We start from the raw sequence: 72089 nt of genomic DNA on the forward strand, positions 1-72089 counted from the left end.
ATGCTGTAGTTTGCTGCCCGGAAAACCTTATCTCATAAATGTGACTAGGAAGGTCATGTGCTGTGAACATGTATTGTTCCCCAGCGAGTCTGCAGACAGGGAGGCAAGGTTATGGCCCGATTTGAAAATTGCTTCTATTCGTATAGATACTTTAAGCAGAATGAAGACTGTGCTCCTACAGACGCCGACAAGGCTCACGTCATCAAAAGAAACGTATGATCTCCAAGTTGCAAGGACAACAGAAGAGATTCATTCATTATTATCAACTAATTCCCCCATACATTTCGCAGAAATACTGAACGAAATCTTAAATATTTCTGATACCACTGGTATCTCCAGTGTATTTAAAGCAGTGTTTTCGGGTGCTTTAACTCCATTCAAAGCCATCCTGGGTATTTTTCCAGACTTTGTCCATTCCATTTTTGGCGGACTTCCTCTCCTTTTAGGACTAGTAGCGGGTATTCTATTTTTGATCCTGTTATTTCGCTATGGCAAACCATGTCACAGACAAAACACCTGCGACAAGGGAAGAAATGATCCTAGCCATTGGCTACCGGGACCGGGTAACTAAAATCCTTGGACTATCCCGGCTCAGAGACCTGAACATGACTTGGTTTCTTTCATTTAGACCAATGTGGCAAAGTTGTGTTATGCCTGTATTAAGGTGCTTGCTATGCGGCGAAGAATGCGTGTTGGACACCTGTCTGGCACTACAATCGGATGTGCCAATGGACGCAGATACCTTGTTGGGTCCGGTAACGGCTCATGCATTGTTCTGTCCCCAGCGGCTACCAATCCTGATGACGGCATTCGTGGAGTCTTCACCACTACGATTGAGGGGTAGTGAAGTACAAGATGAAAGCAGCATCAATCAGGTACGACCTTCAGTCAGCTATGCTGATCCAAACATCAATGGAGGCAAACATGCTCAGGCTCATGAATGCATGGTAACAACCTTTTCCGAATTAGTGGAACTTACGCAAGAAGCTGTTGACAGTTTTTTCAACAGTCTAAATGATATGATGTTTTCACCAGAGCAGCAGGAATAACTTTGAGCAAACTAGCACTTGGAGTTCCCTACGTGCTGAATTTGGCCTTCAACTTTTTAAAGAAAAGCGATATGAAAAAAAAAATTCTCATAATTGTTTTTCAGACTGCAAGAACTTTTTCCCCAATTCCAAAATATTTACGATTTTTGGGACACTTATCTTCTGCTTAAAGTAGACGTTATTCTTAGAGAACTAAATTTCTATTTTTAGGTAGTCACAAGACATTCGCTATGCTAGCACTGTTATACATAAATTTATGATTGTGATGAAATGGTCTCGCACTTTTTTTCTGTATTAAGAGCCATTTCATGTGTGGTTTTCGCATTTAGATTATGCTGAATTTTTAACATATGAGTAGCATTATTAGACTGCTTGTGCTTATAGTATACGTGACAGTACATGTGATTGTGTTTCGTATATTTTATAAAATCCAATTTTCGGAATGCATATAAATGTATTTTGGGGTGGTACGGTATACACAAACGCTACTGATATTCACTATGCCTAGATTTGTAAATATGGACATAGTCTACGTGGAGTGGGTGTGATGTATTCCTATAGGTACTGTATCGATTCCCCTATTCCTGACCCTGGTTTGGTTAATAATTAACTAGCAGCCATCCAACGGTGCAAAAACCGTTATCTGATTAAGCCACACCACGGCACAGAAGCGCGTTATCTGATTAGGTCATAACGCATGCCATCTAATTAGACAAGCGATATTCCTCCAGCCCCTGATAAGGCATACGGAGTTCTCAAAACAAATCAAACCTACAGCGACCTGGGAAATTCCCATAGCCATTGTTTTGATTTCACCGAGAACTTCAGCAAAAGAATGTGCGAACGAGCCCGTTCATATGACATCCTTATTGACGTATATATGTCCATCCTTACGTCAATCTCGGCACCTTTCAGGTATAAATATTACCGACATTGCCTTAAGCAAATACATGCGGTGGTGACGAGATCGGAGCAGCGAGACGTGCTGAGGAGCCCAGCAGAGAGCGAAGCCCACAGACGCTGCCCCGCCTTCCTGACGCACTGAGAACGAGACGCTGCCTTTCTTCTGCCGAGAAATCCAGCTCCGGCGCTTCCAAGCAGCCCTCGCAGGCAGCTGGAATATCAAGACCTGGGATAAGAGATACCAGCCCTCCATCATTCTAGATCTCAGGTACAGAACTGAATAACCCCTTGCAGAGAATTCTCGAATCAGTCCCTTGGCAAAACTAACTTAACTTAAACTGCTACTTATCTACTCCCGCCCACGTATTAGGCTTAGGTCAGGTACATTGGGGTAGGCGTGGTTAGAAGCACCAGTTGAGTACGATTAGTAAATGTATATATGTATGTATCTATTTTATTCATTTTAAAGTATCATATGGCTCAGAAACCATATCAATGCTTTTACAGTATTATTTTATAATTCTGTCTCTACTGTATGCACTTTACTTAACTACAAGTATTGCAATAATAGCGATTCATTTCTCTTGTATGAGAAAAGAGACTGATCAATAAATAACATCTTTTATTGAACCACGCCCATCTCTTATTTCTCTACAAACTGGTGAAACTAAGAATGCACGTACTGACTGAGTAAAATAAGCTGTCTATTGTTTTCACACGACTCTAGAGATACACTCTTGATTAGGGGAGAGCAAAGTTGTCATGTTCTATGGTTGTCAGAAACTAAATCCCTTCTTGTCTATCCAGGGAGGTTAAAATCCTCCTTGCCTATTCGAGAAAGTTTCTAGTGAACTCTGAGCTAGCTGGCAAACACAAAACTTTAAGTCTAATATCGTCGGTAGAAGACCTAGTTAACCTCTGCCCTAGGTCTATACTATTGAAGATATTATTCCAATGCGCAGAGCCTATTGGGATAATAGGAACTACACTACAAAACCAGTCGCAGCTGGTTTTGGGAGTACTTTGTTTTCCCCAGCCACCCTTTCCATTCAACAGGCAGGCTAGGGTCATCAGTCGCACCACAGGGGGCGGAGCCAGCATTGTGTGGGAAAAGCCCAGCCCTATTCAGGACCCAGGTGCAGCCCCTCCCTCACATCAGCATGCTAATCTCTCCATTCACCACCCGGGCAGACCCACACAGACTCTTGGAGCCAGGCTCCCCAGCCAGCTTCAGCCAATCACGCGCCAGCATACTTACTGCACACGCACACCCATGTCTAGAAGTGGCACTTCCACACTAGACACATACATGCCGCATACATCATCTCGCAGCATTCAATCACACGAGTCCGCACATACCAGACTCAAGCCTGCAAACCCCACGCATCAGGAACTACCAGGGACACATACATTCCCTATGCATTCCTATGGGAGGGCAGGCCTATCTCACCACATGCACTCAGAGTGCGCACGCACTTTCCACTGAAACACAGTGAAAGTGAGCAGCAACCAAGAATCACCATAATTATTTAATAATACCAGGCAAAAAGTTCAGGGGTGAACCTGCCAGAAGGGCCAAGTCCAACAGTATCTCAGAGTATCTTGGCTCCAGCATTTATAGCAATAGCTCGCACAGGAATTTGTCTTTTCCTTGACTTCTTTTCCAGGTTATGGCCGATCTGTCCTCACCAGTGCCCAGAAGAGCTGAGAGGCGCTGGGCTGGACATGGTCTCTAAGCCTCATACGTTTACCATATTTGGGAATCATTTGGGAAAGAAGAGTGCCTGGGAGGAACAGCTACCACTTTTAGGACTACTACAATTTTGAATTGCTTGCGAGAGCTCTAAGAGTAATTTTAAATGAGATTGTGTTAACAGAGCATAGACACTCATTGGGATCAAGATCAGGGGACTCTACCAACTTACAAGTCAAGGAGATGAGGGTTGTTTAGGATTAGCCCCTCCTGAAGGTACAACAAAATGTTTGGGTAGCATCCATGAGTCTGGACAAAGATCTGCCATATGTACCCAAGCTGAGGTGCTCTCTCCTAATTCATCCACACCTGTCCCAAAAAGGAAAACGAAGGGTGTGTAGCTGTCAGCCCTTACTTCCCCTTTTACCACACCGGGGGTGACAACTATTGACATTTCTTCAAATGTGGAAGGGCAGGCTAGATCCTGATGGCTGGAAGACCTCCTTAGTAAGTTTAAAGATATCCTCAAGGCAGAAGCAAAACTGGAAATGGAGTGATTAGCATTAATTGAGACTCAGTTGAGCACTTGCATGAGATCTTGACTTCATGATCTTCCCCTGGCAAAACCTGACTATCTATGGCCACTTTTGTTGATACAATTCATCACCACCCTGTGTCAAGAATCAATAAATAGAATTGCTAGGATAGTAAATAATATTGCAACTCAAGAGGAAGTGTTCGATATTATTGAATGTCTTGGCATCCAGCCTCATGGTGGCTCAAAACCCTCACCCGCCAAGGTGGTGGAGCACAGCCCCAAAGGACATGTTATTAATGCTGTTCATAGCTCAAGCCAGCATAATCAAAAGATGGTTGGGCCCTAGAGTAGAAAGCATTGACCTCCCACAGGCTGCTTACCCATTCATTTTAGTGCTTGCAGGCATACCGCCAATGCAGAGGAATATGGTAGAGTCTTATGATGACCTCCATAATAAAGTATTGCACTGGTGTAAAACCATCATTCCACACAGTTATGGGTATGAATTCAACAGGGGTTTATTTCGGCATTCTGAAATGCAAGTGTCATCCATCAGGAAGCTCCCTGTAACTTTACCTCTCAAGTCTGTACATGTTAACACCAGGGAAACATAGACAGTGTTCCAGAACCTACCATGGTGCACATTACTGAAGAGAGGTGCCTAGTGCTGCTCATAATAATATTGAGTAAGATACCGGGAACCAGCTGACCACCACCCTCGCCCAGAACCCTCCCACCGACCCCACCGACCCAGATGACGCAGCACGCAACCTCAGGAAATGGATCACCAACTGCGCCAACACCCTCACCCCGCTCAAGAAACCCCCATACAGCCGCACCAGCAAGAAAGCCTCCTGGTTCACCGAAGAGCTACTGACCTCCAAACGAGCATGCCGGAAGCCGGAGAAGACATGGCTCCAGGAACCAACACCGGACAGCCACGCAGCCCACAAAAACGCCACCCGCAGGCATCACCACCTCATCAGATAAGCCAAGAGATCCTCCTTCAAAACTCACCTGGACAACAACACACACAACAGCAAAGAGCTCTTCAGTATCGTGAAGGAAGTCTCCAACCCCAGCGCCAACACCAACGACATACCGCCCTCACAGGAACTGTGCGACTCGCTGGCTACCTTCTTTCACCGCAAGATCACTGACATCCATGGCAGCTTCAACATCGACCACACCGACAACGCCAATCCCCACCCGCCCGACGTACCCCACCTGCATCAATGGCCTGACCTCCTGGACCAACGCAATGTCATGAACTCCATCCACTCAGGATCACCATCAGGCCCCAGCCCACACTGCATATTCAACAGAGCAGACACAGCCATCACACCCCAACTACGGAAGGTCATCAACATCTCCCTCGAGACATTCCCGGAAAGCTGGAAGCACCCCGAGATCAATGCCCTTCTTAAAAAGCCCAAGGCGGACCCCAAGGTCCTCAAGAACTTCCGGCCCATCTCCCTGCTCCCATTCACAGCGAAGGTCATCGAGAAAATCGTCAATACACAACAGACCCACTACCTCGAGGACAACAACATCCTAGACCCGTCCCAGTCCGGATTCAGAAGAAACCACAGCACCGAGACAGCCCTCATTGCCGTCACAGACGACATCAGGCGCCAATTAGACAACGGCGAAACATCAGTCCTGATCCTCCTGGACCTGTCAGCCGCCTTCGACAGGGTCTGCCATCGCACCCTAAAGACACGCCTCCAAGACGCCGGAATCCAAGAGAAGGCCCTCGCCTGGACCGCATCATTCATCTCCGGCAGAACACAGAGCGTCCGCCTCCCACCCTTCCGATCCAAAACCACCGACATCATCTGCTGCATACCCCAAGGCTCATCCCTCAGCCCGACACTGTTCAACGTCTGCATGGCCCCCGACGCACAAGTTGCCTGCCATCATGACCTCAACATCACCTCCTATGCCGACGCCACCCAGCTCATCCTCTCCCTCACGAAGAACCCACTCACAGCCAAAACCAACCTCCATGAGGGAATGAAGGCCGTCTCCGAATGGATGAGGAGCAGCTGACTGAAGCTGAACTCAGACAAGACGGAGATCCTCATCCTCGGTCCGACCCCCACAGCCTGGGACAACTCCTGGTGGCCGACCGCGCTGGGAACAGCACCGACACCCACTGACCACGCACACACCCTGGGGATCATCCTCGACTCCTCCCTCTCCATGTCAAGGCAGGTCAACGCCGTCTCCTCCTCCTGCTACAACACCCTCCGCATGCTCCGCAGGATCTACAAGTGGATCCCCACCGAAACAAGAAGAACGGTGACAAAGGCCCTCGTCAGCAGCAGGCTAGACTATGGCAAGGCACTCTATGCAGGAATCCCGGCCAAACACCTGCGACGACTGCAATGCATCCAAAACGCCTCCGCCCGACTGATCGTCAACGTCCCTCGCTGCAGCCACATCACCCCTCACCTGAAAGACCTACACTGGCTCCCTGTCGACAAGAGGATCATCTTCAAGCTCCTCACCCACGCACACAAGGCACTCCACAATACTGCACCAGCCTACCTCAACAGCAGACCCAGCTTCTACACCCGCCAGCTCATCTCCGCCAGCCTCACCCTCGCCGATGTCCCCTGCAACCAGCGAACGACCTCCGGCGGCAGATCCTTCTCCTTCCTCGCCACCAAAACCTGGAACACCCTCCCTACCCACCTACGGCAGACCCAAGATCTGCTCACCTTCAGAAGACTCCTCAAGACCTGGCTCTTCGGGCAGTAGCAGCACCCCCCTCCCCACAGCGCCTTGAGACCCTCACGGGTATGTAGTGCGCTTTACAAATTCATTGATTGATTGATTGATACCACATACCTACCTCCATTGCAATCAAATAACCAGACATTATTATAAATACATATATATAAATAAACTCCCCAATATTACAGCATGTTGAGAACAACACAGTAATATTTACATGAACACTATTACAATATATTGTTCAACAACAACAAGATTGGTACCTGACCAGGCTTCCTAAGGTTGCTATATACATAGTCTTTCAGATAAGAAGGTCTTTTCATCTTTTGCTCTACCTTTCTTCTTCTTGAAGAACCTTGCCTACTCCTTCAACAGGCCGCTCACTTCTATCTACCTCTTCAACACTCACCCACACAGCAATAAGCATCAAGTTCCATAGGCAATGATCGCTGTTTTCACTGCATTCTTGAAGACCTTCAGCACCTCAATGGGTTGATTGAACTTATCATCAGAACCACTTTTCCTAGGGTTCTTTACCATATCCAATCTCCCACACAAACACACACACACACACACACACTTTTGTTTCTTTCACAGCTCTTCTTCTGTTAAAACTCTCTTTCCTTTTCTCCACAATTAATGTTTCTCTCCCTTTGCAGCCTCTCAAAGCTTCACTCACTTCATCCTTACCCATTTTTTTCATTTTATTTACCCTCATAGGACTAACCTTATAATTGGGAACCATCTTCTCGAACAGTAGAAATGGATACACTCCTGTGGAAGAATGAGTTGTCACCCTGTACACCTTCAATTTGGTCCTAAGCTCTGCCATCCAATTTAGTTAATTAGCTAGAGAATTTTGAATGCTCTCCATAAAGACTTTGTTGAAGCATTCAATTGCACCATTGGATTTGGGATGGTACAGGGACTTTTGCTTGTGTTTTATTTCTCTATCTGTCAAAAATATTTCCATGAGCTTAGATGTGAATTGCACACCATTATCAGTAAGCAGTCAGAAAACCCTTCTCTACCTAATAACTCCTCCAGAAACTCCATGATTACACTTGTTTCTACAGAACTCACAATCGTAATCTCAGGTCAGCAGGAATACAGATCTATGAAGGAGATTATGAATATGTCATTGGTGGAAATCGTGAATGGTCCCACAGTATCTATGGCCACTTATTTTCAATAGTTTTTCCATGATCACCATGGGCTGCATTATTCATTTGAAGATTTTATCACTATGTCTGCACTCCATGCATTCTCTAACCACTCTATCTATGAGGAGATCCCTTCCTGGCAACCTGTAATTTTCCCATAACCTCTCCCTTGTTTTGCAAATAGCTGGATGACCCTTGCAGGCACTCTCAATTAACATTGACCTGACCTTCTTAGGCAGTATAAGCGTATTCCTTCTCATGATAAACCCGTCCTCTATCGACAGTTCGTCTTTCACATCCCAATAACCCTTGAAGTCATCATCACAGATTGTCCATGGCTAACCAACCTTCCAACACCTTGGTCTTCAGAGCGTGTGTTTGTTTGTTTATTTCCTGATCACTTCTCCACTCCTCTTGTGGAATGCCTCCAGTCACCTGACAATCCTTCATATCATCTACTCCAAATACTTCCTCACCTTCATGCCATACATCACATTCATCATCCTCCACATACAGTCTTGAAAAACAGTCTGTTCATGTCTTCATTACACCTGGCAGACAGACCACTTCAAAATCAAATTCCTACAAAACTACTAAACACCTTCTTCGATTCGAGATGGCATCAACACCCTTTTTCACGAATACTTCCACCAGTGGTTTATGATCTGTCTTTACTGTGAAACAACTACTCCAGATCAGTGTGTGTAACTTCCAGACAGCCTAGAAAATTGCCAGTGCTATTTTCTCAGTCACTGAGAAATTGATTTCAGCTCCTTGCAACCCTCTTGATAAGTACAACTTGTTCTAGTAAAGCTCCATGTCCCAAACAACTGGCATCTGTTCTCAGTATGGTCCTTGAGCCCCAGTTCAAAACTGTTTAGCTTGATTGTTTCCCTTAAATGATCTTTTACCGCCTGAAACTCGTCCTCACATGCTTCTGACTATACAAACTCTACTTCTTTCTGGAATAACATTCTCCTCGTAATACTGCCTTTACGTTCATTAGCCTTAACTGTCGGTCTTTAGCAAAACACAAACGGGAGATCTTTGATCTTCTCGTGGAGGAATGCCCTGATGCTTTGTTCCTCACCGAAACATGGTTGCATGACAGCTCTGGACCTGACATTGCAGAAGCACTGCCAGCCAACTATAGTGTAGTGTAGTTCCTATATTTCCAATAGGCTCTGCGCATTGGAATAATATATTCAGCAGTGTAGACGTAGGACTGAGGTTATCTAGGTCTTTACTGACTATATTAGACTTAAGGTTTGCCAGCTAGCTCAGAGGTCACTAGAAACTTTCTCGAATAAACGAGGAGGAGTTTAACCTCCCTGGATAGACAAGAAGGGATAAGCTTCTGACAACCATAAAACATGACAACTTTGCTCTCCCTGAATAAGAGTGTATCTATAGAGTCGTGTGAAAACAATAGACAGCTATTTCACTCAGTCAAATGTGCGTACTTAGTTTCACCAGAATGCAGAGAAAAGAGAGACGGGCGTTTTCAATAAAAGGTGTTATTTATTGAGCAGTCTTCTTCCTCATACAAGAGAAATGAATTGCCACGATTGTATTACTCATGGTAAAGTAAAGTGCATACAGTAAAAGGAGGATTATAAAATAATACTGTAAAAGCATAGATATGGTTTCTTAGCCATATAATACTTTAAAATGGATAAAATATATACATACATATATACATTGACTAATCGTACTCAACTGGTGCTTCTAAATACGCCTACCCCGGTGTTCCTGACCTAAGCCTATTACGTGGGAGGGAGTAAGTAATTAGCAGTTTGAGTTAAGTTTGTTTTGCCAAGAATCTGACTCAAGAATTATCCGTAAGGGTTTAGTCAGTTCCGTACCTTGGTAATAGAAAGGAGGAGGTCTTGTATCTCTTTCTCAGGACTCGATATCCCAGTAACCCGCGAAGGTATCTGGAAACACAGGAGCTGGATTTCTCTGCAGGAGAAAAGACAGCGTCTCTCTCAGTGCGTCAAGGAGGAGGGGCAGCGTCCGTGGGCTCTCGCATCAGCTGTGCTCTCGGGCAAGTAGATAGCTGCTCTGCTCCAGAATCACCACCGTGTGTTTGCTTAAGGCAACGTTGGTATATTTATACCTGAAAGGTGCCTTGGTTTGACGTAAGGTTGAACATAAGACGTCAATAAAGATGTCACTAAGAACTGGCCATTCTTACAGTGCTTTACAGGAGTTCTAGGACGAAATCAAAACAAAAGCAAGGGGGATTTCCCAGGTTGCTGGAGTCTTGGTTTTGTTTAGAGAACTCGGTGTGCTTACTAGGGGGCCAGAGAAGTAGCCTTGCTTAATGTGACAGCATGTGCTATGACTGAATTATGGATATGATTATTATGCCGTTGTATGGATATTATTGATTATAGCCGGACAAGGGCATAAAATAGGAATATCGATTCAGGTTTCCTAGATAAAACACTACACCCACTCCACGAATTAATGTCCATCATTACTAAAAACTAAGCAATAGTAAACATAAAAGGTGCATGTGTATACCAACCCACCCCAAAATACATTTTTGCATTTGAAATGGTGTATGAAATACATGAAAATGATTATAGGTACTGTACGCTTTTTAAGCAGTGTAATCATGCACTAAAAAGGATGCATATATATATCGGCATGAATGATTTGCGAAATTTACACATGAAATGGCTCTTAATACAGAAAAAAAAGGTCGAGACCATTCCATCACATATAAATACAGTTGCTGTAAATGGGCTAGAGGCTGACGTGATATATTGCCTTTAGAGTTCCTAAAATAGAAGCTCTGTTCTCTAAGAATAGTTCTACTTCAAGCAGAGTACATGTGCCAAAAAAAGTAAATATTTTGGAATCGGGAAAAAAAAATATTTTCGCTTTCAGGGGAGAGAGAAAATATATAGTTCCAAATATGTTCAGTAGCTTTTGTTTATCAAAGCCGTAGGCCGAATTCAGAGTTCAGGGAACGCTGTGTACTAGTTTGCTTAAAAGTTATTCTTTTTGTTCGGGGGAAAACATCATTTCAGACAGACTTTCAAAAAAGTGGTTTACCGCTTCAGGTGAAAGTTCAACCAAGTTGGAAAATGCCGCAACTGTGCAGTCGTGAGCATGATTGCTATCATCGATGACAGGATCAGCAGTGCTCACAGAAGGTCGTACCTGGGTGATGTTGCTCTCATCTCGTACTACACTACCCTTTAATCGCAGTGGTGAAGTCTCAACGAATGCCGTCATAAGGATTGGTAACCGCTGGGGACAATACGATGCATGAGCCGTTACAGGACTTAGCAAAGTATCTGTATCCAATGGTACTGCTGATTGTAGTGTAAGACAGACGTCCAACACGCATTTTTTTCTCCATAGCATACATCGAAGCACAGGTAAGATACAATTCTGCCAGATGGGTCTGAATGAAAGAAACCAGGTCATATTCAGATCTCTTAGCCGGGCTAATCCAAGGACTTTAGTTATGCGGTCCCGATAGCGTATAGCTAGGATCGTTTCTTCCATCATTGCTGGACTCTTGTCTGCGTTTTGGCTTGCCATAACGAAGCAGATGTATCAAAAATAAAATGCCTGCTACGAGTCCCAACAGGAGCGGTAGGCCGCCAAAGACAGAATGGACAAAATTAGGAAAAATGCCCAGAACTGTTGTGAAGGGTGTTAACAGACCCGAAAAAATTGTCTTAAATACATGTGGGATACCGCCAGTATCAGACATATTTAGGATTTGGCTTAACATTTCTGCGAAATGTAGGGGGCAATTTGTTGATAAAAGGCTATGTATCTCTGCCGTTGTCCTTGCGACTTGCAGATCATACGTTTCTTTTGATGACGTCCAGGGCACAGTTGTCTGCAAAAGGACAGACTTCATTCTGCTTAAAGTATCAGTTCGAATAGAAGAGATATTCAAAAATGGCAAAATGTTTTCCTCCCTGTCTGGAGTGCTGTTTGGAAACAATACTTGCATACAGCAAGTGACCATGGAACTAACGCTAACTAGATAAGCTTTTCCTGGCACCATGCCACAACATCTGTGGTCCACTATTAGAATATAGCTCCTGTTAGAAAGCCGTCTAAAGAATGGCTCTATTCGAGTTGCAGGTGTGCCATGCTGGTGACATGAAAAGTTATTTGAAGTCCCCTCACAGGCCCCATGCAAGTTAATACCTTGACACAGAAGTATACCATTTAGTGATTTTTTACAATTATTACCACTAAGAAATACATTCTGCTCCTTTTCACTATAACATGTGTGTGTGTAAGGTAATTTCCATGATGACTTAATGTACCCTTTACCCAACCTTTCATACTGGCCTGCTGGTATATATTCTTGACAGAATTTAAATTTGAAAGTTGTTGTCGTTATAGTTATTATTCCGTGTATTATCCATTCAATGACAGGTCGTTCTGACATTGTCAATGGTAATCTCTCAAGTTTTTCAATGCTCAGAATTGTATATTCTGCTCCTTTCTGTGGCAAGCTGATTTGTGTATCAGTAAGGTTAAAGATAGAGAATAATGACGTTGTGTTGATTAAACGCCAAGGCACGTAGCCTGAACGCAGATTTTGTAACGTCCAGCCTAGCTGTACAATAGAACGTAATTGTGACTGACCATGTTGTAACATTAGCAAGTCCTGCTCTATTATATCTATAGCAGATGATACAATACTGTCCAGTGAATATATTCTGGAAGACAGAGTCATTAACCCATTGTCCACAACAGAAAGTGATTTTTCCAAATTAATACGATCAATTTCCCGTATTCAATTTGCGTTTCTTTCCAAGCTTCGTTGTAAGCTGCATATATACCGGCCGCTATGAAACGTTTTTGACGCTGTTTGCGTGGTCCCATTATGAAATCACGCAAGTCAGCACCGTCTTTAAGTAAAGTCAAGTGTTGCTTAATTTCTGCCAGTGTCGATTTCTGTAGCCATTCGAGGCAGAGTTTTCCTACACTGTATGTTGTAACTATCCCTGGATGTTGTCTCTGGGAGTATCTAGGATCTGGCCTGGTCAATTTGAACCCCTGTATTTTGTTCAGGAATCTATCTTGATAGTTATTTGTGTCTGTGGGCCAGATCAACCATTTCTTCCAAGCAGGATGTGTTCTGTTTTGGTTAAAAATCTGGGATAAGTCTAGCTCATCATCTGTAGTGCTATTACTGTCAGGTGTTGGCTTTGGAATAGATGGTTTGTTTAAGTCTTTCATTTTGGCTAGGCCAAGACAGGTTGTCTGTTGAATGGTATCATTCAAGAATATAATTTGTTCTGGGATCATACAGGTTTTTGTTTCAATATTGTTTTTCCAAAAATCAAAACCAAATGTAGTCATTTTTTCATAAAATGCTTCCGAATAGATTAATTTAGTGTTTGTCAGCATTGTTTTCATTCCTGTCTTATTTAACATTTTGAAATAAAACACTTCTGCTTCACTTGTGTTACACCCTGAGAAGTATGGGAATTTCTCAGAAAATGTTTTTGAACTGCCTTTTGGTGGAGTTGCACAGTGTTCCCACTGATTATAATTTAAAACATTTCTAGTTTGTGCAGATTTATGCAAATAGTGATGTGCAAAATGGTTGTAGCAGTACATTTCTTCATTATTAGATGAACCCTGCAAGTAATCATGTTCTGTAAATTTTGCTGACATTACTAAGTCTGACATCATATCATTAATACTTTCAAAGTCCCAATCATCAGAGAATGTGCTCGGTTTTACAAAGTCACTCAATGAAATCTTAAACTGGTGTGGATACTTCAGGAGCTCGACCGGGCCATAAATATCGTAATCTGTTTTGTCCCAAGCTACCCCACCGGGTATTGGATTGGCTGTGACATTCACGGATGATAGTTCTCTTTTCTCGATGTGAGATGACTTGTGTGGCTTTAGGACCAAGTTGATGTTCTGACTTGCTGTGTCCATTGTACTATATTTTCCCTCAATGAATTTTCCCAAACAAAGAACCATGATGAGCCAAAGCAAGAGGAAAAGTACACCTAACACAAGCCAAAATACAATCCATGGAGAAATCAGATAGGTTTCTTTGAGTTGATGAAAGAGTTCTGTTACTTTGTTTTTTAAAATATTTAGTTGTTGGCTGTTCCTCAGGCTCGCTTGGATCCTCAGAAAAGTCATCGAAATTGATGAAGTAGCCAGATGCAGTTCTGTCAATTGTTGGAATCGCTTCCGGATTTTTATTTGCTTTTGCAATTTTCTTTGTTTCTTTAGCATAGTCTGTGGCTACATCGTTGTAGACAGGTGTTTCTTGATGAACGCTTGCGATTTGGGTTTCAAGAGGCACAAGTTCCATGGCATTATTGCATAGTCCTTTTTTAATCACTGCAGGTTTATCAAATGTGATTAGTCACTCAGTTTGAACCTCTTGTATTGTAGCAAACTTTGGTGTTCTGCTATTTTTTGGGAGTCCACTGGGCCTACTACTTATTATCGGCCACATGATTGTGGTTCTGTATAATAGACTGTACGCCACGGAATGAAGTGGCAGTCTCTTGAGAACCTACCTGTTTGGTACTTCATAGATAACTGTGCTTAGCTGCAGCTAATAAACCTGCTTTTCTATGCCTAACAGAGTGTCTCATGTCTCTGTCTGTCAAGGCAGGTGAACCTGGAGATATTAGGCGTGCCCTGCGCCGCCTGGCCCATAAGGTCAGGTTCTCCAATTGGCGGCCTAACGTGGGGCGACTTCAGTGGTAGTAGTTTATGCCCGAAGGTCGTGAGGAGCTTTGCAAGAAAATTCCGGAGGATTTCGCGAACCACGTGAGCGACCCCTGCATGTCGAAGTGGACCGAAGGTCTTTTTGAAGCGCGGCTACTCCTTCCCGACGGCTGCTGACGACTGCTGCCCTGACTGTCGCCCTGCCTTGGCCCTCTGGCGATGATTGGTATTGCGAGACGTTAGACGGACATCTGTTGCCGTGAGAAAAACATTTAGTTAAGTATTCGTGGGTAGCGCCCACTCTTTGTTTTTGTTTTTGTTATTCGATTAGCGCGGTAACCGAAGCCAAGGGGTAAGTACGTTTGTACTGTGATTGTATTGTCTAAACCCCCTTGTTGTTTGTAAGGAAGTCCAGTTCGTTACGAAATGCCTGGATTTAGTAAGTTTAGGACATTTTGTGTTTTTGGTTGTTCTAGGGATTCCCGGCTAGAGGATTCTTGTCCGATTCCACCAGTTGGAACTCCCACTTACGAGCTCTACTCAAAACATGGTCGGGGTCCTATTGTTTTTAACGAAACCTGGATCCGATACACAAAGAAAGATGGTGTCTTACAGTGGCCACAAAATGGTTCTTTTGAGCCTGATATACTAGATAATTTGGAAGCAATTCTATTTAAGAGAAAAGCCCGGCCGGCAATGTTTGACTCTTTCCGCCTCTGGCATAAGGAAGCCAAACAGAAAGAAATTAAGCAAATGAAGAAAGATAAGAAAGAGCAGAGTATGACGATCTTACAGGCTGCCCAACAATTTAAAAATGACGAGGTTGATCAGGTGCAGGAGGTGTCGGAAAGACAACATCGTATGGCAATAGATAGATGTTATCCTGTGTTACCTATTGCATCAAAGAGTAAAAATCCCGACGAAGATTCTTTTATGTCCCATCTGTTGACATTACCTCCATCTTATGTATTAGGTGCTAATGCACCACCATTATCACCTGCTGGTAATCCAGCTGTTTTGGTTCCTGCACAATTGCCTATCCCTGTGATTCCTCCTCCGCCCCCTTTGCCAGCGACTTCTGTACCCCAATCTTCTGTGCCTCAGTCTCCTTTACCTGTCGTTTCTTTTGCTGCAGATTCTTCTTCTGTTTTACAGAATACGTTGTCTCCTGTTTTAGTATCAGATTCCCCTACGGCTCGACAACGTTTAGTCGACACTGTTTCAGGTCTTTTGTCACCTTTTCTTGGCCCTCTTTACTTTTCTCCTGCGTCGTCTCGAAGACAATCCCGTAGTCAGATTCCAGTTTTGGAAGAATGGACTAAGTTAGATTCTCTTGCTCGTAATTGGATTTTGAGTAGTGTACAGTATAGTGTGTGCGATATTTTAGATACTTTCCTTCAATGGAATGCGCCTACACAGAGGTACGTTTTCAATGCTATGTGCAATATCCTTATTAAAGGATGGGGAGATGTGGATTTGGATTCACCTCCTCCGGATTTATTCGAAATACAGGATCAATTTGATAAGGGACTTATTGTGGGTCCTGCTGTAGAGCGCGCTATTCAAAAGCTTGTTACTTTCTGAACTACCTTTTTCTCTCAAAATTCTCTTGAGCCTGATCTTGCGGTTCGTCGTAAAATGGCACAATATCCTATGCGAGAGGTTCCTCCACTATGGAGAGATGAGGTTCCTCAAGCAGGTGCTAATCCGCCTATTCCAGCTAATTTTCAGAGTATATGGGTACATGATCCTTGGAAAAGATCAGAAGTGTTGGCACTAAAACAGTCTTTACCGGACCCTCGTAAGAATCCTGCTGAGTATTATAAAGAGTTGTCCCAAACTGTTGATGCCTGCATTATGAATTTGGCAGATACTCATTTACTTATGGGAAACGTAGTCCCACAAGCGATATGGACTAGGATTCGTAAACAAGATCAAGTTCAAGCTTTAGGCGGTAATTGGGCTGCTATTCTAGCAGCAGATGCAGGACAAATAGGTGGTCCCAAACCTGATGATTTAATTACGGAATTACCTGGTAAAAAATAGATCTTATTAAAACAATGATGCCTGCGGTACGCGTTAACTGGGATAAGTTAGCAGCGTGCAAACAAAAGACTAATGAAAGTGTCTCCAATTTCTTTACTCGCTTCGAGGAGACTTTCATCGACCATAGTGGTCAAGATATGAATACTGAAGGTGGACAGCGATTGTTCGTAGATAAATTTGTCTTTAATTTACTTCCGGAATTATCGCATAAATTGAAACAATCAGAGAGTTCATGGGCCGTTTCTTCTACTGCCCAGATGTTAGCTACTGCTCAATATTATGAGAATAGGGATAAAGAAGATAAGGAAAAAGTGGAGAAAAAGACTAAGGAATTAAAAACGAAGGTTCTTCTGCAACAGGCTTATCCCCCTCGTTCTGCTCAGCCCCAATTTCAACAGCCCCCACAGTTCCAGAAGTTGTTGCAGAAACCGGTATCCTCAGTTCCGCGAGTTCCGTTAGGTCCTAATTAATGTGCCTATTGCAAAGAAGAAGGGCATTTTAAGAATGCTTGTCCGATTTTATTGCAGCGTTATGGTGGATCACTAGCACAACGGGGTCATGGTGATTCTCGGTCTATGTCTAGGGGTAGGGGACGTGGTGCATCGACTCAGGAACGACGTCCCTTTCCCCCTCAGGATTCCACAAATTATTTTGATCAACAGAATTTCCAGTCCGCACAATATTATAACGATGACTATTGTTTTGATAGTGAGAATGTTGATTTTCATACTAGCTAGGACAGCCATAGACAAAGTAAGGGAGTCTTATCAGTTCCAGTGGATCAGGAAGGACCTTATGTTAATGTTGTAGCATTAGGTGTTACAGAACCATTTCTTTTGGATACTGGTGCAATGAGAAGTTCTATAATGCATTCCAAACTCCCTGGGGCACCTTTGTCTGGCTCAACAAATGTTTCCGTAGGATTCTCTGGCGCCCCAGTTACTAACCCGGTCTCTTGTCCTTTGCCTATTTCTATTGGTCCATACGATTTGGAAGCTCCGCTTCTTTTAACAACGGGTTGTGGAGATAATTTATTGGGTTTGGACTTATTAAAACGCTTGCATGCTACGCTGTATTGCTCACCTTCTGGTGTACATCTCACTTTGGGTGATAAATTGACTTCTCCGATGTATGTATCTAAAGAACAGCTGCCTCCTGAACTGCGTTCACTTCCTGCTACACTTTGGGCCACGGGTCCGAATGATGTTGGTTTATTGCAAATTCCACCCTATGTGATTACTGTTAAACCTGACGTTAAGTTGCCACGTGTTCCTCAATACAAAATATGTAATGATGGTGAGAGAGCTTTGTTGGCTATTATTCATGATTTGGTTCAGAAGGGTGTGGTCGAAGAGACTAGAGGGAACATTTGCAATAGCCCTGTTTTGCCTATTCTTAAATGTACTGATCCCTCTCAGCCACCTGTGTACCGTTTTGTAATAGATCTTCGAGAGGTCAACAAAATTGTTGATCCCCAGTTTCCTGTTGTGCCAGACATTACTGCTTTGCTCACTATGATTCCTGCTTCGGCAGCTTGGTTTTCAGTAATTGATCTTAAAAATGCTTTCTTTAGCATTCCTATTGCTGAAGTGAGTAGGGATCTCTTTGGTTTCTCTCTCGGAGGCCGAAGTTTCCGGGTTAAGCGTGCACCTCAAGGCTATTGTAAAAGTCCTTTGATATATTGTCAAGCTTTGAAATCACAGCTTGACACCTTTTCTTTGCCCTCGGGTGCTACTCTTATCCAATACGTCGATGATTTGTTAGTGGCTACTGATTCGGAAGATGTCTGCAGAACTGCGACTGTGTCGCTTTTAGGACATTTGTCTGATTTACACCATAAAGTATCACGTTCTAAGTTGCAATAATGTCGCCAAGAGGTTACCTATTTAGGTCATCTCTTGTCGAAGGAGGGAAGGCGATTGACCCCAGAACATATTCATGCAATTGCACGGATGCCTGTTTCATCCACACAAAGAGAGGTGCATGCTTTCTTAGGCATTACCTCTTACTGTAGACAGTGGATTCCAAATTTTTCCCTACTTGCTAAACCTCTGTTGGCACTCACACTTAAAGATACACCCCAGCCTCTTCCTTGGACTGATGAATGTCAAAAGAGTTTTTCTGATTTGCGTACTGCCCTGTGTTCTGCTCCTGTGTTGGGTACTCCAAATTACAGTAAACCTTTTACACTCTATGTTCATGACAGGGAAGGTTGTGCATTATCAGTCCTGACACAACAATTTGGAGACAAACAAAGGCCATGTGCCTATTTTTCGGCTACATTAGACCCGGTAGCTAAGGCATTACCCAGTTGCCTTAGAGCAACAGCAGCAGCGGCGATTTCTATTCGTCAATCTGCTGGATTGGTGTTAGATCATACTCTTAATGTTATGGTACCACATGCAGTAGATACTCTTCTTAACAGGACAAAAACCCAGCACTTAACGAGCGCCCGTTTGTCTGGATATGAGTTTACGCTTTTAGCTAGTAATATACATATAAAAAGGTGTAACGCACTGAATCCAGCAACATTGTTGCCTGATTTGGATGAGAAAAATGTACAAGATCATCATGATTGTTTTCTTCGTACAGAAGAAGAAACAAAAGGTCGAATCGATTTGAAAGATACACCACTTGTGGATCCGGATGGGATCCTGTGGGTCGATGGGTCTTGTTTCAAGCTTCCTAATGGCAAGACGACAGCTGCTTATGCTGTTACAACTTTCCACACTGTGGTAGAAACTGCACGTATTTTACAGAACTCAGCGCAAGCTGCAGAATTGATTGCATTGACGAGAGCATGTGCGTTGGCGAAAGGGAAAAGAGTGACTGTTTATACAGACAGTCAGTATGCGTTTGGCGTTGCCCATAGTTATGGTCGTTTGTGGAGGGAAAGAGGATTCTTTACCTCCCACGGCACTAAAATACAGCATGGTCAGTTAGTGACTGACCTTCTCGAATCACTTGCTTTGCCTACTCAGATAGCGATTGTAAAGTGCAGTGCACATAAAAAGATTATTGATGACGTGAGTCAAGGAAATGCATTTGCGGATGAAGTATCGAGGGAAACGGCGAAGAATGTTGAAAGTCGCATGCATGTTGCAGGCCATGCAGGATGGGTCGCAGAAGGTGGTATGTGTGAAGACACAGTAGAAAGCGTGTAAGCGATTCAGAAGGAGGCCACTGAGAAAGAATTGAGTACGTGGAGAGAGAGTACAGGAATGTTGGATACAATGGGATGTTGGACGGAATGATCAGAACATCAACGATGGTTGTTGCCAGACGTGTATGTACTACCTGTAGTTACTATGGCTCATGGACCAGCCCATAATAATGCAAGGGGTATATGTAAACTTTTAGCTCCAGTATGGCACTCAAACTTAAAGATACGCCCCAGCCTCTTCCTTGGACTGATGAATGTCAAAAGAGTTTTTCTGATTTGCGTACTGCCCTGTGTTCTGCTCCTGTGTTGGGTACTCCAAATTACAGTAAACCTTTTACACTCTATGTTCATGAAAGGGAAGGTTGTGCATTATCAGTCCTGACACAACAATTTGGAGACAAACAAAGGCCATGTGCCTAGTTTTTCGGCTACATTAGACCCGGTAGCTAAGGCATTACCCAGTTGCCTTAGAGCAACAGCAGCTGCGGCAATTTCTATTCGTCAATCTGCTGGATTGGTGTTAGATCATACTCTTAATGTTATGGTACCACATGCAATAGATACTCTTCTTAACATGACAAAAACCCAGCACTTAACAAGCGCCCGTTTGTCTGGATATGAGTTGACGCTTTTAGCTAGTCATATACATATCAAAAGGTGTAATGTTCTGAATCCAGCAACATTGTTGCCTGTTTTGGATGAGAAAAGTGTACAAGATCATAATGATTGTTTTCTTCGTACAGAAGAAGAAACAAAAGGTTGAATCAATTTGAAAGATACACCACTTGTGGATCCGGATGGGATCCTGTGGGTAGATGGGTCTTGTTTCAAGCTTCCTAATGGCGAGACGACAGCTGCTTATGCTGTTACAATTTTGCACACAGTGGTAGAAACTGCACATATTTCACAGAACTCAGCGCAAGCTGCAGAATTGATTGCATTGACGACAGCATGTGTGTTGGCGAAAGGGAAAAGAGTGCCCTTTGTTTCAGTCGTTTGTGGAGGGAAAGAGTATTCTTTACCTCCCACGGCACTAAAATACAGCATACAGCGCAAAACGCTTGCCAGCGCCTCGGCCGATTGATAGGCCACGCCCCCTTTGGAGGCCACGCCCACCGCCCACAGCATAAAAGAGACGCTGAATACTAGCGTCTCCAGCTGATGACACGCTGCTCCTGAGGCGAAAAGCTGGGAGAGCGCTCCTTTTTAAAATTGTTTACCTGTGTGATTTTGTGCTTTTAAATCAAACTCTACTCACCCCAAGCCTCTGTTATTCAGAAGCGGATCCTCCGCTGACCAGAAACCGGCGCGCAAAATGCTTGCCAGTGCCTCGGCCGATTGATAGGCCACGCCCCCTTTGGAGGCCATGCCCACCGCCCACAGCATAAAAGAGACGCTGAATACTAGCGTCTCCAGCTGATGACACGCTGCTCCTGAGGCGAAAAGCCGGGAGAGCGCTCGTTTTTAAAATTGTTTACCTGTGTGATTTTGTGCTTTTAAATCAAACTCTACTCACCCCAAGCCGCTGTTATTCAGAAGCGGACCCTCCGCTGACCAGAAACCGGCGCGCAAAACGCTTGCCAGCGCCTCGGCCGATTGATAGGCCACCCCCCCTTTGGAGGCCACGCCCACCGCCCACAGCATAAAAGAGACGCTGAATACTAGCGTCTCCAGCTGATGACAAGCTGCTCCTGAGGCGAAAAGCTGGGAGAGCGCTCCTTTTTAAAATTGTTTACCTGTGTGATTTTGTGCTTTTAAATCAAACTCTACTCACCCCAAGCCTCTGTTATTCAGAAGCGGACCCTCCGCTGACCAGAAACCGGCGCGCAAAACGCTTGCCAGCGCCTCGGCCGATTGATAGGCCACGCCCCCTTTGGAGGCCACGCCCACCGCCCACAGCATAAAAGAGACGCTGAATACTAGCGTCTCCAGCTGATGACACGCTGCTCCTGAGGCGAAAAGCCGGGAGAGCGCTCCTTTTTAAAATTGTTTACCTGTGTGATTTTGTGATTTTAAATCAAACTCTACTCACCTCAAGCCTCTGTTATTCAGAAGCGGACCCTCCGCTGACCAGAAACCGGCGCGCAAAACGCTTGCCAGCGCCTCGGCCGATTGATAGGCCACGCCCCCTTTGGAGGCCACGCCCACCGCCCACAGCATAAAAGAGACGCTGAATACTAGCGTCTCCAGCTGATGACACGCTGCTCCTGAGGCGAAAAGCCGGGAGAGCGCTCCTTTTTAAAATTGTTTACCTGTGTGATTTTGTGCTTTTAAATCAAACTCTACTCACCCCAAGCCTCTGTTATTCAGAAGCGGACCCTCCGCTGACCAGAAACCGGCGCGCAAAACGCTTGCCAGCGCCTCGGCCGATTGATAGGCCACGCCCCCTTTGGTTGCCACGCCCACCGCCCACAGCATAAAAGAGACGCTGAATACTAGCGTCTCCAGCTGATGACACGCTGCTCCTGAGGCGAAAAGCCAGGAGAGCGCTCCTTTTTAAAATTGTTTACCTGTGTGATTTTGTGCTTTTAAATCAAACTCTACTCACCCCAAGCCTCTGTTATTCAGAAGCAGACCCTCCGCTGACCAGAAACCGGCGCGCAAAACGCTTGCCAGCGCCTCGGCCGATTGATAGGCCACGCCCCCTTTGGAGGCCACGCCCACCGCCCACAGCATAAAAGAGACGCTGAATACTAGCGTCTCCAGCTGATGACACGCTGCTCCTGAGGCGAAAAGCCGGGAGAGCGCTCCTTTTTAAAATTGTTTACCTGTGTGATTTTGTGCTTTTAAATCAAACTCTACTCACCCCAAGCCTCTGTTATTCAGAAGCGGACCCTCCGCTGACCAGAAACCGGCGCGCAAAACGCTTGCCAGCGCCTCGGCCGATTGATAGGCCACGCCCCCTTTGGAGGCCACGCCCACCGCCCATCTACGCACTATTCCATAAGTATGTGCCTCCCTAGGAAGCGCAGCGGACAAGCGCAGCGGGCACGCCGTTTGCGCGCCGAAGGCGCGCCTAAGGAAAGCCCGTCTGCGCCCGTCCGCGACCGCCCGAGGCCAGAGGCCATACACCCTGCTCCTCGCATTCAATATTCCCACTCGCAACTCACTGCCCATCAAGGCAAGTGGACTCTACCTGCCACTATCTTAGCTCGCATTTCTGATCTTGGACTATGAACTTCACATGATTCAGTCCACACCAACATCTTGTCCACGCCCCTAAAAACCAGTTACTCTAATCCTCTCCCAGACGCCCTCCCCCCCCGCAGCAATCACTGCTATGTACTTAAACACAAGATCGGCAGTAAAACACCAGCTCGATCTTTTCACCCTACTGGAATCCCATAAACCTGATTTATTATTTCTCACCGAGACCTGGTTCTCGGACAGTACTCTTCCCTCCCTGCTGGCGATACTCCCCCCAACCTATTATGCCATTCGAGCCGACCGCCCTTCGGGCAGGCCTGGTGGAGGGGTAGCCCTGATCGCCCGTAAGGAATTCACTTTCCACCCTCTAGTCTCCCCCTCCATGGGAATCTCAGACTGTTTAGTGGTTCGATCCCTTTCCTTTACTCCACCTCTCACCTGTGTCCTTGTGTACCGACCCCCGTCCTCCCCTCAAACGTTCCTCCCCTGTTTTCAAGACCTAATGGCGACTTTGGTTGTCAACCATTCCTCCATCATTGTTCTGGGAGACTTTAACTTTTGGCCCTCCGACCCTGCGGAATGCGCCACGTCCAAGGAATTCTCAGACTCTCTTCAGTCGCTCAACTTTACGTCAGTCGTCAATGCTCCCACACACAGGTTGGGACATATTCTGGATCAAATCTGGCAACGCGATTGCCCGGTTAGTCCTATCTCCATCTCCCCATGTCCATGGTCGGATAACTCACTGATCACCTTATCCCTATCCCCGTTCCACCATCTAAGCCCGCTCCTGCGAGGAATGTCTGGGCACGCTCATGGAATCGTGTTGACATCGAAGCCCTATCGACCCTCCTCTCTTCTTCCAGCCCCGATCTGACCGCGCTGCCCTCCTCTGGTCAGGTAGATGCTATTACCAATTGGCTGCGAGCTGGGTGCGACACCATCGCCCCTCTAAAACGCATCACAACTAAACGCCCTAAAGATGCAAACCGCTGGTTCTCAGACGATCTAAAGACCCAAAAACTCACTCTCCGCCAAGCTGAACGACAATGGAGACGAAACTACTGCCCCTTGGCTAAAACCCGGTACACTGAACTTCTCACTCAGTATAAGAAAGCTATATTAGACACAAAGAAAAACTACTTCTCCTCTAAAATCCAACTCACGGAGAACCGGCCAAGAGAAATCTTTTCTATCGTCCAAGACCTTGCCTTTTCCGATAGAGCTTCACTCAAACCATCACCCTCTCAATCACTATGCGACTCCCTTAATCACTATTTCCTAGACAAAATCAGCAAAATTAAAATTAAAATTCCTCCTCCATCCCCGACCTTCACCGACCCCCGACGTCCTCCAGTCACTGCACATCTGGATTCAATTCCCCCCCTATCGACCGACTCATTTCTTTCCATTCTTCCGTTGTTCAAGTCCGGCTCCCCGCTGGACCCCTGCCCTGCCTACATCCTAAAGCAGATCTATACCTTCTGCCCCTCACCACCTTTAGTGCTTCTCAATAGCTCACTGGCTCAGAGCATCGTTACCCCTGCACTCAAATCGGCAGTGATCGTACCGATCTTAAAAAAACCTGGAGCGGATCCCTCCGACCCAGCCAACTTCCGCCCAATTTCCCTCTTGCCTTTCCTGGCAAAGGTATTGGAACGACACGTGGTAAAAACCCTGAGTGAGTTCGTGGAAAATCATGGTGTTTTGGCTTCAAGACAGGCCGGCTTCCGCCCAGCCCACTCAACTGAGTCCGTTATAACATCGGTTCTGGATAACCTCCGACAAGGAATGGACACCAATCAACATCAGGCCCTGATCCTCTTAGATCTTTCCGCCGTATTCGACACAGTGGACCATACCATCTTACTCTCACATGTCGAGGCGGCGGGAATCCGAGGAACAGCCCTACTATGGCTATCCTCCTTCTTGAGCGGCCGGACTCAGGCGGTTCGTCTGGGAGAGTTCTCTGCGGAATTTTTACCCATCCAGTGTGGTGTCCCCCAGGGTTCCTCTTTATCCCCCCTCTTATTTAATCTTTACATCGCCCCCCTTATTTTTGCTTTACAGCAACTGGAGGTCTCTGTGTACAACTATGCAGATGATCTCCAGCTCATTTTCCACCTTTCCTCTGCCCCTGAGTCTATGTCGAAGGTTCAGTCCATCATGACCTTCATCCAGGACTGGATGAATTTCAACCACCTGAAACTCAACCCCGATAAAACGGAGCTGGTGTTGACAGGTGGTTGCTCCAGTCCCTGGTCCCCCTCCTTCTGGCCCCCCTCCTTAGGTCCCCCACCCACTCCTGTATCCTCTGTCAAAACACTTGGTTTCAAAATCAATAACCAACTTTCCCTACACTCTCAAGTCTCTGCTGTGGTTTCCTCAGCCTTTCTTTCACTCAGGACTATCCGCAGAGTCTCACGATTTTTTGACCCAGACGCGCTCAAACTAATTCTTCTGGCCATGGTGACTTCTCGCCTAGATTATGGCAATGTCCTCTACCATGGCATGCCCGACTACCTTATGAGGCGTCTCCAGCTGGTTCAAAATCAGGCCGCTCGGCTGGTTTTTAACCTTTCCAAATCACACCATGTAACTCCTCTCCTCTTTTCCCTGCACTGGCTCCCCGTTCAGCAGCGCGTCCTATTCAAGCTTGGCTGCACCATTTTTAAAGCCAGGACAGGTTCTGCCCCCTCCTTCATCAACTCGGCTATTCAAACCTACACTCCCTCACGAGACCTCCGATCCTCCTCTCACCACCTTCTCCTGGTTCCCCGCTTCAAACGGAAGAAGTGGGGTGGTTCCAAGTTTGCAACCACGGGCCCAGCTTTTTGGAACTCTCTCCCATTGTCCCTCAGAACCTGCACCCAGTACCCCCTCTTCCGCAGAGACCTCAAGACCTTCCTCTTCACCCAAGCCTTCCCATCCTGAATGTTCACATTTCCCCCTTTTCCGACCCACCCAGTAGTGGTCGCCAGTTAGCGCCAAGAAACCGCCAGGTGTACGAGCGCTCTACAAATCCCTTCAAATTCAATTCAAATTCAATTCAGTTAGTGACTGACCTTCTCGAATCACTTGCTTTGCCTACTCAGATAGTGATTGTAAAGTGCAGTGCACATAAAAAGATTATTGATGACGTGGGTCAAGGAAATGCGTTTGCGGATGAAGTAGCGAGGGAAACGGCGAAGAATGTTGAAAATTGCATGTATGTTGCAGGCCCTGCATGATGGGTCGCAGAAGGTGGTATGTGTGAAGACACAGTAGAGAGCGTGAAAGCGATTCAGAAGGAGGCCACTGATAAAGAATTGAGTACGTGGAGAGAGAGTACGGAAATGTTGGATACAATGGGATGTTGGACGGAATTATCAGAACATCAACGGTGGTTGTAGCCAGACGTGTATGTACTACCTGTAGTTACTATGGCTCATGGACCAGCCCATATTAATGCAAGGGGTATATGTAAACTTTTAGCTCCAGTATGGCAAAATGAAGGTATCCCTAAATGTGCAGAAAATGTGGTGAAACATTGCATTGTTTGTTTGATGCACAATCCAGGAAAGGGAACTCCAACACCTGCAGATCACTTTGGTCCCCCTACGTATCCATTTGAGGTACTGCCAATAGACTATATCCATATGGAACGTTTTAACAATCTCAAGTATGTCCTGGTGGTGGTTTGTGCCTTTTCCAGATGGATAGAGGCCTACCCCCTAAAGGACAACACTGCCGTGTCCACTGCTAAAATCCTTTTGAAGGATTCCCCAAGGTTTGGTTTGCCGCGCATTGTCTGGAGTGAGAATGGGAGTGAATTCGTAGGCCAAATTATGCAGAAGGTGTGTGTGGGCCTTGGTATTAGACAGAAATTCCATGTGGCAAACCATCCTCAGTCAGCGGGTTTGGTAGAGTGCTATAATGGCACTCTCAAACTTAAGTTAGCAAAGATTCAGGCCAGCACAGGCCTTTCTTGGCCTGATGCCTTACCTTTGGCACTTCTTTCAACTAGAATGACTCTTCATTCTCGTTTGGGGCTCAGCCCATACGAGAATGTTTTTGGGCGCCCAGCTAATGTTTGGGGAGTCCCCAGAACCAAGAAATATTCAGACATTCCGTATCCACTGTTGGTTGACTATTTGCATGACCTCACCACTAAATTGCATGTTGTTCGTCAACAGGTCAAAAACGCTTTGCCGGAGGCCTCCTTGGATCCAGGACACTCCATTCAACCTGGAGACTGGGTCTGTCTCAAAAATTTCCAAAGGAAGAAGAATTTAGAACCTCGCTGGGGGCCGCCGAGACAAGTCTTACTAACTACTCGTACAGCTGTAAAGGTCGTTGGAAAGAAGAATTAGATCCACGGCGTGCATTGCAAATGGGTACCATTGCCTTTACCTTTTGACCAGTGGGTCCGAGAAGGTGTTGGTGATAACGAATGCGAGAAAGTACTCAGATTTGTACCATTCAGCAGTGCACGCCTGGATTGGACTAACTCAGAGAAGGAAGACGACGACGTCTTGCAGGAAGCTGTACCTTCACCTTTGAGACTAAATACAACAGATCCAGAGACTTTATTTAAGGACCAAACGACACTTGGAAAGAGACGCTACAACCTGAGAAGGAGGTTGCCTAAGGACAATTAATTTTGTGTTTTATAATTCTGTGTGTACTTAAAAAGAAACGTTCCTTTTTCCTTAATCCATCAAGTTGCAGGGTCACAATAGGAGTCTTGAGCTGTGACCTGAATAGTGACTAGGTCAACAAGACTTGCAGTGTCATAGGACGGCTAACAATCACAGCCAAGGGATTAGGGAAGATTATCGTGAGCAACGCCTTTAGAGTAATGGATAGTGCAGGAAAAGAGAGTAATATTAAAATAATGAAAAGAGATCATTATAAGAAATTATTATTCAGTCGTTGTGGCGTAGCATTATGTGTTCTAGTATGTTTATGCAGTTTATTAGCATGCATAGGATGGCTTATACATATTATACAGCTCAGACCTGTTCCTACTTCTGTTCCTCTGATTTCCTCTACTACTGTTTCTCCGCATAAATTATATTCACTCCCAGACCACGAGCAAATGAGAAGAATGGAATATCTTAACAATTTGTTCATTCAATTGTTACACCAGCATCAATTGATAGTCAATACTACTGATTGTTGGGTTTGTGGCCTTATACCACATAATACAGAGAGAGGGATGCCGTATTTAGTCCTTCCATTTTCATACAAAGGTTCTGCTTGGGCTTATCTGGCTATGTTCTCCAATGCATACCAGAATCAACTTCAATATCCTCCTGGTGGGTCTTATAATGGTGGAGTGTATTTCAGTCATAGTCCTTTGATAAAGGGAATAGTAACCATGGCAAAGATTGCTGATATTAGTAAAACTCCCAAAGATGAGAAAAAAGCCTATGGTGGATGGAATGTGACTCGATATGCTACTAGCCTTTCTGACAAGGTCAAACAGAAGAAATTTACACCGATTTGGGTCCTACCCCAAAGAGGTCGTTTGTGTCTGCAAATAAAAGAGAAGGGTAACTGCTCCCATACATATGTCTATACACCTCTGATTTCTTCACTGTTAGTGCCATCTCAAGGTACATATTTTATCTGTCATGACAGAGCTTATACATGGCTTCCCACATATTTCTCGGGAACATGTTATATAGCTTTTCTCCTTACCCCCACATATACTGCTCCTGCTGATCACCATAGAAAGAGATTTGGTAGAGGAGTTGTAGACTCGGAAGACACAGCTGGACAAGAGGGAGGAGATTTTCTGAAAGGGTTTCTTCCCTTTTGGGGTCCAATGGCCAATAGCAGAAACATTAGACACCTAGTTTGTGTGGTCGATGCCACAATAAATGTAACTTCTGGGGCATTGAATAATTTGATAGCTGAACTTCAGGCGGACCGTCTTATGACTTTACAGAATCGGATGGTTCTAGACATAGTTCTTGTAGATAGAGGAGGAGTCTGTAAACTGATTGGGTCTAGTTGCTGCATTTATATTCCTGATAATGCCCCTACAGTATACCAAGCCATCTCTAAGCTACATGTCATCTCTGAGTCTATTCATCAGGACACTGGAGATTGGACTGTGATGGGATGGTTTTGGGGACTACTGTCCACCTGGGGATGGAAAGTGTTAACTTTCCTGGGAATGATTCTAGCAATCATCTTTTCTTGTTGTCTCTGTTTACAGTGTGGCCCAGCTATTTGTGGACTTTGTGCCACCGTCTGTGTTTCCAAGCCTGTAACACAGAAAACAGAGAATATTAGGATGATGTTGCAGCAACAACTCAATGACCTCATGACCATTGATATCGACTCAGACTAACATGAGTCTCTTTGTGCTTTGCCTGAGTATGGCAAAAGGAGGGCCTGAGGTTACGTAGTTTTCGGCTTCGCTTCGTATTCAGCCGCCAATTTGTGCTTAGCCGCCATTTTGTGTTGCCTCACTCAGGCAGCACGGCTAACGCGGTAAAAATTATGTTTTGTTCTTTTCAGCTGCTACGTTTCTTTCCTGTTAAAGGATAACCCTTGTCCATGTTTACGAAACCGAAGTCAGGGTCTGGCCGAGTTTGTAAAGCCATGTCTAGACTGATTAATCCATGTCTTACTCCACTGTTTGGGTCTCACCATTCTTCTCTACTTTATCTTGTTGAACTGGCCTTCACCATTCTCTTCGTTTGTTCTCTTGTTACATAGCCCTTCCTTTGAAGCATTCTACACATATTCTACCACCTGCAAATTAAATTGCGGGCACTAGTATTGATTAACTTGTAGAGGGGGAGAGCACATGGGGTCTGAAAGGAGGGTGTGTTTCAGACATTCGATATCTTGTTTTCGAACTATTCCTATTTGTCAGTTTTGTGTGTATTGGGAGTTGTCATTGTAAACTGGTTCTGTATAATAGACTGTACGCCACGGAATGAAGTGGCAGTCTCTTGAGAACCTACCTGTTTGGTACTTCTTAGATAACTGTGCTTAGCTGCAGCTAATAAACCTGCTTTTCTACGCCTAACAGAGTGTCTCGTGTCTCTGTCTGTCAAGGCAGGTGAACCTGGAGATATTAGGCGTGCCCTGCGCCACCTGGCCCATAAGGTCAGGTTCTCCACTTGGTACCTGAAACCGGTGACTGCGAGTCTTGGGGTAGAATCTTTGCGGCAGTGTACACGAGGTGCTTTGGCACTCCGTCAATGGCTGTCCTGCTGACGGTCATCAAAAGCATTCAAGATGAACACGGACCTGAAGCTGCAGTTGAAATGGGAATGAGACTTGTTGGCTCATTTGATGTAGTTTCCGATCTCGTCCTTTCTAATATAAAGGGAGATCCGGTGAACTTCCAACTGTCTAATGCCTTGAGCGAGGTCCCTGCAACAAGGTGTAATGAAAAGTGGACGCCTAAAAAAAGGAATTAGACTCTCTTATCAATGATAATGACTGTGTAAAGCATTTTACTAGAATCTATCATTCTCCCGAAGGTGATTCCATACCAGGCCTCTATGAAAAAGGTCATAAGGGAGCATATTTTAAGTTAACATTTTCAGTAGAAGAAGTTAGGGTGTACATCTACAATTACCCTAGCTCTAAATCCCCTAAGATAGATGTGGTACCAATTGATTTAATAAAGTGTATTGAGGAGCTTTGGGTCCCACTCCTTACTAACGTTTTTAATAAGCTGTCTCGTAGTAATGTAGGGAGAGGTGTGGCGCCGCGGCCAGGGCGACTGACGCTGGAATCTGGGGATCACGGTTCGATCCCCGGCTCCGGCGGCAGGTTAGCCCAGCACCATGTGACTCTGGGCAAGAGCTCGCTTAATCTTCCCGACGGCCCCCCAGCGCCTAGAGACCCTTACGGGTGATTGTGCGCTTTACAAATGTGGACTTTACTTTACTTTATGTACTACAGTCCTGTTACCTTTCTACAAATGTTTTAATATTGTAGACGAGTATAAGGTCAGAGCCATGATGCTATTGCCCTATTTTCCTAATAGATAGTGCTGTAAAAACTATTGTAGGGTAATTTCTTCCTGCACATAAACAATCAGTAATGGTGCTTTATAATTTCTGTGTGTGCTGTTTAATGTAGCACACATAGAAGTTGCAAAACGGCATTTTATTAAATGATTGTTTATGTGCAGGAAGGGACACCTTCCGGCACATAAACAATGAATGGCGTTTTGCTGTTTCTATGTGTGCTACACAACGCAGCACACATGGAAACAGCAACAACAAGGAGAAATAAAGCAAGGGTTCTCCCAGGTCTTAATGTTGGCACTGCCTCCTATTTACACTGCCCTTGTAAATAGGGGGATACATCAAATTCATTGGGTGTTGCAATAGAACGCCCACTGCAATACCCATGGCCCTCCAATTTCACGCTAAGTGTAGCATGAAAGGGGCCCTTATTTGCAAGGCAGCGTTAAGCCACATTAAGTGGCTTACTGCTGCCTTGTAAATAAGGCAAAGCCTCTATTGCCATCACAACGCCTTAAAAAGTGATGTGTTGTGGTGGCAATAGGGGCTAGTATATAAGCCCTCTAATTTTATTCGGTATGGGCTGAGAGGACAGCTGGGTGCAGTGGAGCAGTGCCTTAATCTCCAACTTATTATTGATAAATATACTATTGAGAAGCACTGCCCACTGTACCTAGCCTTCATGGACTTATGCACTTTTTTTGGCAGTGTGAACTGTACTAAACTATGGTGGATGCCGATAGGTTTGGACCTGGACATGGCCCTGGTAAACCTTTTGAACATGATCCATGAGAATTCATGGCCAGGGTACATTTTGGCACAGATAGGGAACTTACTGATGTTTTTAAGCTGGGGTATGACCGTCAAGTTTGTTTGATGGCTCCACTGTTGTTTACTTTATACATTAATAATTTAAGTCCTTTTTTATTGAGCAGCACTGAGGATGTACTGAAGACAGCCAATGTGGCTATCTCTGCACTATTCTATGTAGAAGCAGTTTTGATCCCCCATCACTCTGAGGTTGGTGAACTCATTTGTGGATTTATGGGTAAGTTGGAGCTTGATACTAATTTCTACAAGTCAAATATATGACCTGCAGCCCCAAAAATTGTAGGGGTATACTCTATGGCATGGGGGAGTGCCTAGGTAGTTTGTTTAGCTTCCCATGCGTAGGTGTAACATTTGACATCTCAGGGATCTGGGGCTCACATATCTCAGACAGTGTTGTTAAGCTCTCTAGAGTGGCAGGAGCACTCTTAAGACTTCCTTTGCCAACAGGGTGCAAGGCCCGGTTGCAGAATATTTCTGTCTACTGGTCCCAATGTACCTCTATTGTCCTTCATGGTGAAGGAGTATGGGGGGAGTCAAATGTTAACCCCTTACAGATAGAGGCGATCAACATCTGCAGTTGAATGCTGAATCTGACTCCATCCAGCTCCCATTACATCAGCGTGGTGTGTTACGCCTACCGTACCTTGAGTACAGTTTCAAAATGGCCCCCATATTAATATGGATTTCAATATGAACTAACTCAGAGGCGTCACTAGACAGATATATCACTAAAGATTTCCTGCAGTTACACAAAAATGTAGGCTTCTAATCGCTAACCTATGTCGAGTCATCCTTGAAATACCTTGCACATCTGGTATTATTTTATGCACCCTATCAACGAGTGAGACAAAGAGGTTGGGAAGTCTTTATATTTATCCAAGTCTGAATGTTACATAGCGTATTAGTATTTTTCCAGTACAGTGGCATCTCAGTTATTTGTTTTACACCCTGAAAATCATCATGATTATTAGCATTTATAATTTAAAAAAAGCAGTGCCCTAAACAAAGTACAAAGCATTGTTTTGATATGTGCACAAATTGATGCATATACATGATAGCCATTTGTCTACATATGTGTACACAAGGAGGTACAAACGTGCGGAAGCAGTTTTTGGCACAGGAGAACATTCTTCATGATAAGCCCTTTTGTTTGCCCACAAGTCAAAACAGCCCTTCCCCTGCAGCCAGGCTCCACCGAAAGTCTTCTCTGCAATTTCACTATAGATAGAGATACAGATCTAGCTCACCTCTCCAGTGTAAAGATCACTCACTGTGAATGTCTAAACGCGACACCCAATGCATGTTTGCATTCACTAGCTGTGATTCATGACAATTACCTGTGCGATACTGGTCAGATAATCTTTTTACCTAGTCTATAAAACTGAGGACCTTGCTTCCCTGAAATCAGCGACCTTCCTGCAATAAAACCATCACTACAGGCATGTTCCTCTTTTTATGCGTGCTGTAGAATGCAGCACTCATTGAAAGAGGAAAAAAGGAGGATAAATGAAAACATTTCTCCTTGTTGCACATCTCTATGCCCTCCCTGGGAAGACGTAGTATTCACTCGCATTTCCAGATTCACGATTCCTCGTAAATCTGGAAATGTGGGGCAGCCACAGCAACACCCATGGAATGCCCCTTTCACGCAAAGTGCTGCATGTATAGGGGCCATATTTACAAGGACAGGAAATGCCACGCAGGAGGGATTTTCCTCTCCTTGGAAATATGGAGCAGTAAATTCGCCACTGGTAGGACATAAAAAGTGATGTACTGCTGGTGCAGGGGGCTTGTAAATCTGCCCCCAAGTATCTGCCCCAAAGTGAACTGGCGACCATACATGTGTTTAACATTAATGGAAAACCCTGTACAAAATCAATGACATAAATATACCAAAATCAAATTTTATATGAATCAACCTGGCCAATTACCACCTACGCTCTGTGAAGGCATCTGAATACTCCGTCCTGGACAGATGGAATGGTTAGAAGCCTTTAATTGTAACAGAGCTAGAGCTGATGCTCCCGGAATGATGACTGGTGTAATCAGACGCAAATCTAAGACCAGGGTATTGAATAGAACGTGGGCACTTTTGGCAAGGAAGAAATACTAGTGATCCAGCAATCAGGGATCGATCATATTTCTCTAACATAGGCCAATTTACACTACCCAACTGATCCCTTCACGCTGGGTGTCAGTGTGATGCATGTTTCTACCCAACTTACCATTTACAATATTGAAACCTGCATTTCTCCCTACACAACATATGACTTGTGGCGATGAATGTGTGAAGTTGATTGCAATAATATGTACCTATCTATAACTACTAAATAATCAACAGACTCAGTGTAAATTTTATAATATTTATTGTAAATAATGTGAAATAAAATGCTCATCAAGTACAGCCATATGAATGCAAATCATAGATTGTCAGAGAGAGAAAACATTAGCAATGAATAGAAACAAACTCAACAAAATTAACAGTGCATTGAAAGAGAGGATGGGTGAAGAGATAAAAGTTTCAGAGACAAATACATTGCAAATGAGTATTCAAATTCAGGAGATTATCTATAATAACCCCAGTAAAAATCAGGGAAATCTACCCTCAGGCCTAAGGGCTGTAGACCACTCAAGAAAGAATTGAACAGCAAGGATTAAGTCAGGGATCAGGAACAGGTAGGCCTCTAGCTGGAAACAATAAAACGATGACAGCAATGATCTCCTGCTAACTAAACACCAGCCGACCCTAAACCACACCTCAATTACACCCTTAAACTAAAATGTCCAACCCACATTTGTTTCGATATTCGTAAAAACTTCGAATCACATTGGCTAAGGACGGGGTTGTTCTGTCACACACTTTCAGTGTGATGTTCTATTGTCTTGAACATTCAGCATTACGACAGATTCTACCCAAGAAACAATTATTTTTTAATATAATTATTTTATTATTCAACTTCCAGTCAAAACAGGTATTGATTTACAAATCAGTTGACTTTAAAACATTAGGGACATATCATTGTACACAGGTATATGATCATACATTGAGATCAGCTGCATAATGATTATTCCTAGACAGTTCCATTTCCATAGTCTGAGATATACATATGTGGTACACCCACTCAATTTTTTTGGACACCCTCTATTTTTAAACACTTCTTTTCCTGCAATCATACAATTGTCCATTTTGGCCACCCAGGCATTTGTTGATGGTCGCCCCGGTACCCCCCACTTCAGTGCTTTTGCACTTTTTACTAGTGTGTAACCTAAGGTGGCCAATTGTTGTTCTACTTCTGTAAGATCAGTTGCTACCCAATTGTTGAGGAGCCCCAGTGGTGGGGTGAGGCTAATCTATTTCCCAAGTGCGTCTTGCATGTGTTTTGTTGCCCCCTCCCAAATAGCTTGTAGGTATGGACAGTCCCATATAGTATGGTAGAAGGTGGCTTCTTGGTGGCAGCCCCTCAAGCAAAGTGCATCTTGTCTAGTCTGATCTTCGCTAGTGTGACGCCGCTGAGGTATGTTCTATGTAAAAAACTGTTATTGGATCAAACGGAAGCACAGCGAAATGGCTGCCTGTCTCGGTGACATTAGTGCTGTTTGCCAATCCTCATCATCTATATCTCCGATGTCAGCTTGCCACCTCCTACGGAGAGCTTGCAAAGGATCAGGTAGGTTATTACATAGCTTATGTAATGCGATATGTTAAAGAGATAGCTTTACTTGAGATTGGTTCAGAGAGCAGCCGATCTTCCAGTGGGGATGATTCTGGAAGGTCATTCATGTCCGGGAGAACGGTTTTTGGACATGGCAGTTCTGTAAGAATCGGAACGTCTCCACCCGAGCCATTTCATATTTTTCCTGTAGTTCATGGAGCGTTAGGATTTTTCCTTTTTTAACAAGGTGGCCTATGTTGGAGAGTCCGATCGCATCCCATTTCGCGAACCCTGGTTGGTAACACAAAAGCCCTAACTTCTGGGTGTATCACAGAGGAGTTGCCTGAGTCAGTACATCAGCCCAGCCTAGGCATTTAGTAGCCTGATGCCAGAATTCCACTGTGCAGGCAGTGGGACCTAGATATCTGCCTTTTCCGACCTTTTCTCTCCCCATCTGATACTTGTCAAGCATATAGGCTGGGTCCAACGGAGAGCGATACAACCAATGGTTCACCACTACGAGCTGCGACGCCCAGTAGTAAAGTCGCATATGCAGAAGGGCAATCCCCCCATCATACCATCCTTTAGTTAATTTATCCAGAACTATATGGGGCTCAGGAAACAATTTTGAACACAAAGACAGCACATATATCCTGGAGTGTATTACTTGTATCGTGTGTATCAAGTCTTTCACGCTTTCTTTGTTTGCCTCTGCCATCTCGTGAGGAAGTTGCATCGCTTGCACTTGCTTATCAAATTCTTCTTCCGAAGCTTGGCAGTCAGTCATCACACCATGAAGGTCGGTGTCATGCTTTTGCGTTCTCTGCTCTCATTCTAAGCCCATTTTAATTCAGTTTATTTCTTCTAGCAAATATTAACCCCCAAACTGGCATGCAGGAAAGTAGACCCATGCTTGCTTTTCTACAGAGAGAACAAAACACAAACATTTATTATTTTCATGAAATGTAATTTTATTTGCACACCATCCCAACATTGCGCTAACCCATGCACAACCCGTGTTATTTCTAGCAAAATATTATTTACACGCACAAAAGCAGCATTAGTCTTTTTATTTTTTTTAAAAGCCAAATGAAATTGCGGCCTAGTTTTCATGCATTAGTACATGCTTTATTTTTACACAACGCAAAAGCATTTCCCCTTATGTTAGAATTTATTAATAAAAGTCTTCACATCGCACTGTTAATATATGTTATTGAGGGTTCATTTTGAGCAGGTTTTATTTAGCAAAACCCTGCTCTATCACCAGCATATGCAGTGTTGTTCTGCTCAGAATGGTTCTAAAGGGTCTGCCACATGTATGGAGTCAAGGAGAACACTAAGGCAGAGCAAGAAAAATGTGTGTGGAAAATACATTAATACTTTATAAAATGACTTTAACATTTAAGAAGAAGGGCACAGGAGTGTGAGATTGTGGTTTGTGCTGTAGGCGGAGAACTTACCTTGTACATCCTGCCCGTTTGCACTCACTGTTACTTGTGGAGATTATATACACTGGCACTGATTGATTTCTTGCTCCCAGGCATGTGTTCTTTCCACTCCAAAACACATTTAGAAATGTACAAGTTTCCTGTTTTTGAAAACGTGTATGACTTTTTCGTCCCAGGAGCTAGCTCCAAGCAAAAAGGAGGTATGACCAATACAGACAGCTCCGTTTGCATGTGCACTGTTATGAACTAGGCATCACCCACACACCAACCAATGTGCATTTGTGAAAAGCAGTGGACTAAATGTGGCTTATTTACAAGGGAATACCACCACCACATCGTCACTTTAGTGACCTTCTAATGGCGATATCCCCTTCTCCTTATTTACAATGCGGAGTTAAGCCATGCCACCTTGTCAATAAGGCCCCTTTACACGCTTCACTTTGCGTGAAAAGGGTGTGCAATGGGTGTTGCAGTTGGCGTTCCACCGCAACACCCATTGCTTTTTGTTGCTGCCCCATATTTACAAGGTTGAGGCAGCACCAAAAACTAAGACAAGGGAATACTAGGTCTTAGACTGGCAATATGCGGGGAAATTATACATTTTTTCTTGCTTTTTGTCCTTTCCATGTGTGCTGCATTCTGTAGCACACATAGTAAGGGTAAATCGCCTTTAAACATTGTTTTTGCGCAGGAAGGTGTCCCTTCCTGAAAATAAACAATCACCCCTGCAGTGCAGACACCCTTGCAACATGGTGCAAGGTTGTCTGCACTGGCGCTAGGCAGCTTTATTAGCACCAATGCTAGGGAAAACGGAGGGGTGCACCCTATTTTTGTAAATATGGTGCATCCCTGCATTTTATAAATGTAGGATTACCTATTTTGATGTAACACTGCTGTTGGACTTGGCCCTTTTTGCATGGCCATCTCAGAACTTTGTGCCTTCCTCCTGTATTTTTTCTGACCTGTTGTTGTTGGTTTTGTGACTCTGGGCACTTCATCACTGCTGATCAGTGCTAAAGTGCATGTGCTCACTATGGTAAACTTGGTAAGATTGGTCTACCTCTGTTTGGCATATTTGGTTTACCTATCCGTCCCTTGTACAGTGGTATGCCATATACCTAGGGCCAATAAATTAAATGCTACTGGTGGCTTACAGTGCTGTTGCGACACCCACTTAAGTAGCCTTTCAAACCTGTCTCAGGACTCTGCCACTGTACGTCCTATGCGCGCAGTTTACTGCCGCTGTGTGACATGGCGCATAAAGTGGCTGCCACGTCTGTGACTCCCCTTTTGTTACATGTCAGTCATCCCTAAGGTAGGCCCTAGCTAACCCTATAATCAAGGTGGATTGTAGGTAAAAGGTAGGACATGTGCCTTAACTGTGTGGCATGTCCTGGTAGTGACAAACAGGCTATTTGGTTTCTCACTGCTGTGAGGCTGCCCTCTCATAGGAATTCCCTGATATGTGCTTCAGTGATCTGAGAGGGGTAGCATGATCAAGTTTGGTATGTTTGGAATAGGAGTAATAAATCCTGCTTTTGGTGAAAGCAGATTTATTATTATGATTCTAGAAATGGGCATTTCTGTGTGATATGAGTCTTTGTTTCTGCCTGGTGTGTATTAACCATCTGGTTCTGACTGACAAGGCAGAGGGGATGTGCATCCACTCCAGCCAGTTCCTTGGGGGGTTGAGGGGTGTCCGGCCCTGCCCTGCCTGTGTCTCTCAGCGCTACTGCTGAATAGACCTTGGCTGAATTTAGAGTAGCAGGATGATTTTTCCCTGGCACCTGAATAGGCCTTGTCTGCATTTGGAGTAGTGTAAGGATTAACCCCCCCACCTGAATAGGGTTGTGCCTGCCTTCCATAATGATGGCTCCCCCCCTGTGGTGTGTCTGGGGCCTAGGCCTACACTAGACTAACAATGGAGGCTGGTGTACACTTGAAAATATATTTTAAAGTGCCCCCCAGAACTAATTTGGACTGGGCTCGGAGCGCTGTGCCAGGGGGAAGAAAAATTATATTGCAAATACAAGTACTGGAGCTGTGACCCCAGGTCTGTTGAGCTTGCTTGGAACTGAACTGGGACTGCTGGACGCCAGTAGGAACCACCATCTGGGACTCCCTACCTGTGGAGTGAACATGCTTCCCGTTGGGCAGCAGAAGGGACTGCACTCTCTTGTGGAATCCTGGAGAAGAGCACTGCCTGCTACCTGTTTGAATCTAGAAGTGAAAGACAGGTTGATCACTTTCTATTTTTCTTATTGCCCTGTAATCCAGCGCATGGTGAGCACTCTTCTTCTGGTGCCCTGAAGTGCCTGGGAGTGTCATTGTGCCCAGAGCAGCGCATGGGGTGATCCAGGATTTCTGTGCCCGGTGTGGCTGAGCCCTGATGTGGGCACGTGTTGCATTATCCCACGGCTGGCGCATGCAACATTCAGAACTGATCCCAAGAAGTGAGCTCAAGATCCCAAGCACGGTGGGTGCAGAGAAAAAAGTCGCGTTGTGGCAAGGAAGCCAACGGAGACTTTGCTCCATTGTCACCATAGAGCCAGAAGTCAGGTGGAGGAAGCCTGGTTGTGGGTGGGGCTCCCGTAAGGAACAGTAGAGCCCCTGAAAGCTTCCTGAGCCTGGTAGTGGGCGGGCCGGCAGGAACGACCGAGCCAGAACCTCAGATAATCGAAAGGCTATTTTTATATACCCTTGTGTGGAGTTTCTTTTGTGGTGTGCTTAGTGTGTTGCTGCTGTGTGAGTGTGTTGTGCAAACGCTTTACACATTGCCTCTGCGATAAGCCTGACTGTTCTGCCAAGGTACCAAGGGGGTGAGCAGGGGTTATCTTCAGTGTGTAACTCCCTTGCCCTGACTAGAGTGGTGGGTTCTGCCTGGCTTAGGTGCATACCCTAACCAACCAGAAACCCCATTTCTAATAACGGCGCTCTGACATGTTGTTGTAAATATCCCCCAATGTTTGTGCAGGGCCCAGCTCGTAATCCCTATGCTAGTAGACATCTGGGCCACACAGGACTTTTATTACACAGGGAATTTCCCTAGTGGACTGGAGCCCTTGGAGGCCAGTTTTGGTGCCTCTGTCAATTTATCCAGCTTACCAAGGATAATTGCAGCAAGCACAAAGGGAAGAGGAAAAGTAGAAGGCAAGTGTACAGAGAGAGAGAGGAGAGAAGGTGCATAAGATAATAGAAAAAAGAGAGAGACTGCACAAGGACGAAGCGAGCATGCTGGTTTGAGCATTTTTGCCAGGGTTTCTTTTGCTTCCCTTGTTCAACCTAGTAGCCATTGTTCCTTCCCTCTCCTACCTATAATATGTTAGATATCACAGATCAGACAATGTGAGTTAGTTCAGAGGCTGTTTACTTTGTGCCACTTTGGCATATGCAGAGAACCAGAGACAGCAGCTCATAGACCCTTTGGGACACACTGCTGCCATGAGAAACATGAACCACATTTGAACCCTGGGAAAAACATGCTCCATACCTCCAGCTCAGACAGTTTGCTCATTGTCAAAAGAGATGTGTTTGTGTCCTGGGTGTGAAAATCCAAGTTCATGGGTCGCACAGATATTTCCAAGTTGGGTTACAAAATGCAGGCTTAGAGTAGCAGCTGCAACCCCTGGTCACTCCTAAATGGCATCCACAGCTGATATAATTTCAAGTGATGTAATCCTTCTGCTAATTAGTGGTACACAAATTTGGCATTTTCTTCCTCTTTTTAGTCACAGAATATTGGCAAGTAAGTAGCCCTGTATCCCTAGCCCTACCCACAATCGAGTTGAATGTGGTTTTCCTCTCTCTCTTCCCGAGGGAAGAGGCCGTGCATAGGCCTATGGAAAGTTTAGCAGCAGCAAAAAAAGTAAAGGGGACTTTTGTTCTATGCCTGCAAGATAGCAACATTTTAAATCATTGGACCGTGCATTGCCAGCAGTTCATAATGTATCTATCGACAGAATAGGAATACTGTTAAGATGAACATAAAATAAAACGCCCTATGGTGGAGATGCAAGAGAAAGAAAACAGGGCTCATCTGAGCCGCATTTTCCTTTTGTTTCCATCAATGACTTTGCATTTCTGAAATTGGGGTCGCAACTGCAGTGCAGGGATCCAGAACAGCAAGCAAAGGTTGCAGCTGCGAACCCTGGTAACCCCAAAAGTAGGTCTATGCATGAAAGCATGTCCTGCAGAGTAGAGCTCTTGAAAACTGCTGCTTCCTATTGATGTGTTCAAAATCACATGTGCAGTGCAAAAAGTGGAAACCTGGAGACTGTGACCTTCATGTAGACCGATTTCGCAAAGGTAGAGATACACAGTATTACATGTATTATTTTACGCCCCCGCAGGGCGGCTGGCAAAAATGGGCAGTAACAATAAGTAAGAAACAAAGGTTGCTGAATGCTGTATGTGTCACACACATGCAATAAAAACATGAAGGATCGAATCGACACAACAGATACTTCTGCTGATAAAATGTGCAGTAGCTCAGCCCCCACCACACTCTTTGTTAGGTTGTTGAAAAGTGGTTTATTAACAGTGTGAGGTAGGGAGCTACCACTTGTAATAAGGCCACAAACACAATAAAAAGTTCAGTTAAGGCCTCAATAAATCATTCTCTTGCTCATCCATTTGTAGCTGGCAATGAGCAGGCAGGCTTAACTTAGGAGACAAGTGTGTAAATCATTTAAAAACGCCAACATATTGAATAAGTAAGCACAACGCAATAATAAATCCAACACCAATTTATAAAGATAGGTTACATTTTTTATGAACAAAAATCTAACGTAGGAGACGAGAGATGTGATTTTTTAAAGATTTAAAGTATAACCAGCGTTTAAAAGCAAATAGCACTCAAAAGGTTAAAAAGGGTCATACTGGACCGGGACAAAGTTAAGAGTTCTTTACACTTACTTCCAGAAGTGTTTCTTGATGCAGGAAAGTGGTCAACAGCACCAGCCAAGCGTTCAGATGCTCTGGTTTGCCTCGTGGGATCAGGGATTACAACTCCCACAATGCACCGGGTCAACTCAAAGAGGTTTTTACAAAAGTTGCTGTGAGACTGGAACTTCCACTATGCACCTGGTCAACCTATTGCGCTTTTTATAAAAGTTACTTTGAACTTTTCCTTCACCCTGAAGTTCCTCTTGTGGGTTAAACTTATCAAAACACCAATGCAAGGGTCTAGAAGCTCTGAGATGGTCCTTTGAATGTTGAGACTACATTATCCCAAAATGCACCTGGCCAAGTCCTCAAAAGTCCTATGGGTCCACTTCAGAAGGGTTCTTCCTGGTTGAGATGACACAGGTAGAGCTCTATTAACTTGTTGCTGTCAGGGAGTACACTTCTTCAATTTTTGAAGAAGTATCATATACTAGGAACTTACAGGCATGCTGTCATTACCAATTGTAATAATACCTACTTACCATGAACTTTTAATCAGAGACCAGGCTCTGGGTCTGGTTAGCATAGCCCAGGACCCAATCAGGGCTGGAGAACCAGCATCTAGTGGTCCAAATAGGACAAAAAGTGGGAGGCACTGAAAACAGGCCCTGGTTTCTCACAGCGTCCTTCCAAGTCTTTGGTATACAGTGATATTGACACCATTGTGATCAGTGTGGAAATTCAGGTGGCGTTCATCCTGCACCCAGTGTCTCCTGCCCTAAAACAGTTCAGCTATGTCTACCTATAAATAGGGCTACGGGTTTAACAGTATTTATTTTTTTAATATTTCCATCTGTATTTATCCATATTTATGTTTTGGCCATCTGATTGGTATTTATCCATATTTATTTTATGTTTTGATTCATAGAATGGTGCATATTCACATTTATTTAACTGATGAACATGCATTCATACTTTGATGCCTGTTGCGTTTTAGCAATTTAAGCAGTCAAATGTACAAAAACATTACACCCACAAGTACATATTTCCATTATACTTCATATATACATTAACATGTGCCTGTATTAAAGGAAATATCATCCTGTTTTTTTAACTCCCCATGATATCTATCTGCACAGCTGTTGGCCAGGAATTCACAAAACAAAGAATGGCGATTCACCAACAAGAATCACAATTTTCAGTTTTTTTTCTACATTTTAAAATAGATACAGATAGGAAACAAGTTGTTTTTGTATTTATTTAGCTGTAAAAATCAGTAAAAACTGAAAACTGGAAGCTTTACCTATAAAGTAGCCAATATTTGACTGTAACAGGTGCAGGACTGGTGCAAGCAAGAAACAATGCATGTTGTACCCTTTTAACCACAAATTACCGTTTCAGTTTTTATAGATTGTGTGCCAATTGAGTAAAATAATCAAGACCAACATGTTTTTTTTAATTATCAATTTATTTATTTATTTTATTTACGCAACTTTTATAGCGCAACAAATACCCTGGGGTGTCTCGGCGCTGTGGAGCTACTGAAGTCAGCCATCCTCTTACTGGTTAAACAACCATGTTTTTAAGAGCCTGCGGAAGCTCATCAGGTTCGGGGCAATTTTGATGGCAAGTGGCAAAAGATTCCAGAGTTTTGGAGTGGCCACAAGAAAACGCCTGTCTCCCCAAGTGGCCGTTCTTGTACGTGGCACAGGGAGGAGACTGGTGTTAGCCGATCTTAATTGCCTTCTGGGGATATAAAGCTGAAAGGCTTCGGTAAGGAACCTGGGTCCTATGCCATGTACTGCCTTATATGCAATACAGAGGGCCTTAAATTTTATGCGGCTCTCAACTCTCAGCCAGTGGAGCTGACGGATGCCAAGAGTGGTGGATTTGCGGCGGGGAATGTTTAGGAGGATCCTGGCAGCCGCATTCTGGATGGATTGCAGCTTAGTTATGACACGCTTCTGGGTGTGAAGGAAGAGAGCGTTCCCATAATCTATTTTAGAGAAGACTAAGGTGGAGACCAGAGTCTTCCCAGCTGAGGGGGGGAGATAAGGCAGTAATTTCTTTATTTTTTTCAAAATAAAGAATGATGACGAGACAACCTTGTTAGTGTGAAGGTCAAAAGCCAACTTGCTGTCAAATATCACTCCCAGATTTCTGGCTTTTTCCACTGCGACAGGTGGAAGGCCGAACTTTTCCGGCCACCAACTAGAGGACCATTCAGGGGAGAGTTTTCCGAAGGTCATAATCTCGGTCTTGTCCGAGTTGAGCCTAAGACAATTCGAGGTCATCCAGGTACTGACCTCAAGCATAGCTCTCTGGAAGTTGGCTGCCACAGCAAGGCCATCCCTGTGGATACCCAGGACCAGCTGGGTATCATCTGCGTAAGATGTGAGCCGTACCCCATAGGCCTTTATTACCCTCGCTAAGTCCGCTACATAGATGTTAAATAGCATAGGACTTAGCGAGGAGCCTTGTGGGACTCCACAAGGGAGTGCAGAGATAGGTGAATAAAAATCTCCCAGCCTCACTGTCTGGGTACGGTTTGCCAGGAAAGATGCAATGAGATCCCTGGCCAAACCGTTTATCCCCAGGGCTGTGACACGGTCGACTAGAGTGACATGGTCGACCGTGTCAAAGGCCGCTGACAGATCCAAAAGGATCAGGACAGCCGCCCCTCCCTGATCCATGATCGCCCTGATCTCATCAGAGGCCTTTATCAAGGCGGTCTCTGTTCCATGCCCTTTCCTGAAACCAAATTGCGTTTCGTCGAGAAGTTGGTGAGTCTCGACGAACTCTGAGAGCTGTCTATTCATCAGGAATTCACATACTTTGGCAGGAAAGGGCAGACACGCAATGGGCCTATAACTGGCGACAGCTGTAGGATCTAGGGAAGGCTTTTTTAAAAGGGGTTTTATAACAGCCTTCTTCCATATACTGGGAAATTGGCCTGTCTGAAATGCGGAGTTGCAGATCTCCATGAGGGGGCGTGAGATCACTTCTGTGAGTTTTGACATCACCGAAGGAGGGCACGGGTCCAAAGGGGAGCCCGATTTGATGAAGGAAATGAGTTTGGTAACATCATCATGTGAGGCAGGTGAAAAACATGAAAAGAAATCACGATTGTGATGGAAGAGTACTTCTTCCACAGTTCCGCCTCTGTGTTCAGTTTTGGTATCCCCTTCAAATGAGGCATATATATCTGCCACCTTTGTAGTAAAGAAAGTGGATAGTTCATTGCAAAGGATCTGTGAGGGCTCGACTCCAGGGCCAGAGGAGGGGGTGGACAGAGTCGTGACAACAGAGAACAACTCTCTGGCAGAGTTGGCAGCGGTCTCAATTTGCGCCGAGAAAAAAGCCGTTTTTCGAGCCATAACCGCCTTTTTATAGATTGCAAGGGCATCTTTATAAATTTGCCTAGCTATAGGGCAGTAGGCTTTCCTCCATCGCCTTTCTAGATTCCTACAGTGTTGGCGATGAAGTCTAAGATCTTCATTATACCAGGCAGCCGAAGGAGATGCTCTGTTAGGTCTCGTGAGTTTTTCTGGGGCCACTAGATCAGCGGCACTACGGATCCAGTCCTGGAAATCTGAGGCTGATAGTACAGGAGTATTTCCTTCCTGAGGACAGGAAAAGGCCAGGGAATCTAGCATCTGAGGGATGTCTGCATTTTTCCAGGCGCGAGTCCCCACCCTGGTTCGGGGCCTGGGAAGTGAAGGGTATGCAGTCCTTATATCTAGCTGGAATATAATAGCCCTGTGGTCTGACCACGTGATGGGAATAATGTCCAGCACAGAAATGTCAGGATCATTAGTGAACAGACCATCAAGGGTATGTCCAGCTCGATGTGTACTGCCCTTAACTAATTGGTGCAATCCTAGATTAGAAAGGTCGGAAATAAGTTGAATAGTGTCAGAGTTGTCCTGCTCTTCCAAATGAAAATTAAAATCTCCCAGTATCGTGTATTTTTCTGAAATTATAACGTTATCATTCAGGTCAGAAAAAGTGGAGAGAAAAGGGTTACGGGGGCCAGGGGGGCGGTATAGTATTATACCATTTAGAGCTTGCTTGGGGCTGATGCTAATAGCAAAGGCAGCTGATTCACAATTGGCAGAATTTATAGGGTCGAGTGTGGTGCGATATTTGTCCTTGTAAATAATTGCAAGGCCGCCACCTCTTCCTATAGGCCTGTCGTGTCTGGCGACGCTATATCCATCCGGGGTAGCGTCGCAGAAATCCGGCCCTGACCCGCCATCTGCCCAGGTCTCAGTGGCAAATAATAGATCCAGATCATGAGCAAGAATAAACTCATTAACCTGGAAACTATGACATGGGAGTGAGCGCGTATTAATGAGTGCAGCTCGACAGCCATGCAGAGAAGTGGTATCCAGAGCATGTTGTGGGGCATAATTAAGGTCTAGATGGGCTAGTAAGTGAGATGGGGGGAACTGATAGCTGCAACCTGGACACGGGGGGGCGAGTGCCCATCACAGTGGTAAGAGAGACAGTAGTGCAATCCTGATGTGTCTTACCAGGACTGTGCATATTGTTTATTTGTTTGTTTTTCTATGTATTTTGCATGAACACCCTGCACCTGCAAAAAGAGTGTAAAAAAGCAAGGATGTACATGGGCAGACGCGGTCAGGGGAGAACATGTAAAATCGTATTTAAAGGCTCTCCACTTCCCCACTCCACCATACCACATCTTCCACATAAAAGAATCTAACAGCGTGGTTTCATCCATTGCAAAGCAAAGTATTGAGAGACACTTGGGGCTTATTTATGAGAGAGCTGAGTCACGTTTGCACCATGCAATGTGTGACACACAAGCTCTAAGTCAGATTGTTTAATCCACGCAAGGTCACAATCTGGAGTAACCCAACGCAGCGTAAATCATGGCATTGCATTGGTCAGCACTGGGAAGGTGTTCCATGAGTATTGCATGAGTGTTCCCATGCAACTCCCATGGAATTTGACGTATCCCAAGATTTACAAGAACTTGTAGACTTGGGTATGCACCAAAATCGTACACCTTCCCAGGGGAGTCGCACAAGTATCTCTATTTATCCTGGTTTCTTCCTCTTTCTATGTGTGTTGCATTATGCAGGACACATAGAGAGAGGACTATGCCTCCCAGGATTAATGTTGTGCAGGAAGCTGTCCCTTTCTGCCCAAAACAATCCTGCATACAACACAGCAGTACCTGCTTTGGCGCTAGACAGCCCATTGTGTGCCAGTGCATGGGAAAGGGCAGGATTCTGCTGTATTCTATTAAATACTGTGCACTCCTGCCCTTCCTCTGTCATGCAGAGCAGCAAGGTGACTTGCTGCACTGCACTGTGTTACAAAGGTCATAAATGAGCCCTCATGGGTTTTTAAAACACTCTACTATGCTGGTGTTGGAAAATGGCCCTCTCTGAATGCCCCCCAAAACATTTTGCCTTCTTCTCCTCTATTTCTGACCTTGCTTTTGATGGCTTTATGAATCTGAGCACTTTACCACTGCTAAACAGTACTAAAGAGCATGTGCGTCTCTCATAAACATGGTTTCATCGGCTTATCCACAATTGGTAATTTAAATGTATCTGTAAGTCCCTAGTAGAGTGTACTACCTGGGGTTAGGGTGTGTAAATTAAATGCTTAATAGTGGACCTGCAGCACTGATTCTGCCACCCACACAAGTAGCACTTTAAACATGGCTCAGAACTGCCACTGCAGAGCCTGAGTTTACACTGCCACCTCGACTCGGCATTTAAAACCCCTTGACAAGCATTTTGTGGTAAATAAATAAATAATACCTCTATTTTTGACTGGATATAACAATAACAGATAGCTCAATAAATAAGAGTCAAGATTCGAGGTAGTAGGAGTTTGCAGGTTTAATACAGCATAAAGGACAGGAACAGGGCAACCTGCACGGGCAAGATCTGGGATGGCTAGCCAACAGGGGGGCCCCGACAGCTGTCGGGCAGGAGCTGGAATGAGCGCGCTAAAGGGATAACTTTTTTTAACAACAGTGCACAAGCATATATACTTAAACAAAATACATGGTATTCAATACAGTAGGCGTAGCAGTGGGCGGGGTTTGTAACAGTCGCGAGAGATAAGGGTGAAAGTAGGTGTAACAAGAGGCGTGAACATAGACATGTGATGTAAACGTAATGGAATATGTCATAAATGGGGCGGAAACATGGAGGGGGCTACCTAAGGAGCCGGGACCTCTAACCTAGTGGTGCGCGCAAACTGGCAATGACGTGTTACTAGGGAGAAGCTGGGGGCTATGACTTCTGAGCTAGAAGGAGAGACTGAAGTCTGGAGAGTCAGAGCGACATGTACCTAAACACTATCTAGTATCTGATGTTTAGAGAACATGTTGATAGAATCCAAAAGTTATCAGGGTAAAGGCTAACAGACACTAAGACTGGTGCATGCATTATTCTACATGTAGTGCGTGTTGAGGAATATTAAATGACCATAAATACAGTATTTCTCTTACATGGAGACGTAAAGGCTAGACGATGACTGAAACTATTGATGCGATTCAGTAGCTTAGGAATGCAGAGAAGGAGGACTGGACTGATAACTGGAATCATAACATACTCTTGGCAGACTGGCAGGCAGAGCCAGGCCGAGCCGGGCACTGTGAGGCAGGAAGTAAGTGAAGGGTCAGGGATACAGGTGGGGGCTGTATCGCTCCTCAGCGAGGGTTCAGGAGACAGGAGCTGAATCTGAGTCCGGGCCCTTTTGAGGCCTAGAAACGGGGACTTTACAATGAAATAACGTGCACACTGAGAAACGTGGCAACGTAGCTTTACATAGACCTAATACTCGTAGCTTTCACGAGAACTGGAAACTGGCATACTGGAGATGGACACAACTGTAATTGCGTCTTTAATCGATCATGGGGGATACATATGCATATTAATCATGCACATACAACATAACATGGGGAACACGTAGGGACACAGAACATGGCAAAATTTACTTTTCCACATTCCCTCCTTGTCACTACGTTTCCATCAGGAAACATCAATATTCATGATACCATCTATCATTTCATACAGTATCATTTGCTCGTCTCGAATTTTCTTGGAACGGGATTTAGGACGGGACTTGGGACTAGGGATACAAGAGGTAGCACAAATGCCGCAAATCGCAGGGCCACATTGTATACAGAGGCAGCAACTGAATATGATCGCTACTGCAATACCTAGAAATGACAATACTTTCCATCCCCAGGCAGAAATTATACTCCAAAACCAACCGGACCATGTCCAGGTGCCTGGATTCTGGTGTAACTGATGGGCAATTTTATGAAGTCTGGTTATAGCTGAATAAACAGACGGCGCGTTATTAGGAATGAAAATGCAGCAACTAGATCCGATGACTCTACATGCTCCTCCTCTATCAGCCAGTATGACGTCAAGAACAAGACGATTTTGGAGCACGACAAATCTCATAGCAGATTGCTCTTCCGTTAAGTTACCTAGAGCAGAGGCAGTCTCATTCACTACTGCTTCAAGGGTTCTGGTTAATCTACGTATTAACTTACTATTCTGGATAGGTCCTATAAAGAAAAAGAAACCTTTATTGAAATCTGTATACTGTTTTAGAGCAGTTTCAGTTTGATCGACAATTGGGGACTCGATCTCCCTTCTATGTCTAATGTGTACTAGATGTGTGTTTCTGTGATAATCAGATGGGGCTAGGAAAACTGGTGGCAGTAGGAAGGCAATGTAACAGGTTCCCTCCCAATCGAGGGGCAGACGAACATATGCGGTCTGGCCACAAACAAAATAAGAATGACGTGAAGCTTTGAAAATAGATTTCCCACTGTCACTATACTCGACAATAGTAATACAATCACTATGTCCTACATGTACGGAACCATTATTTCTGACACATAATTCGCCTTTGACTGGTAATACTGAAATAGCAGGTAAGTCTGGAGTAGGATCAGACTGAACATTCAGGACCATGAAATTCGAAGAATAATTACCCAAATTATAAACTTCATTTTCTAGATCTAACCCTGTTCTGTGGGGAAGACCTTGCTTGTCTGGAAAACATGTACTGTTCAGAAGGGACATATCTGTTGTGGATGACGTTAACGTGGACCAGGCTCCACATGAACCATTATGTGAAAATGGATAAGGAAAGAGTGGCAGAACTCCCTTCGGTGTCTGAAAAGGGGGGAGTCGACCACACACCCAACAATTAGTAGCATTGCTGGTCTGGTGTGAATAGTGTAACATACGGATAAATGTATTGTTGCGCATAGCAAGACGATAGGATAGTTCATGAGGAGGCAGATCACTAAACGTGTGCTCTACTGTAGCATTAGAAAACTTATTTACATGAGAAATTGGAAAACATAAATGAAATGCATAACTCGTGCAGGTAACCATCAAGCTGAGAAACAATATAAAACTTAGAAAAACGATACATCGGATTGAGTTTTGACTAACTCTCTCACTATGGGGGTCTATTTCATACATGTCAGATACCTGTCTAACCGTTTCACCCAGGGGGACTTAGACAATTAAACTGGCTGACTTATTTTATTAGACCGTAACTTCTTTTTATACTCCTGCTGCGGAGTTTCCTCTAACAGGGGAGGCTTGGTATCAATGTCATTTGCGGGATAGTCCTTAAGAATAGTTTCTTGGCAGTCTTTAAAGTCTTGACAATCCTTGGAAAAGTTCTTGGAAACAGTTTTTAGTCCGTGAAATTTCTTGACGTGTGACAGGTGCACCCACCCCTTCCTGCCTTCCAACTTGACGGCAGTACGGGTGGCCAAAAGGACTAACTTCGGCTCCTTCCAGCGAGGCTCCAGCGGACTGGAACGATCAAAATTCCGGACGAGAACCAAGCTTCCTGGAACGATTTCATGCGGTTTCACCTCGGTATTGTCTGGAAATGCGGCGGCAACCTGTGAACGACAAGAGTGTAGGGCAGACATCAAGGAAGCTAGGTAATCTGTCAGCATATTACTGGAAACATCTGTAATACTTCGGGGTCTAGGTGTACCCCACATGTTCGGGGGGCGGCCGAATACGACCTCATAAGGGGACAGACCTGATCTGGAGTGTGCGACCATGCGCATATAGAATAGGGCGACTGGCAGGGCAACTAACCAGTCTACGCCTTTTTCTTGACAGACTTTGGCAATGCGGATTTTCAAGGTTTGATTATGTCTCTCTACGAGACCGGCTGCTTCTGGATGGCGTACACAATGGAACTTCCACTGGTACCCTAACAAAAGGGAAACGTGCTTCATGAGTTCAGATGAGAATGGCTGACCGTTATCAGAATATACGACCCTTGGGAGTCCATAACGGGGGAAATATTCACGAACCAACTGCTTGGCAGTGGTCACGGCTGTGTAATCTGGGACTGGATATGCTTCTGTCCACCTGGACAAAGCGCATACAACTACAAGGACATACTTGAAACCTCGACATCGCTCCATCTGAATATAATCCATCTGGAGGACTTCAAAAGGGTGGTCAGGGGGCTGGAATCCACCTTGTTCCACCGGGACACTTTTACCTGGATTGAACTGGCAACATATCATACAGGTACGGACTTTCTGCTTGGCTGCAGCTCGTAAATGCTTGTTAAACCAAATGTTCTGGATACTGTCTAACATGGCTTTTTCTCCTAAGTGTGCTGGACTATGTGCGGTATTGATAATGACTTGAACCATTGAGTCGGGGAGAAACCACGTGGCTCTTCCCTTCGTCAACCATCCTTGATCTGTCTGGACCCCTCCTTGTTCGGACCATTTCTTGATTTCTTCAAGAGTAGCATGTAACTGGATATCTACGACATCTTGAGTAGGGTCCTTAAATGTCATACAAGTAGTCTGTTCTAGAGTGGATGTCGGTGTCTTGTTAACTGGTATGTCTGGTGTCTGTGCTGTAAGCTTGGCTGTTCGATCTGCTAGATCATTACCTTGGGAAATAATGTCAGTAACTTTCGTATGTGCCTTGCACTTCATGATAGCGATAGATGTCGGTAAATGTATTGCATCTAACAGAGCTTGAATAAGGAGACCATGCTGAATCTTGGTTCCATGAGAAGTCATGAAACCTCTCTCCTGCCAGAGCACTCCGAAGTCGTGTACAACTCCGAATGCGTATCGTGAATCTGTGTAAATGTTAACTTTCAGGTTCTTGGCGTGTATGCAGGCTTGTGTCAGAGCAACTAGCTCTGCTGCTTGAGCGGACAGGGTGTCAATACGGTGTGTTTCAATAACTTCAGTGTCAGTAGTCACTGCATACGCGGCTACTAGTTCTCCTGTACTTGTTCTCATACATGAACCATCCACATAAAGTGTCAGGTCAGGATCTGGTAATGGAATATCTGTCAGATCTTGTCTTGGCTTAGTCATAGTGTTAACTACTTCCACACAGTCATGTGTGGCAGGATTTGAAATAACTGACGGTAACAATGTAGCAGGATTTAGAACGTTGCAGCGTCTGATTTCTATGTGTGGCTGGAACAGTGTCAGTTCATAACCTGTTAAACGTGCAATTGTCAAGTGCTGAGTCTGTGTTCGGTTTAAAAGAACTTCCACGGAGTGTGGAACTTGTACTGTCAGGGAGTGTCCTAATACTATGGAATCACTTTGTCTGATAGCTAGTGCTGTGGCTGCAACTGACTTGAGGCACGCAGGCAGAGCCTGGGCTACTGGATCTAATGTACTCGAAAAATAAGCACAGGGCTTGTATTGTCCGGCTTGATCTTGTGTAAGAACAGATAATGCTGTACCATCACGTTCTGTGACAAAAAGTGTAAAAGGCTTACTGTAGTTCGGTGTAGCTAGAACAGGAGCTTGACATAAGGCTTTCTTTAATTCATTAAAACTAAGTGTATGTTCAGATGTCCAAGGGAGAACAGTCGATACGGCTGCCTCCTGTGTCGTTAACTGTATCAGTGGCTTGGCTAGAAATGCATACTGAGGAATCCATTGTCTGCAATAAGAAGTGAGGCCGATAAAAGCACGTACCTCCTTCTGGGTCTTGGGCTGAGGAAGACTCGCTATTAACTGGATACGGTTGGGTGTCAACTGCCTACCCCACTTGGACAGTAAGTGGCCTAAGTAGATCACTTGCTGGACACAGAATTGAAGCTTCGAAGGGGACACCTTGTGCCCCATCTCGGCTAGGAAATACAAGACTGTAAGTGATGCTCGCTCGCAAGCACGTTCAGAACGGGCTGTGATCAGTAGATCATCGACATACTGGAGCAGGGCAGTGTCAGTTGGCATGTGAATGTTGTCTAGTTGTCTCTTAAGTGCTTGACTGTAAATGCTAGGACTTTCTGTGAAACCTTGAGGAGCTCGTGTAAATTTATAGCTCCTTCCATTTAAACAAAAACCGAAAAGGTACTGGCTATCTGGATGAATGGGGACACTGAAAAATGCATTCTTGAGGTCGATTACGGTAAAGAATATTGCCTCAGAATCAATGGCTGTCAATAGGGATGAAATATCTGGAACAACTGGGTACTGGGGAATGATACATTTATTAAGTTCTCGAAGGTCAATCACTAATCGATATACTGGGGGTGCATTTGGATCAGTACGTTTCATGACTGGAATGATAGGAGAATTACATACATTGGAGTCAGTTTCTACAACTACTCCTTGAGCCATAAGCTCGTCAATAATTTTGGATAAGGCTGCTACGGCCTCAGGTGGCAATCTGTACTGTCTGATTCTTGGCAAGACTGTACCTTGCTTGAGAGTCACACGATGAGGTGTGATTTGCATGAAACCAACATCAGTTGGACCTTGCGCCCATAGATGCTGCGGAACATTAGACAATCTCGGATCAAAATCTCGTAATACATAGTGACCCTTGAAGTCACGTAAAAACAAACGTATCCCCTCTGGGGAACAGCAAATAAATGCACCTAATTCTTTCAGTGTCTTAATACCTAACAAATTTTCTGGACATGACTTCGTAAGTAACAGGTCAGTAGTTCGGGACAATGGACCTACTTCCAGAGTAACTGGCTTTGATATCTCGTTTACAATAGGCTTTCCTGAAAATCCAAGGGAAACATTTCTAGAGCCTGAGAGCGGAGCCCCTGGAACCTCGTCGTGACTAATGGTAGTCCTACTTGCCACTGTATCAATCAGAAACTTTCTGTCTTTCCCTAATACTTGACTATGTACATAGGGACCTTCTTGATCTACAGGAATCTCGATGAGAGGCAAGCCTACCTCCCTCTCTAGGCTGTTTCATGAATACGCTTGATACTCTGGATACTCTGTCTGTGCATACTGGTACATCTGCTGTGTAACATGCTGTGTGGCAGCGATAGGCTGCGGTGCTGGAACTGTCTGTTGTGCATTCTGTGGCTGAGAAGTCTGTGAAACTTGTTCTTGTCTAGGCGGACGTGGTCTTTCTTTAGTTTTACCAGTGGCTATATTGTGTTTCAGAACTGCACACTCGTTTATAAAATGACCTGGCTGTTTACAGTAATTGCATGTCCCTTTAACGGGAGCTGCAGGATGACTGGCTTGATGCGGACCCCTCTTCTGACTGTCTTGAGGAACAGATTGTGCAACTAGTACTTTCATTTTCGTGTCTTTCATACGTCTTCTCTCGTGTTCTTGCTCTTCTCTGATTCTATTCTGGTGATACTGGAGCATCTGTAACATTTGGGACGGAGTATTAGCTTGCCATGTACTTTCGACTTTCAAAACTCGATTCTTAACTTGTGGACTTGAATTCTCGACTAGTTTAGTAACAAAAAGATGAGGGTATGACTCGCTACTCGTCTTCAAACCACTGTTTATTATGAAACATTTCTCAAATCTGGAATAAAAATCACTAGTATCTTCGTCTGGTTTCTGTTTACAGGCTTAGATTGCATCCCAGTCTTCCTTTTTAGTGGCTAATAATCTAGGCAAAACTTGTATTAATAATTCTGGTAATTCTTTACATTTGTCTCCAAGACCGGTACCTGGTACTCGTATCTTATCTTCAGCTTCTAAAGCTGTCCAATCGATCTTTTTCTCTCCCACCTCCCAATCCTTTTCCTTGAGTTTTTCATATACCCCTGCGGGCAACAGGACTTTTAACATTTTAATAATATCTGGATACGTGTATTCTCCCATACGGAGCATGTCTTTTAATTCTCGGTGGAACCCTGCTGGATCTTTGTCGTGACAGGGAATTAATTTCTTCATCTTCTAAGAGTTCCATCTTGGTAACTGGGGTGTAAACAAATACTCGTTGCATTTCACCATCTGGTGTCCTAACTGGGTGTACTTCTCGTAACGGATGCTGTCTGTCTATGTAAAACGGTTTACTTTCCGGGGGTGAGACATGAACAAAACGCGGATTCAGAAACGTTCTGTATTTGTGGCGCTGTTCTAGAATGACACTAATTAAATCGGTACCTAAACCTTTCCATCTATACTGGAGTAACTCGTTCAGGATATCATGTAACGGACCTGGATCAGAATGTTGACCCTCATACAGTGTAATGAGGTGCTGGATCATATACATACCCACCAGTCGCTGCTCGGCTGGGGGCAGTTTCAGAAACATTTGTGCCACTATTTCGTCTGGAAAAGTGGTAGAATCAGTAATCCATCGGACTGCTGATCGGGCTAGTTCTTGTTCATGCATGGTACTTAATTCACTATAACTGATTCGTGATTTCAGAATATGATCGATAGCTTGAAATACTTGTTCTAGAGAGCCTTGTTCTGGTGCTGGTAGATGAAAGACTTTCTTGTGTTCTAGGCGTAAATGTCGGTCTGGAAATCTAGATTTACCTACATACGCTATTCTGGCGGTATTCTCGTCCTCTTTCTTTCTCGCTTACTTGTGCTTCTTTGCGTTGTTCGTGTAACCTTATTATTTCTTTACGTATTTTCTTGTACATACTCTCTATACTATTGAGGGTCTTGTGCTTACCCTCGGCTATATTATCACTCCACCTTGTCAGAACTTTCATTTCGACCGGATCTTTAGTCGGGGAATCTTGTTCCCTAATTAAACAATTGATCAGAAACTTTAATAGCATAAACTGGATCTCAGATTTCCTGAGAGACATGACTTCACCAATACTTTCTGGATCGTCTCCTGTACGAATGAAACGATACATTCGGTCTAGATCTTCTTTCATATTCGGTAGGGTGACCAAATACTCGGACACCTGCCTTATACGTACGGAATATATAACCATACCATACTATCCTCGCCTGGGACTGGATCATAACAGCATTCAGTAAGAAGTCGTCTGATTTCTGCAATAGACTTGTATTTGGGCGTACGCTGTAACGCACGTTCATGTAACTCGACTGCTCCTAAACGTCTATTTGGCGGCGGGGTACCAGGAGGACCTCCTCCCGCGGCCCCTATACTGGAATCGTCGACTGATACTCTTCGTGTTGGCAGAGTGACCGGTGTGGCGGGAATTTGTACTACGGGCTGGACCGGGGGTACCGTAACAGGTCCTGCTACAGGTGCCCCGGTGGCTGGAAGACCATGAATTACATTATTTACAGGAGCTGGTGGAACAGGATTTGCATATTCTGGGACTGTGTCGTCCAAATAGGACGAGAGAAAAATATCAGCTGCGGTCGGTTTATGACGTAGCTTGGTCGGAACTAAGGGTGGCAGAAAATTACTGGATGCCTCCGGGGTTGCTTTTGGCAAGCCCTCGGCAAGAAGAGGATACATACCCTTAATGAGGGCATTTCTCTGTCTGTCTGATTGTTCGGTTTTAACTCGTTCACCTATTTCGATTAGTTCCCTTTCTTGGGCTCTTTCTAAGGATTCTCTACTTAGTTCTGACTTTCTGATTTCTTTTTCGGTTCTTTTATGAGATTCTTTGCGCCATAACTCGATGGCATCTTTCTGTGACTGTCTGGCTTTCTTTTTCCATAATACTTCTTCTACTCGCATGATGCACTCGGCATCCCATGTACCCGATACGGGCCATCTATACTTTTCTTCTAACTGTTTGGTGTACTCCACCCATAAATCTAGATATAATATGGCACTTATGCCATGCTTTTGATACATAAAATGACCTGGACTGTCCCTAGGCGGGACAGGAACTGCTTCTTCTAACAGACCTTTTCTAGTTTTTAACTGACGTAGTTTTGAAAACAAAGGCATGACTGGGCTGGAGTCTAAACACAATACAATACACAATGAACACGATAATTACACCACTTTCATACCACGACATTGAAATACATAAATGACATTTAAAATAACAGTTCGGACAAAATACTACCTGGAATACTGAAAACAGAATACATGAATTTCTCGAGAACAGAACGGACTAGAACAGAAACTAGATGCACTGCTAAAACAGTACGAAACTTACCGGTCTCATAAAGAGACACGTCAGGACCCGCATCCACCTAAGTGGACACTTCGTGTTGGATCTGTGTACCCAAACCCACGGACCAGAGACAATACAATTGACCCTGTCTAGATACTACCCCAGCAACGGTACTCACCGGGCAGCAAGAACGGAAGGCCTCGGACTGGACTGGACTGCTACGACGCCGGACGGACGAACTTCGGACTTCTGTTACGGGTGGGCCTACGGATACCTCGGACCTTGGACTCTCGGCTAGGGCTCTGGTCGGGACTCGCCGCGTTCCTCCACCGCCTCGTCTGGATGCTGGACCGCAACCTCCGTCTCCTCCGTGGGCCTGAGGGATACTTGAAGCAGAAATATCTGCACGTGCACGGTATGGTTCCGTCACGGCTGCAGAGGATCAGGGGGCTTGCGTGGCTTCACCGGCGCGTGGGGAAAGGGCAAGTCCCTATTCGGGCGCCATTATGTGGTAAATAAATAAATAATACCTCTATTTTTGACTGGATATAACAATAACAGATAGCTCAATAAATAAGAGTCAAGATTCGAGGTAGTAGGAGTTTGCAGGTTTAATACAGCATAAAGGACAGGAACAGGGCAACCTGCACGGGCAAGATCTGGGATGGCTAGCCAACAGGGGGGCCCCGACAGCTGTCGGGCAGGAGCTGGAATGAGCGCGCTAAAGGGATAACTTTTTTTAATAACAGTGCACAAGCATATATACTTAAACAAAATACATGGTATTCAATACAGTAGGCGTAGCAGTGGGCGGGGTTTGTAACAGTCGCGAGAGATAAGGGTGAAAGTAGGTGTAACAAGAGGCGTGAACATAGACATGTGATGTAAACGTAACGGAATATGTCATAAATGGGGCGGAAACATGGAGGGGGCTACCTAAGGAGCCGGGACCTCTAACCTAGTGGTGCGCGCAAACTGGCAATGACGTGTTACTAGGGAGAAGCTGGGGGCTATGACTTCTGAGCTAGAAGGAGAGACTGAAGTCTGGAGAGTCAGAGCGACATGTACCTAAACACTATCTAGTATCTGATGTTTAGAGAACATGTTGATAGAATCCAAAAGTTATCAGGGTAAAGGCTAACAGACACTAAGACTGGTGCATGCATTATTCTACATGTAGTGCGTGTTGAGGAATATTAAATGACCATAAATACAGTATTTCTCTTACATGGAGACGTAAAGGCTAGACGATGACTGAAACTATTGATGCGATTCAGTAGCTTAGGAATGCAGAGAAGGAGGACTGGACTGATAACTGGAATCATAACATACTCTTGGCAGACTGGCAGGCAGAGCCAGGCCGAGCCGGGCACTGTGAGGCAGGAAGTAAGTGAAGGGTCAGGGATACAGGTGGGGGCTGTATCGCTCCTCAGCGAGGGTTCAGGAGACAGGAGCTGAATCTGAGTCCGGGCCCTTTTGAGGCCTAGAAACGGGGACTTTACAATGAAATAACGTGCACACTGAGAAACGTGGCAACGTAGCTTTACATAGACCTAATACTCGTAGCTTTCACGAGAACTGGAAACTGGCATACTGGAGATGGACACAACTGTAATTGCGTCTTTAATCGATCATGGGGGATACATATGCATATTAATCATGCACATACAACATAACATGGGGAACACGTAGGGACACAGAACATGGCAAAATTTACTTTTCCACAATTTAACTCTCTTTTTATTGCATATGTCACCCCTAAGAAATGCTCAAGTTAGCCCATAGTGCAGGGTGCTATGTAACTAAAAAGAAGGACATACTTTTAAGTTGTGCATATCCTGTTAGTGGAAAACATCTAAATTCATTTTTCATTACTGTGAGGGTGACTTCTCTCATAGATTATCATTGGGCATCTCTTATTACACTTGTAAGCTCTAATTACTTAATGAGAAGGAGTACCTATGTCATGTTTTTTATCATTGTAAAGTTAATGATGAATCCTCTTTTCTGGAAAAGTTAGATTTAACATTATATTTTTAGAAAGTTGGCATTTCCCTGCTTTGGGTGCATGCCGCCTCACTCCAATACACGTCTGAGCTGGGTGACAGCTTGTCTTTGTTCATTCCCCCTAGAAAGCCACACATAAAGGAGGTTTAGGGGGGTCTGAGTGCTCATCTGCTTCCTGAAGGCTCATCCTGTGCAGGATGGGAGGGAGGGGCTGACAAACCTGAATAGGCAGTGGCCTGTCCCCACACAAAGCGTTGATTACCTCCGGTAGTGAGTCTGGAGCCAGGGCTTATGAGGAAGGACCTCTGTGCATTTCAAATACTCTTCTTTAACTCACCTCCACTTTAAAGGCACAACTTGGTATAGGTCCTGGGTCTCTGATCCCACCAAATCAGACACTTCTGGACCTGTGAAGAAATTCTGCCAGGGAGATGAATTGCTGTGCTACTACAAGAACTGCCACTCTGCTAGACTGCTGCTCTAGAAGAACTGTTTTTCTACTGTGCTGCCCTGCTGCCTGCTGCCCTCTCCCCTGCTGAGAAAGGACTGGACCTGCATCTCTAGGACTCAGAACCCAGAGTGACTCTGAGGGCTAGCTTGCTGGTCTCCTGTATTGAAGTCTCAGCAATGCAAAATACTTCAACCCAACATGCTCCTGAACCTGGACTCTCCCATCTGTGAGTTTGCCCTGCCAAGTGGTACCACCCCAGTCCTGGACCCTTGAAAGTGGGCCTAAGCTCCTCTGCCATCCGTGGTACTTATTGGAACTGACGATGCACAGCGACCCTAAGCCCTGAAAAGCCTCGCCACACAGCTTCCCAGGATCAATGCAACCAAACAACAAGCCCTGCAAAGGCTCGTTGCACAGCTCACTGGGTCTGACGCAAAGTGATACCAAGCCCCGCAAAACCTCGCCACACAGCTTGTCGGAACTGATGCTGGATGATGCGAAGCCTCGCAAAGCAGCATTGTACAGGCCACGTACCAGGATTTAAAGCACTGTTTTCATCAGGCCCAAGTGGGTCCCTGTATCTGGCCCGCACTTCATCTCAGTCTGCCTGAACCTATGACTGCGCGACCACAAAACCAGAGTCGGCACTTTGCTCTTTCATGTGCTATTTTGACCTAAATCTTTTAAGTTTCATATCTCTAGATCAACTTATTGGAATTTTGTCGTTTTGGTGTTGTTTCATTTTTAAAATCATAATCTATTTCTCTAAACTAGTGTTTAGTATTTTCATTAGGTTACTGTTTGATGTGTTGCAGAAATACTTTACAAACAGACAGACAATCGCACTCTTGAAGGTATCCTAAATCGAATGCCAGATGTGTATACACTCTCACACTGTGTGTGGGGTCCACCTGGTAATAGCCTACTGACCAAGGGTATGGCTTAATTATGACTTGAGTGCATTTTCCTTGAAGGGAAACATTTTCCAACTGTGGGGACATTTTTCCCTTCAAGGAAAACACACTCAAGTTGTTGCAAAAATACTGCACACATTGCCTCTGAGTTAAGCTTGACTGTGCCAAGCTACCAGAGGGTGAGCACAGGTTAATTTATGGAGTGTATCTAGCTTACCCTGACAACGATTGTGGTTCCTGCTTGGATAGGGTGCATACCTCTGCCAACCATAAGCTCAATTTCTAACAGCTTGTGAGACAACATTTTAACTTTACCGTAACAAACCTTTTAATGTCAAAGGCAACAATGGCATTTTAAGTTCTTATACTGAGCACAACAGTAGAGCAACTACCGAAGAACACACCTATCCTGTTATCCCCCAAATCCTTGTGACTGAGGCAATAGCCATGCATATGTCAATGTCATTGCCAAGGTGCGGTCCTAACAGCACTATACAAATCTAAACACAATCCAACCGGTGCACCAAATAATACTTGTACTTTAGAATACTCAAGAAGTATGATTCAATTTCAAAGATGCATTTTCAAATCTTCTTTTTATTCAGATTGATTCAGATGTGGAATGCATGTGAAGGGAACAACAGCCAGCGTGTTTCGTCCAATACATTGGTCTTCTTTGGGGCAGCTTTTCAATATCATTCACAGCATCAGTGACAGGATTCCCACATGGATTGCCAAAAGTTACACATAGGATTAGCTGAAGATAAAGGAATGTGATAATCCAAGTCATTATGTATCATGGGGTCGCTGAAATCAATTTTCCAAACTTGGGTTGTCTGCATACTTAAACTACACTTTTGTCTTCTTCATAAGGAAAAGCAGCAGCAAACCAGCCTAGACAAGGTATTAAGAGTTCTTTTAGTTGTCGGATGCCCCCAGCATATTTAGGCTAGTCCGTCCTTTGGCTTCCCAGGTGATGAGAGAGCCTCGGTTCCAGTGTGGCGGTAGCTGTGAGCGCTGACAGGACGCTGGTGGGTTTTCTTTCTTGCCTCCGTTTCGTGAAATTTTGTGCACATACCACTCCTCTCCCTGCTCTGTGAGCAGCCTAACCCACCAAACTGCTGCAGCACAGAAAAATAAAATGAATACAGGGTGTTATTATCATTTTATTTTTGAATTTTTTCAGTGCTGAAAACCAGTGGGGTGATGCTCCTCTGCCGTAGCTATGGACCCGCTGCTAAACTGAAGTGCAAAGTTTGGATGCTAAGCTGCACATCTGTATCCAAGGATCCCGAGGGAAAACCTCTGGAAGCATGACTCCGGTGTGGCAGGAAGTGGCAAAATGCTATTTAATGCCTGTAAAAATGTACTCACTTCTTAGATATTAAAAAACAGTGTTAAAAAGAACAACTGGCTTAAATAAAAGTTGCACACAGGTAAGAGCTGACTCCGAGAATCAGTGTAAGGAGAATTGCGAGATAGGGTGCTGAGCTACTGACAGTCATGGGCCCAACACCCGAGGCAGATTTTGGCCTGTAATGGTTCTTCTGCCGCATTTCCAGGGACTGGTACAAAAGGGGGTGGTGAGTGTTTGATTGGTTCTGATGCTCCGTCCATCACCACCCCCTTTTGTACCGCATTTCCAGGGACTGGCACTAATTTTTCCTCAGCACACTTTGATTCAGAGCAAGAAAGAGAAAAACATGCAATGGAATAAGATGAGGATGAGAAACATGGAAATACAGTGTCGTAAAGAGAAAGCAGGGGTAGACAAACACCTGTGATATTGATTTAAAGAGGCAGGGATTGTCGGAATTGGTATTCAGTAAGGTTGGGTGTAACTTGCGTAATTCTATGTAGAGTAATCACATGGAATTACCCCCACAGTTTTCAAAATGATGTGGAATTATGTGAGAAAAGTAATTTTGAATTTAGCTTTATTTTCTCAGTCCCGAAAATGCCCCCTTGCATCCAAAATGGAGGCAAGCCGCGGCAAGGATGCATTTTGTGCTAAGAAATAGCAGTAAATGCAACAGAACATGAATAGCGAGTAGCTTCTCACACATGCTAAATATGCACTTGAGGTAGGATTTACCCCCAACTTACTCCGGCACTTAGCACTAGTTTCTTAGCACAGATTGCACTCTTGCGTCCAAATTGGACCTGAGAATGCATTTTGACCAAGAACAAAGAGCTAAATGCAACAGAACAAAAACAGCAGCATGAGCTGCCGCTTGTGCCTGTTAAATGTGCTCACACTGTAGAACATTTGTCTCCCAAATTACTATAAATAACACAAGCGGGCAAAATTGCTTCATTATCAGTAATTTTGTGTACTAGATTAATGCAGAATTACATAGATTATGCTGGTGAATTCAGAATTATGACCTTCAATAGTGCCGGCCTTCTGAACAAAACTATTATTATTAAATAAATACATGTGCTTATTTTTAGCACATCTGCCAAAAGAATACTCACAATACGCCTCTTTCATTCAGGAAAGGGAAATACTTTCATTTAAGAGTAGGGGTTTTAGGCAGCAATATTGCCAGATTAATCCCTTTAATCGGTTGCTCTTTAGGGCGAGCTCTTTACCCCTTCTGGCCAGTAACCTGGATTATGTACAATCAATGTTTATATACGGGATCTTCATTTGTTTTCCATTATTTAAAAAAACAAAATAAACAATGCCCACCAGTGTATTAATTTCAAAGCACAATTTCAAATGATAAAGAGCTTGAATAGATTACACCAATGTATGTTAATTTCAATATATATTTTACAATATCATATCAGAAACATAACAGTGATAAATGTAAGAATAAATGAGGCACCTACCAGAAAAGGCTGCGTGTTTATTATTTCAAGAACATGTGTATTGCTTCTAGAATGTAATTCTTAGACGCTGGAAAAGAATTGGTGTGTGAATGAGTTATTTGGAAGGGCGGGGGTTATTTGATGTTCAAGAGCTGATCGCGCCTAGAATGGAAAACTATCTGGTAAGGCTCTTCTTCGCTGCAGACTGAAGGGCAGCAGCAGTCTGGTGTGCTATATTCAGACTGGTAAAGGCCTCTCTGCAGCCAGGGGCGTAGGAAGGGGCTGCGGTGGGTGCGGGCCGCCCCGAGTGTCATCACTGAGGGGGATGACAAAATGGCGAAAATATGGGGCCTCATTTATGAGGCCGTGCGTCACTTTTATGCCGCCGGTGCGTCACTTTTTGTGACGCATCGGCGGCGTAAAACATGCCTCCTGGTGCGCACTATTTACAAAGTGAGGCATCTAAGCAGATGCGTCACTTTGTTAACCCCTGCGCTACATTATACCTGCACCAGGTATAATGTATGCAGAGGGGGCGTTCCCCCGCAAAAAGCCTCGTAATAGTGACGCAGTGAAATCTATGAGATTTCACTGCGTCACTTTTAGGACGCTGTTGCGTCAAAATCTTGTGCCTGCCTCACAGCAGGCGTAAGACTGACGCAAGCCCTTTCACATGGGGCTTTCCCCATGTGAAAGGACGCATTGCTGGAGTTGCGTCACTTTTGTGACACACTCCAGCAATGCGTCACTTTTGCGCTTACAGATACGTCAGAAATACTGACGTATCAGTGAGTCCTTGCGGGATGATGAGTCATATTGTAAATATGACGCATCATTGGGTTCGCAAGGAGGGCGCAATGAAAAGTGACGCATCGCTGTTTTCTCGCAGCGATGCGTCACTTTTCATAAATGAGGCCCATGTTTTTTAAACACAATTTTTGTCATTTTTTCACCCCCTCAGTGATGACACTTGCCCCCCCCCTGCCCCCCCCACTTGACAAAATGGCAAAAATATGTGTTTTAAACACATATGTTTGCAATTTTGTCAAGCTGGGATGACAAGAAATGTTTCGCACGGGGAAGCCCCTGGCATAGCTACGCTACTGCCTGCAGCACCACTCTGTGGTAGGGAGGCTCTTTGTCTGCAGGGCAAATCAGTGCCTGCCTGGGGCACTTTACACTGGAACTACCGCCGGCGCCCACCTTGCTTGTGGGAGTGGGATGGGGTGCTCTGAGTGTTAACATTAAGTGAACGTAGAGTACTCATCCAGTCAGCACGCATTTGTGGAAAAGGAATGGACTCACAAGTGAGGTCCAGGAGCGAGGGTGTTAAGCATGCACAGTGTAAGTCAGACTCTCCACACAAACCTCAGGATGGCTCCTTTTTCATGTAACCCTGGTACATCCACCACAAATACCTCTAGCTCTGCACAGCTCTTGTCAGTACCCTCGACCTGCTCATTACATGGCTAAAACTCCAAATTCCAACCTGTGAAATAGATTACATTCCACCTCATTACTCACTTCACTATACACACAGTGCAGGCGTCGAGGACCAACTGCATAACAAAAACTTAATTAAATCACATTCAAAATAATTATCAGTAAAGCACATTTGAACCTATTTTGAGTAGTACACATCGGTTGAATGCCACGGCCTGATACCAGAGATGCTGGGCATCCCCTAAAGCCAATGCCTATAGCCAGCTGACCAGCGGTATTCAGTGGTTGAAAGGGGATATCCAAACACCCATTCCTATACAAGTATGTAAGAGATTGTGTACTTCAACAGAAATAGGTTGTGCAATATACGCTTCTTTCACTTTTTTAATGGCATGTGCCTCACAATTATACTTTAGCAGCACACATAAGTAGATATCGGAGAGCGTGACGTTATCCCTGTGAGAAGGGGTGCCCGGGACTCCATTAACGACAGCCGAAGGAAAGAGTCACCTTTGAGGGGTGTGCAAGACGGGACGGGCGGCTTCCTGTGTGGAACGGTTAGGCAGTTGATCCCTCTCACCCCACCTTGACGGACGGTTCCATATTGGGGTCCGCTAGTTGCTAACGGACTCGCCCCGCTGAAGTTGAGTCCAAGGCTGGGGCCGGCGCCAGAGGCCGGGCGCCAATAAGGTCTGCTTAGGCTGGGGGGGTTTCCAGTTGTGAAGCCCGGAGAGTGCACTCTTGCTCCCGCTGGGGACTCTGAATCTGCCTACCTACCGGGACGTTGGACCTTGGTCCCTTGTTGCTGCTTGTGTGCCTCTTCCAGTGCTGCACCTCGCGGAACCCGCTTCGCGGGTCCCGCATCGTTGTGTGCGCCGTGCGTGAACTTTGCACCAAAGGAGGTGTTGGGAATTTGGACATTGCTGCCTGTGGGGTGTGTAGTGCTGCAGCAGGGCTGCGAGCGGTAGAACCAGGGACTCCATCTCCCAGGAGTCCCTGTGAGTATAACCCCAGACACCTGGGCCGCTCTCCCTGCTTGCCCCGCCCCCACCAACGAAGATAAAAATCTTTTGCTTCCTGAATTCCAACGGGACTCTGAATCTGCCTACCTGCCGGGACGTTGGACCTTGGTCCCTTGTTGCTGCTTGTGTGCCTCTTCCAGCGCTGCACCTCGCGGAACCCGCTTCGCGGGTCCCGCATCGCTGTGTGTGCCGTGCGTGAACTTTGCACCAAAGGAGGTGTTGGGAATTTGGACATTGCTGCCTGTGGGGTGTGTAGTGCTGCAGCAGGGCTGCGAGCAGTAGAACCAGGGACTCCATCTCCCAGGAGTCCCTGTGAGTATAACCCCAGACACCTGGGCCGCTCTCCCTGCTTGCCCTGCCCCCACCAACCAAATCTCTTATATCAATAAGACACCCTTCCCGCTGCGCGGGAGCGACCCGGGTGAAGACCGGGACAAGGGCGGGGCCGTCTGCAGCCGTCAGAGGCCGGAAGAGACTGGACTGGGCCTAAGCTCTTGGTTGTCTGAGATTGTGGTGTACTTATTTTTACTGTGAGCCTACCCCGTCTGCCTTTGTTTCTATGTTAGTTGTTGGGGCACTTTTAGCTGATCAGCTGTCACTCATCTGTACACCATATGAGAGTCTAGTGTGCGCGGCTTTCTCTATTACCTCTCTCTGTTCCCGGTGAGGACGATGGAGTGCCGCGAAACTAGAAGCATGGCGGCGGCGGGTGGTAAAAAGCTGACCGGAACATTAGACGATTTTATTGTTCGTACCAATTCCCTGATCGATCATGGTATTGTTCTTATGGAAAGAAGGGTTTCCCAGGAACTTGCATTAGCCAAAAGATCGTCTTTGGGTCTCATTGGTTCTGCACGCACCCCTGATACTTTGCTACGCATACCTAACCCTGTGCAGACTCTTGTTGATGTTCATAATGCTAACTGCGTCCAGCTTGGCTTACGAGACTCACCACCCCTTAACCCCCAGGCTCAGGCTCACAACCTTACAGGGACTAGTTTGGAGTCTAACTTGGTAGATCTTCAGGCAGACTCTCAGGGCGTGACCCCACACGATCAGAAGAGGGGGAAGCGAGAGGGGGCCATTCCCAAACATAAGCATCCAAACACCAACCTCCTTGGAGCTAAGAAAGTCAGTGCTATAATAGCCGGGAACACTAGTATTGATGCTAATGAGAGGGGTAGAATAGCAGAGTTGAGGGAACCCGGTAGGGAATCTGTTGGGCAGAATTCCAGGGCGGAAGTAGTTAAATCTGAGACCGCAAGATTACCCTTGAATATCCTTGATGATACCATGCTGGATAACCCTTTGGCCGATATCCTTGAAGACAGCATTATAATCGACAAGTCAGGAGTTGACAGAATAGAAGTTACAGATGGGGAGGAGGAGCCCATAGGCTGTATTATAACAAAAATTATTAAGACACTACTCGCTCCCATAGAAGCTAGGCTTCATGGTATTGAAACACTGCTTCATGATATACACAAGGATATAAGGTTTAAGGATAGGCTTTATGCCAACAGGGCATCTCATGCTACCGCTCTAGCTAGCAAACCCCGGTCTGCGGGTAAAAGCTCAGTAGTGGTCAAAAACAAGACACCCAAGTACCCGGTATTGAATTGCCCTAATCCTGTGAGTAAAAAAGAGAGTACTCAAACCCCTACATTAAATAAGCCCACTGACCAAGGTAATCCAAAAGGCCCTGTTACCTTTACCCCAAAACCTGACTCAGCCCCCTCTGATAAAATTATGACTCGGCGAAACATTCATCTACCACCGGATGCCTGTCTCTATGTGAATATTTTGACAGGGGTCACGGAACTAACCCCTCCAAATTCAGAAACTTTCCATGCGCTTAAAAATAAGGTGTGCCACTGGTTAGCTAATAATTATCCCCTACCTTCAAATCTCTGTGGCAATATCCTAATGGTTGAGAGAACCCCTTGGGTGGGACATAACAGGAAAAGCTTACAGGGGGATTGTTTAGTAGTGACTTTTGAAGATTCCCGCATTGTGGAATACATTTGCCGAGGGAATCCTCGTAACAATGGTACCCTAGTCACGGCCAGGCCTTTGTCCTATTTTTATATGCCTATTGAGCAACGGGACAAAATATGGAGTTGGCTAAAAGACCCCAATCATCACAGAGGAGTGAGGAGGCAAGAGGTGCCCAGGGACATGAATCTCTATAGTTGGGGTGGGGGCGGGGAGGAGGGGTGGAATCTAGTTCAGAGAAGAGGAGGAAGCCATAACTATGGCAATAGACATCATGCAGATAGTTTTAGGGGTAATGGTATGATTGTTGGTCACCCAAATAATCATACCCAAGCTCCCCATGCACTAGATTACCTCTGTAACATCCCAATGACGAACCAGTATGACTGCCTGTCCGACTTAGGTTGGGTGGATTGACAACAGAAGAGCACAGTATCGGGAAATGATAAAGGAAACAGGATTATACCCATTTGACCTGCAAAAGTGGCCCCGGAGATAGGGGTCCCGAGTGTGGACACGAGGGCATCAGCTCCGGTTGCCCAGGAGCTTGGCAAGGGCAGGGATTTAGTAATTAGTGCAAATAGTCAATTAGTAGGTAGGGAAGCCACCAGAGGCAACAGAGACATAAAGGTGGTAACCTGGAAAATTGCTGGGCTAAGGAACAAAGTTGATGATCCTATTTGGAGAGAATTTATAGGTACTGCAGACATCGTTGGCCTACAGGAGACCTGGGACACAAAGAACATACTTACCTTGGATGGCTATATCACCTATTCTCTCCCAGCAGTTACTACCACTAGGGGAAGAGCTAGGGGCGGGTTGGTAACCCTAGTGGCGGCTAACATTCTTGGAACACACACGGTGATTGCCTCAGGTTCCCCCTACTGTTTGGCAGTTCAAATCGCCTGTAAAGGGGCATATAATGTTCTAATTGTAAATTTTTATAACGCTTTTGATAGAGCCACCTCAACCAGCAACTTGACAGCGTTAAATTCCTTCTTAGCAGAATATAAGGAGCTGACGGAGTCTCAATGCTTTATAATATTACTGGGTGACTTCAATATTCATGGATGTCCAGATAAATGTCTGTCCAATGTTCTATTTGCCCCCATTGAACAAGGTGATATTCATTTTGAGCATACGGATCAGGGGATCTTATTAGAAAATACCCTGGCTGAAAATGGTTTGATGTTACCCACGGGGGATCAGGTGGACATACCCACTTTTAAGGGAAATGGCAGTGGGTCAACTATAGATTTTATTTTATAAGTTTAACCCTGGGGAATAACATAGTAGGCTATTTTCCTGTTTGGTCTCACTTTAGCGATCACAACCCTGTCTTTCTATGTGTTAGAGGCGTCCTTAGCACATCTGAGAGCTCACTGAACAGCGTTGATAAACAAGATATTCGGGCAACAGACCAGGCACGAAGGATTAAATGGTGTAAAATTGTACCTGAGGATTTCTTAAGTAACCTCTCCAATATTAGAGGGGAGGAGTTGCGGATATGTATGGATGATGAAGCTGGGGACATAGAGGTAGGGGAGGCATATCAAAAGGTCTGTCACCAGGTTAGGTCTGATTTAATGTGTTCTGGCAAAGTTAAAGACTCGGGGACAGTCGGCTGGTTTGATCATAACTGTTCAGTAGCCAATCGTAAACTGAAGGAGGCTTTAAAAAGCAAACCAGTCGACAGACAACGTGTGGCCCTCTTAAGGAAAGCATATAAAGCAGCAGTAGAACAGAGGAGACGGGAGATCAGGGAAGTTGCCTGGGCAGAATTGACTTCTATAGACGTGATAAAAAACAGTGCCAAATTCTGGGCAGTGGTCAACCAACCTTACTTTGTTGACTCAAGTAACAATGTTTTAGACTGTGGCATCCAGGAAGACAAGTGGCTCATCCATTTTAAGTCAGTTTATGAACAGGTGACTCTAGGGGTTGATGGTCCAACTTCGTTGACTAGTCATCCATATACTTTAGTGGTGAATGAGGGTGAGGTGGCTGAAGCCATCAGTAAAATGACAAGCAATAAGGCCCCTGGCCCTGATGGCGTACCAGCCGATCTTTTTAAATCTAACATAGCAATATGGTCTAAAGTTTTATCTAATGTATTCAATAGAATTTGTAAATTCGGTATCCCAACAACCTTGTCGCAATCGGTCATTGTACCTATTTTTAAAAAAGGTAACAGACGAGACCCGGGTAATTACCGCCCAATTTCCCTTATAGATTCTGCAGTGAAGGTCTTAGGCAGAGTGGTTTTGTGTAGATTAACTGATTGGCTTGAGGAAACAAATTCTTTGGCAGCATTACAGTATGGGTTCAGAAAGGGGTGCAGTACGATAGATCAGAGCCTCAACCTCCAATTGCTGATTGGAAAGTATACCATAGCGAAGCAAGGTTGCTTATACATAGCATTTATGGACCTGTCCTCGGCCTTTGACCGAGTGAACTGGTCCAAGCTATGGGGTTTGCTCTTAAAGATGGGCATCGATGAAAACATAGTATACTTTCTAGCCGATCTCCATAGGGACCTCACAGCCACAGTGAGATATGATCGTAAGGGGAATTGTACGGGCAAGATAGGTATAACCAACGGGGTCAGGCAAGGCTGTATTTTAGCCCCCCTATTATTCACTTTATACATCAATGGGCTGGCCAGTGTGCTAGGAGCAGCTTGTAAGGATATTCCGAGGGCAGGCAAGTTTCCCCTCCCCGCATTATTATATGCGGATGATGCCGCTCTTTTAGCGCGCACGTCAGTAGGGCTACAAAGTCTTTTAAATTCCTTTCATGAGTTCATGTCCTCCTTGGATCTTAGCGTCAATTACACCAAATCTCATGTCATGGCTGTGGGTGCAAAGGGCAGGCGCAGGAAGCTGATGACACTCCACTGTAATGGGAATAAGTTATCGAGGGTAACTAAATTCCCATATCTGGGGGTGGTTTTTGATGAAAGTTCCACCTGGCTTCCACAACTGTCTGAGAAAAGAAATGCTTTTGTTCGGTCCATTTTTGCAGTTCTGGGCTTTTCCCATAAACTGGGGGTAAAACCGCTACAGGCTGTGTTAAAGGTCTATGCCGCCAAATGTGTATCCATAGCCATGTATGGCGCAGATCTATGAGGATTTAGGTACGTAAAGTTGTTACAGGTGGCAGAGAATACGTTTTTGAAGTCCATTTTTTTGGTACCACAATCAACCTCAGGTTTTATAGTGCATCAAGAATGTGGGGTGGAATACTTAAAAGACTGGATTGCCATCGCACCCCTATTAAAGTGGATGGCGGTTTGGATGAATCCGGAATTGGAGGTACTGTCTCACTTTAGAACATTGGGAATCTATCCCATGGCTAAAATATGTCAAAAAACTTGCAGTCTCATTAGGCCGCCCAGAACTATTTGATGAGCCGTCTAAGCTGGTTAAGGGAGACATGAAATGGGTCAAGATCACATATAGGCTGCATAAAGGGATGGATAGAGAAGGCCATGAGTTGATTAAGCCAACTGTGAGAGCTCACCAGTTAGTTGTAACAACAGACCATGATTTAGAACCATATCTGAAGGTTGTTAACAATGCTAATCACAGATATCTACTAACCAAGTTTAGGTTGAATAAATTTCATCTCCTTCTCTCTGGGCGCCCATGTTGGACTAAGATATCAGAATTAGAATTGTGCACTTGTGATGGATTTTCGATAATGGACACTGCTCACTTTATGTTCTTTTGTGGTTATTTTACGGATATCCGGAAAAAATTCATTGTACCACTACTAAAGGACAAAGGGTTTAGACAAGTCAAACCGGCTCTATTATATCTTCAACTGCTGTCTAATACGTGGGAAATCGTTAACGTTGCTACATTTTTAACCATAGCCATGAGACTAAGGAAAAAACTAGTTAGTCTGAGATAACATCTTTGCATGGTCTATTTTTAGAAGTTTGTTAATAATGAATTTATAATTGGATGATCTGTGTATGTTTTTTAAAAAATTTACATATGATTTTGGTATCTATCTTGTACAGTGTTTATCTTTTTATATATGTTTTGTTGTCTGTTAACCATATTGTAATTTGGTACCTCGGTCCCTCTTCTCTTGGAACTTTTGTATACTTTTGTGGTTTTTGTTATGAATCGAATAAAGTATTTTTGACTGACTGATATCGGAGA

The sequence above is a fragment of the Lissotriton helveticus genome, chromosome 2_2 (assembly GCF_964261635.1).
Source record: "Lissotriton helveticus chromosome 2_2, aLisHel1.1, whole genome shotgun sequence".
Lineage (NCBI taxonomy): Eukaryota > Metazoa > Chordata > Amphibia > Caudata > Salamandridae > Lissotriton > Lissotriton helveticus.